At 32.1% G+C, this 67,927-nt stretch overlaps 4 protein-coding genes and 1 long non-coding RNA gene across 5 annotated transcripts; 4 read left to right on the forward strand and 1 right to left on the reverse strand.

Annotated features, from left to right (window-relative positions):
- Positions 1 to 243: 243 nt before the first annotated feature.
- LOC133191714 (metabotropic glutamate receptor 8-like) lies at positions 244 to 17,784 on the reverse strand. The gene is made up of 10 exons (XM_061327448.1): positions 17,711 to 17,784; positions 16,079 to 16,643; positions 15,714 to 15,826; positions 13,968 to 14,161; positions 4,478 to 4,694; positions 4,047 to 4,156; positions 2,872 to 3,042; positions 2,556 to 2,669; positions 1,106 to 2,335; positions 244 to 805 (listed from the first exon to the last, which is right to left on the reverse strand). The coding sequence occupies exons 2-10, from the start codon at positions 16,541 to 16,543 to the stop codon at positions 330 to 332; spliced, it is 3,090 nt and encodes a 1,029-aa protein (XP_061183432.1). The 5' UTR covers positions 16,544 to 16,643; positions 17,711 to 17,784; the 3' UTR covers positions 244 to 329.
- Positions 11,448 to 12,066, forward strand: LOC133191826 (uncharacterized). Its single transcript, XR_009721748.1, has 2 exons — positions 11,448 to 11,563; positions 12,000 to 12,066. It is a non-coding gene; the product is annotated as an uncharacterized LOC133191826 (long non-coding RNA).
- A 3,715-nt stretch (positions 17,785 to 21,499) lies between the features above and the next one.
- LOC133191827 (uncharacterized) lies at positions 21,500 to 23,023 on the forward strand. Its single transcript, XM_061327556.1, has 3 exons — positions 21,500 to 21,722; positions 22,071 to 22,185; positions 22,528 to 23,023. Exons 1-3 carry the CDS (start codon positions 21,614 to 21,616, stop codon positions 22,862 to 22,864), a joined length of 561 nt encoding a protein of 186 aa, XP_061183540.1. The 5' UTR covers positions 21,500 to 21,613; the 3' UTR covers positions 22,865 to 23,023.
- A 951-nt stretch (positions 23,024 to 23,974) lies between these two features.
- Positions 23,975 to 28,206, forward strand: LOC133191754 (uncharacterized). Its single transcript, XM_061327491.1, has 3 exons — positions 23,975 to 24,129; positions 27,471 to 27,618; positions 27,855 to 28,206. The coding sequence occupies exons 1-3, from the start codon at positions 24,006 to 24,008 to the stop codon at positions 28,204 to 28,206; spliced, it is 624 nt and encodes a 207-aa protein (XP_061183475.1). The 5' UTR covers positions 23,975 to 24,005.
- Positions 28,207 to 34,333: 6,127 nt separating this feature from the next.
- On the forward strand, positions 34,334 to 37,768 carry LOC133191829 (uncharacterized). The gene is made up of 3 exons (XM_061327557.1): positions 34,334 to 34,532; positions 36,433 to 36,559; positions 37,342 to 37,768. Exons 1-3 carry the CDS (start codon positions 34,406 to 34,408, stop codon positions 37,640 to 37,642), a joined length of 555 nt encoding a protein of 184 aa, XP_061183541.1. The 5' UTR covers positions 34,334 to 34,405; the 3' UTR covers positions 37,643 to 37,768.
- Positions 37,769 to 67,927: the final 30,159 nt, after the last annotated feature.

Raw genomic sequence — 67,927 nt, forward strand, 5'->3', positions numbered from 1 at the left:
TTTTTTCCGCATTTAAATTAGCATACTGCATAGTACTGATCATGAGAAAACGATAGACCGTACATACATCACATATATTTCATAAATTAAAGCGCATAAAGCATACATTACGAGAATCCCATTAAACTATCATCATATGATTTAATAAATCTTCAGATAATTGCATAATATATTGACTAGTATTTTACAATAATTTTATTAAACAATAATAGATGAGTTGTAATACAAATGAGTATTTTAAACCATATTGCGAGTGAATTCAAATAAATAACTCTGAACATATGAGTATTGACACTAAAAATACACAAATCAATTGAAATCCTGGAAATTTAAGTGTTTTTAAAATGAACATCCGGTAAGGATTGAGACAGCCTTCTGACCGTCTTCTCTGATGCGCTGTTCTCATTTCCTTTCTCAATTATATTCTCATGGCTGACGTGTGCTTTCTGTGATTTGTGTGACGTGATGCGTTTAAAGAAACTACTCGGCTTGAATCCTATGCTTTTAATAAAGTTACCTTGGTTTTGATGTTCTGCAGTTCTTTCATCCTCATCAAATGCATTTTTGTTTTGCAAAATATCACCATTGGCTTTATGATTTGTCAACCTTTCGTCTGCTTTTATATTGTCTAAATCCTCTTTATTTCCTAGGAGTTTTTCACCACTGTTTCTGTTTAGCGAATTGACAACAATTTCGGCTTCCTCGGAATATTTCTCCGATCTGTCGATAATGATAGAGTTCTTAAAGGGTAAAGTTCCGGTTGTTGCGGAGTAGTCTTCTCCTTCTTCCTCCGTGTCGTCTGCAACTACATGTATAAGAAAAATAACGATAAAGAAAACAATTCACGATTATTTACTGTATTATCATTTTAATTCCTTAACTTGTTTTCATGAATTAATTACATATTTTACTCCAGAATACTTTTGTTAAGGTATGAACAATACAGATACAAATGGCAAAAAACAGGGTAATGAACAACATTCCTTCAAAATCAGTTCTGAAATTCTTTAATTTCGTATACTCAAAAGGTACAGAAAATAAAACCACATTTGCATTGAAATCTAAGAAATGATCAGCACCAGATATGTTCATGTGATGTACGTACCGCAGGCTGAGGAGAGCTTTCTTGTACAGTTTGTGGATGTTTTCTCCTCCAAAGTCACACCAAATGATTGCCTCTTTTCAAAAGCACGACTGCCTTGAAAACTTCCGCTGTACGAGTCTCGACTTCGACTCGGTGTGGTCCTCATGACTCGCTCTTTGTTGTTCTTCTCAGGGCGAAAAATCACAATATATATCTTAGTTATAAAGAGACATAGTAAGCAAGCTGTACCGTGAATGATCAACGATATGGAAAGGGACATAACTTTGACAAGTTTATTTTCAGAAAAGGTATAAAGAGGGATGAAGGCGATCCAGAGTACGAAAGAAGTAAAAGAACAATACATAATCTCGTGGGAATCGTTCATGCCATCTGGAAGCTTTCTTGTTTTAATTGCAAATACCAAACAAGCAATCATTAACAAGAATGAGAAGGCAAGGCTTACGAAATAGCTAAAGTTGTCTAGATCTGCACACGACAGATTACCAAGGGCTTCCTCGCGTGTTACGGAGTATTTGACTACTGGTAACGGAGTGTCCCCAATACTCCAGAAAACTAACGCAAGGAAGTGTAGTCCTGAGAGCGTCAGTGATATTACTAGGGCTGTTTTCATAGTGCAAATATTTCTGTTGAATACTGTTTGTCCCTGAATTGATTTGTTCTTTATCGATGACTGCACATCAAAAGCTCGATTGTAAACCATCAGTTTGGAAAAAATTGAAGAGTACGCCATTGTGTAACTAAGACCTAGAAACACTCTGAAGAAAGCACACGAAGCCACAGTGGGTTCACTTACAAGAATGAATGGAGAGATGTAAGAGAAAAGTATTGCAACCAGCAGGACTATACTTGTCTCAAAACCAGTGGCCTTCACTATGGGTGTAGTTCGTTTGAGAATAAAAACAACAGACACAACACAACAAATGATGATCCCAAGACTAGATAAAACAAAGATCACTAGAATGGACGGATTGTTGTAATGAAGATGATCGACAGGAATAGCCACACAAACGTTCTGTGAAGGATTGGATGTCCAACCAGAGTAGATGTCACACGTCTGACAGTTGAAAGGATCAGAAGCATTTACAATCTCTGTGTAGTCGCAATCCTTGCACTCCCAGCAACAAACCTCGCCTCTACTCCGAAACTGACCATTCTTACAAGGCACCGAACACACGGAAGCGGTGTATTTAGATCTATTCATTGTTTTCCAGATCAATTCCTGTCCAGAATCTGAAATATTGTATATCATTTAAAAAATTAAATAGATTATTGCTTTTCATATAATTTAAATTGAATTAAATCCCCTTGTACATAGAACATTAAATGACAGACATTATCAATACATTTGAACACGTTTTTGAAAACTGAAAATGGACATTAACATAACTGTTTAAAAGTTTTACATGTATATAATAAAAAATAGAAATATGCAATGTTGAACAATTCATACAATTTCCCTTTTCTATCCAGGTATAATCATTTTGCTGCCTCTTGTATTGTAAAACACTGTATCGAATGGGACCATCTCTACCATTTTCAAAGTGGAAGCTCGTGCTAAATGGGTCTATATTTAAAGAAAGCAAAACCGGGTAAATGCGATTAAATTATACATAAAGATGCGTTAACAGTCTTTTTCTCATTAAAGTCTTATAAATTGAAAAGTGTACATCAAAGCTGTACTGTGCTTTTTTTAAGGAGTGAAAATTGATCAATAAATGAAAATACTAAAGATTTCTTTTAGTTTCTTACATGCTACATGTACTCACTTGAAACATTGGACAAATATTGGAGTATCAATTCTCCTGTAAGGTTAGATTTCATTCGCTTACACACGCCCTTCTTTTCACCACAAAGTAAAGTGTGAATATTATCCAGGGCACTCCCAAAAGAGTAAACAGCATTTCGAACATTGTAGGCTGTTAACAATTCCCTGAAATCTAGAAAGCATCTTAACCATTGAAAAAACTACAAAACGTGGGAGAAAAGATAATTACACTGTTTATAAAACAAAATCACTTTGCATTTACAAGAGCTCTATATCTTTGGATGTTTTTACAAAGTAAAATGAATCACGTTTTTGTTGCTGTTTTGAAACTATTTCTATTACTACATTATTCATATCTGATCAGACTTTCCTTTTGACCGTAATATACTTTTGTCATCAGAGTGAGTGTTTACTTGTATATTTTAAATATCATTTTTTGTAACTTTGAATCAGAGCTGCATTAATCTGCAATTTTTAAAACCATTACACGTAAAATGTATTTAGGTTCAGAAAATCCCCTGTTTACCACTTCATTTCTAGATCAATTCACTCAAGATTGCTTTTGCACCCATTTGAAATATACTTTATATTTTTCAAAAGAAAGGTATCGCTTTTTTTAAAAATCATTTTCATTTAATCATAACAATTACTATTAAATTTGCTTCTATTTTATTCCCTATCTTGTTTTCAATTATTTCATGACATAATTATGTATTTGAAATACTGATAATATCTGATGTCATTCTGTTTTATCTGATGCCATGGTTTAAAATCAAGCTGTCAATGTGACATATTCGACTTCGTTGTCATTGTAATGACTTCTGATTTTGTTGTCACTGAATTATCCTCTGATTCTGTTGTCATTCATTTAGTTTCGTTGTTATTGAAATGACCTCTGATTTAGTTGTCATTATATTGACCTCTGATTTAGTAGTTATTGGAATGACCTGTGATTTAGTCGTCATTGTATTGACCTCTAATTTAGTTGTTAGTAAAATGACCTCTGATTTAATTGTTATTGAAATGACCTCTGATTTAGTTGTTATTGTAATGATTTAGTTGTAATGGAATCCAATTTATTTGTCAGTGTGATGACTTTTGATTTAGTCATTATCTTAATCACCCATGATTCTGTTGTTATTGTATCTATCTCTATGTTTGTTTACTTTCCATTACCTTTGATTTCGATGTCAGTACAACTATTCTTCTTGTCAGTTAGAGAACAGCTGTAACGTTGTTTTAAGTATTCACCAAACCAGGGGTTAGGACTTCTACTTATATTTATTCTAAAAGCAGAAAAAGGATATGTCATCAAAATGTACTTTATTTAACTTTTATTTATACTACATTTATGATAGCAAACCTATACTTGGCCCATTCACTACTCCCTAAACATGTAATGCATAATAATAATAAACTCAAAATGTTAATCATGAAATTTTACCATTTATTTTCTGCCCTTCTTAGATTATTTGACAAAAGGTAAATAATCACTATTCAAATGTAATTGAGTGAATATAAACAGCAAAATTGTCCATAATGCTTAACGGTTTCATTAACTTTTTAAGCATATTTTTAACCGCCATGCAAAAATGGGTTGTTCTTACTTTCTGAAGTACTCGGCAAATCCCGGATAACTTCTGGTTTCAGGGCTGATCCCTATAGCTCTTTCAATAATTTTCTTTTGTCCACTAGGTGGCTCCCTTCCTATCCAAGCATCACCTCCGACCCAAATGACGTCAGAGCTATTATGAGATTGATCTACCATCTCCATAATTCTGTACGCCAGGGCATATTGCATGAACAAAATAGCAACGACTTTCCCTAAAAATATATATTTATATAGTAATATACCCAGCTACGTAGCTACGTTTTTCAAAGGATAGAGGGATGGACAGTTAAAAAAAATAATTGACAGCATACAGAATGTACCTGAAAAGTAAAATATAGATTAATATCCTACCCAATGAGATCATGTTTGGATCGCCTTTTCTCTGAATTGACAAAATTATCTATAAATTTTACTGTAAATGAATACGGACAGATGTTATAAAGGTACTATTTGTCGGAGACGTGAAAAAAGACTCATAATTCCTGGTCCTAAAAAGCTATCATTACATCGAGGTAAATGTGTGGCATCAAAACGATGTAACTTGGGCTTAGACTTAGACCTTTAATTATATACTTGATTTTGTTAAAGTGTTTAATACACAATATTCTATTCATTATCTTCATGTTGATTACACAAGCTTAATTATAATCTTATAAGGGTACTGAACCACCACAAATCATTAAGGATATTGCATTTGAATAGTTATTCCGAGTTTAATTAGCACTGCATATGCTTAGTTATTAAATAAACTGAATGTTTATAAATAGGTAGCTATAATATTTCTTTCTGTATGCTCAAAAACTAAATGTAATTTCCCTTTTTATGCTTTCGAAAGTTAATCATGTTGTAAATTTTGAATTAACTAGGTGGAGATGAATGCAAAATTTACAACTAATAGCTAGTTATCATGTTGTAAATTTTGCAATTAGCTCCACCTGGTAAATTCAAAAGGACAAGGTGCGTTTGAGGTAAAATTCGGCCCCGTGTCAAAATTAAATAATATTCCTCAAAACTCTTTGAGAGAGTATATATTTTCATGAAATTATCAATATATGCATGTACAAAACTTTATTTTTGTTTTATATAAACGTAAAAGTAGCATAGTTTACGCTAACGTTGCGATATTTTGACGTTGCTTTATGCGACGTCATGAACAAGAATTTAACGTCGTTTTGAAATAAATCCAGCTTACATGTATATTTTATTATGTACGTTAATTAAATCTCATTTTCATACACGTACATTCCGATGTATTGGTATACATGTGATAGCATATCATGCTTTCTAAATTATTTTTCATAATTAAAGACAAATCTTTAAATCAATTGCTATGGTTGGCTTTGAAAATTTTTGAATCATAAGGGAAAAAAGGGGTGTACATGTACAGTACATTCTTAGCGGATTTCTCACTTTCCACGCCTCGCATCGGCATGCACAAGCAAAGTTATTGGCTTTGTTTGTTAACTTGACGAACTGTAATTGCCAAGCTTTGTAAAAAAGACTAAAAGACCGTAAGACTTTTTCTTGAGTTTTGATTGCAGGTGTTCAAGAACATGATTTTGTGTGTAATAATGTCAGTATGGCTCGCAAGAATTTGGTCTTCCTGCTTATCTGCATTATATTTAAAAAAAAAAAAATACTTCTCAAGTACTTGACATTGCTTTTTGTGGATTGATTTACATAATTTTACCTGTGTCTATATTACAATATTTTATTTGCGCTGTCCAGAGGCAGAGCCCATCCTTGAAAAAAGGAATGCATGCGAACCTTCGTGTATTCTTTTCTTTCAGCAGTTTCGGAAACATTCCAACATCGAAGTTATCAGCTATTAATATCAATTTTTCAACAACAACAAAAAAAGAAAAAAGAAAAAACGCAGGTTGTTTCGACATGAATATATTAGGATCTACGGGTTTTTGGACAGACAGCATGTTTTAACGATGTTTTATACGTGTTAACCGATACATCTTCACAATGTCAAAGCTTTGTGATATCGTTTCTTTTCAAACCTTTTTAAATAGGACCTTGACATTGTGAAGATGTATAGATAAATACGTAGATGACCTACAATCTACTTGGTCTTTTAACGATGTTTAAGAGACTTTCACAATTAATTCATCCTCGTGGTAGAGGGGGAGCAAAAGGTACTACCTGGTTCATAGAGGATTTCGCGGAAAAGAAAAAAAAAATAATAGTACTTCACGGTAAAGAAAGATTTGAAAAGAAAGAAAAGCAATGTCGACTCGCGGAAAAATGTAACAGGGCATTGAGAATTTTCCTGTAATTTTTCCCAGAAAAGGGAGTGAGGTGTTCCATACCAACTCAAAAAGAAAAAGAAAAAAGATCGACCCAAATTAAAGGAGAAAACCTTATTTTAAAAAAGAAAACTAACCCAAACCCGAAAACCCATTTTGAAAGGGGGTGTCACTTTACCTTCCTACATATCTTACAAACTTTACAAAGTTTTCTTAACCCTTCCCCCTTCATATTTTTGGTATTTTACTATATGAATTTTATACAAGTGGTGGGTGTTGGGGTAGGGTCCGGATACCCCCCCCCCTCGCGGATCCCTTACTACTTCCTCTAAGTAATCTATAACTTTGTGACGACAACCTACGCATGCAAGCGTGTGTTTTAAGGAAGCTCTAAACACCAATTAGGAAAAAACATTTTTTAGACTTTGAGAACATTTTATCATATAAAGGTGTACATTATGACCTAATCCAGTTCATTTCAAGGATAAAGTGCCTGCCTTAAGACAATCAAGTGTTAGTTAACAGATTTCACTGTTGTTTACTTATATGGGTAATCAATATGTATATACTGTATTCAATTACTTTATCTTGGTCTAATATAATGTTAAGAATACCTCAATTTAATATTGTGAACCTAAGTTAACCCTTGAAAGTAGATGGCTTTTTGTTCATAACAAACAGAAAGCAATATTAATTTTATTTCGATATTCAGGGGAAAGGAAGCAGACAGTGCAGTTGATACTTTTTTTTACATGTTTTATGGGCGGGGGTGAAGGGGGGGGGGGTCTATTCAATGATAACTTAGATTACATGAAATATTTATAGTTCCTGTATCACATATTGTAGGCGTAGAAATTAAAGCAAAATAGTTCTACATTCAGTCTATTGATAATTAATTAAATGTATATTTTCAAAATGACAAAAATTAAAAAAGTAATAAAAACAAGAAGTCTGTGAGCCAATGCTCACTAATAATACCTCCGCTCTGATGTGAATACACAAGTACATTTTTGGACAGACACAGGGATAAACAAGAAGTTGACATCAGATTCATACAAAAATGAATCCCACCATATGACATGCCTAAACAATGAGTGTGCTAAACTTTCAAGCATCTGAAAAAAGTAGTTGCTGAGAAATCTGCAACCTGAATTTGTAATGTATGGTACGGACAGACGCACGGATAAACAGGAAGTTGACGTCGGATTCTCACAAAAATAAATCCCACCATATGGCATGCCTAAAAAAAGAGTGTGCTAAAATTTCAAGCATCTACGATGAATAGTTGCTGAGAAAACTGCGACCAAAATTTGTTATGTATGGTACGGACAGACGCACGGATAAAAAGGAAGTTGACGTCGGATTCTCACAGAAATGAATTTAATTTTTGAAGATTCATGAGGACATGAACTACGACGCTTCACGCCGGCATATTTCATGAAGCGCGTTAGCGCTTCATGATAAATATGCCGGCGTGAAGCGTTGTAGTTCATGTACCTCATGAATCTTCAAAAATTAAGATCATTTCTTATATTTACATTATTTTCTGATGAATTACATCAATTTACATCATTCAACTGTCATTTTTAAAGCAAAACAGTTTGCACTATAGTTTTGACGTCAAGTACGGTATTATGACAATGGAAATATTCATGCTCGTCCATGGTAGTTCATGAGAAAATGAAAAGTCTTTTAATTTGCAAAGAATCTTAAGGAAAAATCTTTGGAAATGTAAATATACAGAAATGAATCCAGACCATACGGTATGCCTAAACAAAGAGTGTGCTAAAATTTCAAGCATCAGCGATGAGTAATTGCTGAGAAAACTGCGACCAAAATTTGTTACGGACAGACAGACGGACACACACACAGACAGACAGACACACATGGCTAAAACAGTATACCCCCCTCTCTCCTTCGGAGCGGGGGTATAAAAATTGTCGTGGGAAAAGTATCATTATGTTCAAAGTGGTAATGAAATATCAAGTAAAACTTTACCATATACACATGTAGGGGGTAGGTTAAGATTTTTCCGACATGAAACATTTTCCAATTCGAACCAGCATTGAAACTACGTGCCTGAACGTTACGTGTGGATAAATTGAGAGTATAAACAGGTTAAACAAACAAAATATACACATGCAAAAAAAAATCTCAATCAAGGAGGGGGGGGGGGGACGCCCGGCACGCTGGTGCTGGATCCGCCTTTGAATACATATACGCACTAGATTGTTGATATTGATATCCTGGAAGTCATTATTCCAATGACCAGTAAGCATGGTGAGAACGACATTTTCTACGAAATCCAGCACCATGGAATCCATTTCACAATAAACCCGATGCTTATACATCGTAAATGCATTTATTAAATAAATCATTTTCTATGTTCTATGACACCCTGTTTATATTTTATTTTAATTTTTCCCTCCAGTTGGAACAATTAACAAGAATAAAATCAGCTATATTTTCTACTATCACTGCATTACATGTATGAGCCCTGTTCGAGAATATTTCACTTATGCACACTTGTCAGATATCCGTGGATATATACTTATCATTTCTTAGCAAAGATTAATATCTGCTTTAGTAAACAAGTCAGAATTTCAGTTTTGCATGTGCGCGCAGATAGGCAATACTTTTTCGGATATTAATACAGAAGGATAACAAGCAAACGATGTGACAATCAAAGGGAAACACTTTTTTATCCTCTGCCATTCGTTACTTCTATATTATATTTCTATATACCATTCATATAGGTCTGTCGATCTACAGTAATATTAAGAACATAAATTTAGAGGAGCAATTGGACACGACCCCCCCCCCCCCCCCCCTCCGATATCATCACTCAAGTAGTAATTTATAACCCCAAACAACCCCACCCCAAGTTCATTGTTTTCTTTTTCTTTTTTTTTTTACATTATGTAAATATTACATCCAACCTTTATTTAATCGCTATTAAGTACATAAAATGCTATATATTACCCCTTTTTGACCATCTCGAGAAATGATGTGACCGAAATACATTTATGTGATGTATATGGATTTACGGGTATTTTTTATGGAACTCTTCAAAAAAGCTAATTGAAGTCATTGATAAAACATTTATGACAATCTAAATTATGTTCGGAACTGATCTACACTGCACATGTTTTATACTGAGAGGCGCATTGTTAAACTATTGTGATATTTTGCCAATTTAATTGCCTTCTATCTTGGAAACTTAGCCTCTAATTTTCACTATAATAGCTTAAAAAAATCATGTCCTTGTACATGTAAATGGTCCATTTTCCCAACAGGCCAAATAAATCGGCGAAACCATTGTGACGTCAATGTTCATAAATGACGTATATTGTTTTATAATGTTCAGCTTGGCATGAATATGGACACAAGCACTGGGTAATAAATAAACTAGATGTAAAATAATATTTATACAACAAGTGTAAATACTACATTTTTTTCTGAACTGCTGCTTTTTTCAACCATCAAACGTCCAGATACAGTTTAACTCGGACCACTAGCTGTCGCTTAGTTAGGGAGCGCGGAAGTAAGATGCTATATATATACTAATATAGGCCCAATATATCTGAATTCCAATAACGTGTAAAGAATTCATACAGACCAGATCTTCATAACATTGATATGATGATTTCATCCTTTATATTAAAGGATTTTTATAGCGATACGAGGCGAGGAATATTCTCTATATTATTTAGATCTAGTAAAACACCTTCGAATGCATGTGTATTGCATTGTGTAAAATGAACACATTTTTTAAAAATAAACATGGTCCGCACAATATCACCATCGTAATTTTTTGCATATAAAATGCTTTCAAATCGATGTTTCATTTGTGAAAATTTCAAAAGTGGTGATATAATTGTGGTGAAGTGTAAATATTTGAAAAGTGTATATAGTTTTAGTATTTTAGATTTTGTGTTTATTTGACAGGTTTAGTATTATCATCTACAAAATAATTGTGACATTATTATTTACAGGAAATTTATTTAATTTCACTTATTTATATTTCAGGAATTTATTATTTATTTAAGGTATATTATACTTTAGAAGATACAATTATTTAGGAATTACTTTAGTATAAATAAATATGTTTCCCTTATAGTATTTATAGTAATAAACTTTGAGAGGTCAGTGACCTATGAAGTGACCCATCAGTGAGATTTCATTGGTCGGGGTTTTTGGAGGGAAATCTCTTTGTGGGCAGTGTATTTTTGGTTAGAACTGGTCATACCAGTCTTTGTGTTCAAACTGAGAGGATGTCTTGATGTTCCTGATTTCATACATTTTTGGGGAGTAGCAGTTTATTTTCTTTGATTGTTTAATTCCAGAATTTCAGGTCTGTTCTTAATATTATTTTCATGTATGATTGTGATTTTGTATGTTTATGTGAAAGTGAGTGAAAAAGGTGTTTGAATGGTGAATGCAAGTTTGAGAGATTGTGTAAATGAGCAGTATAAATATTTTATCAGACATTTCACTCTAATTCAAGAATTAAATTGTATATATGTAGGACTGAGTGAAATGAATAAATAAGTCTAAAGTTGTAAAACTATTTTTTATAATTAACTTGTATAACTGTAATGTGATTAATAGTAAAATTAGGAATTTTATCTTTTGTTTCATATAATTTAAATAATTCTTCAAATTTAAAAGCATAGGTATTTTTCATTAAATAAAGCAGTTATTATTATTAAAGATTTTTAAAGCAGCTAAGGGAGATTACTCATTGTTATGCATTCCTTATAGGACTGTCACAGCTACATGTGTAACAGCTAGTATATAATCCAGACCTTTTGACCATATTAAAGGTAATTTATGTGTTTTATGTTTATGTGTTGTTCCATTATATGTATGTGTTGACAGAACTTATTTTTGAGTATTTGTCATGCATGTCTATATTTTATGTTGAATTAAATTTCATGTGTGTTATGTCCAATGCATGAAATTGTATTTGTGTTAATGTTCAATATGAAATCACATAAGATTATTTGATTTAGAATTATTTAATATCAGATAATGATTTTGATAATTATTATGATTTTTTATTTTAAATGACTAAATTAATAAAGGAAATATTTTTATGATAAATTGATCTGTGATAAAGAAGTGGTAATTATTTTTATATCAATTTAATTTAAAGAGAATATGAATTATAAAGTATGAGATTTATTATAATGATGATATACTATAATGGAGTTAAATGTGTATTTTTAGCTTGTCTAATAATTGTTATTGTTATTACAGGGTCTACTATATTATACTACTCTACTGTTACCATGGTTACTATTATTTAATAAAATACAACAATGAAGCAAGGATCAACTGCGTTTTTAAATTATTCAACGAACCCTATTACATAATGCGGACCCATCGAAAAATGCTTTTAAGTCCTTGATTTTTAACGATTTTTCCGGAAATACGCATTCTGTCCATGATTTGACCACGAATAAACAGTATACAGGGACACATTCTCAAAGTTTGGGTTTATTTTTTTAATACGCATATATCCAACCTTTATTTCCAATGTAAAGTTTTGATTCAGCGTAAACTTTAATTTTTAGAAATTCTTAGGGCCAAATATTAAATCAAATGAACCTTGTCCTTTCTAACATGATGAGTTGATGAAAGTATAAGTTCCAATAATTTATAATACCTAGATAAATGGAATGACTGTGGTGTATCATTTTGAATTGTTTTAAACTGTTGATTGAGGAACAAATATATCAGATACGTACAACTCATTCACAACAAACTTGGCAACCAGTAAAATTAAACAAGTACATGTGCCTATAAATACACAAGCTGTACAAAAAGCAAGAAACATAAAAAACGGAAGTAACATTTAGATTCTAAGCATACAGGAAAAAAATATAACATCAACATATTTATAAAGATTCAGTTGAATTAATAAAATATTTAAAATATGATCAGAACATCAGTTCAAAACATCTTGAATCGATGATGAAATCAATAGTCCTATAATTTATCATACCTACGTAAACAAAATGAATATGGTGTATCATATTGAATTGTTTCTGAATCTGAAAAACAATACTTTTTGGATTGAAATATTTATATTGATGAATGAATATTAGATATGTACAACTCAAAAATAACAATCTTGGCAAGCAATACGTGTGGGTATCAGGCTTGGGGCGAATTAAATTGTAAAGTAATGCCTTACATTACCATTACTTCAGGAATCTGGGCATTAGATTACCATTACCAATACTCTAGTTTCTTAAAGTAAATAACTTTCATTACCATTACTTTAGTAAAGTAATGCATAACCATTACTTTTGTGGGTTTTCAAAAATAGAAATACAAAACTTTTGCTTTTCATAAACATGCACACCCCTTAAAAACTAAACTTGATGAATGTTAATTCAAATTTAACATTCTTAATTAAAAGATATGATATTTAAAACAGATTTCAAGTACTTGTATTTATTACACTGTAAATAACTTACATATTTTTTTATTATTCATAAGAAGTTAAATCTTTTCAATTGCCAATGAGATAAAAACATGTACAATTTGCACTTTTTGTGTGATCATTATTGATGTCATAAAGCAATTTAACTTTTGGGGCACTTTAACCCCTCCCCAAAACTATCTAAATTAATAAGACATTGATTTTTAGATCTAGTACCTATGAAAAAAAAATAAAGGCACTGACAAACTTGAAAAAAGGGTTTGACAGTATATACATTTTGCTCTGCTAAAAGTAGAATGCCTGTGTTCTATTCCTTTTGGATTTGTCATGGTCAGCTCAAACTAGACCAGCTCTTTTAATGTTTTATAAACACAATAGGTAGAAAGAGACTGGTTTTTGAGCACTTCTCAAAACAATACTTTGTTTTAATTGTTAAACCCTTGAGGCATTGTGTTTTGATGTTACTCTATTCAAAAGATGGCGATTATAAGTTTACAGTGTACATTAATTAGTGTACCTCATACCAGAATTATTTTTTAAAGTAATTTCTTAAAAACACTTTAAAATATTCTATGAAATTAAATATTATTTAAATTAAGTATGAAAATTTTATATGTGTGGTAATTGCACTTTCAACAGAATACACATTTTTAAAATAGGTATATACAAAATAATGCTTTGTAATGCTATGTAATGCCAGCATTACTCTAATTTTGAGAAAATAATGCATAACATTACCATTACATGTAATGCAATTATTTTGGCTGTTGTCTTACCGTTTGTGTTTTTCTTTTTCATTAAATCAACCACGACCTTTTCCAGTTCATCTTCTTTGGTGGATTCCTTTACTTTTTTATCGAATCCAAAACATATCCCAGCATCCTCTGCGGCAGCTATGATCTCAGTGTACCCTTCAATTCCATAGTTACTGTCTTCATAGAGGATACTGACATATTGCCAATCCAGAAAACTACAGTAAGACCAAAACACTACAATTTAATTCTTGATACAGAGACTCTATATTGTTTTCTTCTGAAAAGTATACCACTTTTCAGATATCTGGCTGCAGTATGATAATTTCGGTTGTCTTTTTTCATATACATATTTTGAGTAGGATTCATTAAAAAAACACCTATATCTAATTTGTTCATATGCCTATTATTACAATAAATGTCAAAAATATTGATACGGTACATATATATCATTACTATGGCATGTGGAGATAAGAAGCAGTAACCATACTGTAAAAATCAATTACACAATACAAAATGTGAGCAGAACAAACACGAATCTCTGAAAACATTAGTGGTACGATCAGGTACCATTGAGGAGTAAGCACACCCACCGCGTGCTTTTTGTCATGATCGGGCAAACGGAAAAATCCGTCGTCAATTCAATATGAAAAAAATGGCCTCACAATTTTGTATGAAAGATGTCAGTTAACAATCGATTTACAAAGAAGACCATTGTTGCAACTATAGAATCTGCTTAATATTGACATAAAACGCGTTAAAGATACCTTTGCATCATCAACTTATTTGTCAGTAGTCTTCCTCGTTTTAGAAATTGTTCATACAATGAGCATGATCGTGCGTATCGAATGAACTTGGAGACATAAACCTCATTGCAGGTGATAATGATATACTGCTACAAAAATAAGGGAAGCTGATGCTAGAAAAGTTGAATTCATTACGTTTCTCGTAAAGTTTCGTTATTCGTTTGCCCTCAACGTTTTTCTCTATGAATACTTGTATGAAGCAGATGTGCCGGGCTCTGTAGGATCTTTTTTTAGGTTCAATGGGGATATACATCGATTCAACGTATGAATTAAAATGAATATTGTTAATTGATAAACCATCATAAATATTTATCTAAATGTCGAATTGAAGGTCATATCGAAACGTTTTTTTTTTTTTTCATTAAGAAGTTTTTGAAGAAATTCTGCTTTAAAAAAACGCAAAAACAGGTTTGATAATAATGGGAAACAATTATTTGTTGGAAAACTGGACTCCAAAGACTATATACTAGATACTTTATAAATATCGATATATATATAGATAGATTTTTTAATAACAATTCCAGAATACTTGTGTGTAGAATCAGAACAGTTTTTTTTTCTTTCTTTTTTTTTTAATACAAATTTTAAGTAAGTTTGTAGAAGATCTATGACAACATAGGAAATTTGCAAGTCTATTCTTATTAGTAAAGAATATCAAAAAGTACATTCTAATTCATTGTCATTTTACATATCTTGTATGTATACACAGAATTGAAAATGATCTTTATTACAACAAAGTAGTACAATAGCATATCTTGGTTGAATAACTAGCCTCTTAAGCTTGTAGTTCTTCCGACTAATAAACTCAGGATGTTTGGCGGTATTACTCAGTCAAATCATTGTGAACGGCAATATAAGTCAATGAGCAAAGGCTTCCGTTGAATCTTCAACGAAAGTACAAGAAAACTTGATAAAGAGTACAATCTATTGTTTCAATCATACAGTATTACTTATCATCACATACCGCAATATACTGACTAATGCTTTGGCCTGGAAGGTATCAGAAGGGACGGTCCTCTTGAAATATTTGTATTTAACATTGTCGCTCAGTTCCGGGGTAGTGGCAAAGTAGCTTATCTGTTAAAAAAGGGAATAGCTAGTGTACAACTAGCAATAGGAGATAATGGTCAATGAATATTTCTTATATTTTAATACAAAAAATATCATTAATAGAATCTGCGCAAAGCCCAGTCAAGTAAAAACCAAATATAAATGTTTCGCAGCAATATGTCATTAATACACACCAGGTTTTATGTGAAAGAATGTATTAAGTTACTATTTATATTTATTTAGAATTATTTCCACTTAGAATCAATTTAACTTTTTTACCTGTGGAACTTTGAACAAAGTGAGTAGATTTGCCACGTCTACTGTTTCCTTGCTTCTGGGTGGACCAATTACACCTATGATGTTTCTGGTATCCGTCCAAGAACATGTGCAGTTCTCAAACCTGTTTGATTGAGAGTTATATCGCTTTTGTGCAAATTCCAGCGCGTGCTGTAGTGCTATACCTGTATCATAGCAGGAATCTCTGGCTATTAATCCCAGAGTAAATCCCTTATGTGTCAGGCTAGCATTCACTTCCCTCAGAGCAAAAATGGTCGCCTCCAGAATCTGAATCCCGTCTTGTTCGTTGACCTGCGGCGTGCATTTTCCGTCTTTGGAGTCGTGTATCGGAAACAGCGCCCCTAAAACAAAATCCCCAGGAATGTGTACCTCTTTGACAGACGTTTGAGCAGGAAAGCGTCTCACAAAACAGGCAAAGGTGATGATAAACACAGTCCTTATGTCCATGGTGAAACAAGATCACATTGTTACTGACATCGTGAATTTTCATTGATGAGGAAATTTTCCCTTTGGTTTTGTGTGCAATGTTTTCAGGACCTAGACGTAGCTGGAAGGAAGGAAATTAAGACTTCACTCCATGAATTGTGGCAGCGTTTGGATTTATACTAAAACATTACATTCTAGATTTAGTTTCTGTAGAATTAAAACATTAACTCGCAATTAAACCAATGGCAACAAAGCGGTACAGTAACTCACACTTAAAATGAATTTGTCTTAAAATTGTTTGTCAATTAGTCACATAAAACTCTTCAAAGATCCGGATCTCACGTCAATGGACATTGAAATATTCATACTTACATTGAATCAGGTTTTATACAAATATTTTTAGAAATGATTTTTAGTTTGTTTGTATTTCATGTTGCTCAAAATGTGCAATTATTAAAGTTTTGTTGTATTTTAAGAGAAATCAAATTTGTAAAATTAACTTTATTACAATTTACACCAACAAGGTCTTGGACCACACAATTTGGAACACATGACTTCTAAGGTATGAAATCTTAAAATTGAAGGTAATAATATTTGGATGATTACGATGCAGCGGAAAGCTGTGACCTACATCGAGCGATTTGGTGATTAAAGTCTGTAACACATCGAACTGAACATTAATTATTCCTACACGTTTCCTGTCGAGTTTTATTGACAATTTCGAAAATTGAATATGATGGATGATGGCATTTGACCTTTAACCTTTTTAAAAGACCTCGAGCAAAACATTACAGTAGTACACGCGTAGCGTAGTGACTCTGGAAATGAGCTGATACAGTCTGATATGTTTTGAAATAAGTAATATCTTCCGATACGTACATGTATTGGACTTTTTTTTCTTTACTAAATTTACCTGTATTGCGATGATATTGCTTGGTATTTAGATAACGGCAACCCAATGACAAGAAAATCTGTTTATCTTCTTGCTGTATTTATCGTATACATTTTCTGTTGCGTATAACTTGTATAATACAAGTAAATAATACGAAAAATCACAATAAAATATCATCCCAGATGATTTAAAAACAAACAATTTTCTTTGAAAAAAAAATTATAATCAAGGAAAGTCTATTCTTAAGGTATTTAGAAAATTCTTCAAGGTTTATTGGGTTAATTAAAATAACCTACCTGAGTTTATCAGAGTTAAAGTTGAATAAACCCTGGCCGTGTCGTGTTGACAGTAGAACCGTGCGTTACTGTTATCAGTAGACAGTAAATTAAGTTCATCAGTATTTGTATAAATTGACCATCATTTCAGCTGTTCAATTGTAGTTATAAGGAGCTGATGTTCCTTTTCTCTACTTGATCTTCTCAGTGAAATTGGGTCAAGTGTCGATGTTACCTAACCATATTGTGTATTTCTTTACATAAATGTTAGCATGTTATATTTTGTCTCTCTCATAGCATTAGAAAAAAATAAGAATTTTGGGAAAAGTCAACTTTAATACAATTAATATGGAGTCTCGTTCTCTGTTTTGTCTGGAATTTGAACTTTTTTCACGATATTAACTATGTAAACTACACACTGACAGAGAGCACGCGAGAGTCAGAGGTCCCGCCCACCCTAAAGGGACCAATTTACAAGATATACGACCCATCATTTCCGCCCTAACACAACACGTGTTAAGTCATCGAAATTGTCTAGAAGGAAAACATTTTTTCTTGATAGAAATTCACTACAATTTTAAGGACAGAAAATACAAACAAACTTGTCTTCCAAATGAAAATAACTTGAGTCATGTTTATATCGATACATTTAAGTAAAATGAATAAGTTTAACCACATTTTTAATTTAAAGTTTCCCAATTATTTACTTCAAAGTGATAAAAAGTTGTATAGATTTACATGTATAAGGATGATAGCAGAAAGGTAGTATTTTAAATATTTTAGAAATTTAATATCTGCATCATCATATTTGCACTAAAATAAGTCCAAATATATATATATGAATCCAGGCATCTATTGTTTTGTTTGCATCGTCTGTCCTTAATACAAACAAAGAAGTGTTTCAAGTTTCCAATCCAAAGATTAATTTTCAAAAATACAGTAATCTCATAAAAATGCAATGAATGTATTATGTTTCCATGAATGGTCAACAAAGGCATGCGATTCCACAATCAGTTAACTGTTATTGGATGTCAGTTGGACATATGCTCATCACAAAAACGAAATTTATATGGAACTTTGATATGTATATTTGAACACAATTTGTTTTTCTGAAATATCCAATGTAATGGCTAAACAATTTATTAACCAATAGAGATACACTGTATATGCCCTGAGTTTCTGGCTAAATTTCAATACCCTCCAAATGCTCTGCAAGGTCAGATATTTTATTGATACATGTGCAATAATTCTGCAATATCACGTCTCTAATTAATTGCGCATATGAAATTCGCTTATGTAATATTATCTGACGTATTGAATATGATTTCTGCATTAATATCATTCTACTGAAATTTTCCCGGTATTATACCGTTTTAAGGAAATGGTACAGGTAGACAGAAAATATCTGTACGGAATTTAACCACAGGCACCGTGTTCCAAGCAGTGAGACAATACAAGCAACTGTTTACTACTTCCGACACATTAATTACACGTAATGTATAATCGATTATTTGTTATTGTCAATGATAAATCATAAATTACAGCGATATTCAGTTATAGGGGAATCCTGGAATGATTTTTTTGTGTGTGTGTGTGTGTGTTCATTCAAAACCAAATTTAATAGCACTCCATTGTGTGTCTAAATTTGTTTAATCATGAACTATGTTGGACGAACAAAAGTTATTTATAACAGATGCATGTACACGTTTGTTTCATATATATTATAAGAAGTATTTCCGTGTGATATTTGAACATTAAGAAAACAATTTGGATTTTCTATAGTAGATACATTATGATGTTAAACGCATATTAATGCCATATTCTTTACACTATTTCTTTTACGTGCAAATATACTCTTAATATCAAGCCCATGTGTTTGATCACAGTGTAAAAAGAATAATAAAGCATGATCGGGGCATGTGATTATGAGGGAGTGGGGGCTGGCAGATTATGGTAATAAATGTTCTGTTATCGCAAAATCCGAAAATATATAATCTGTAATAAATTGGCAAAGACAAAAAAATCTGTTCTTGTCTGGTCCTTCTACCCCCCCCCCCCCCCCCCCGGCCGTACCCGCAAAATAGAGTTCTGAAGTTTGGCATCCCCCCTTTTTTTTGTTTGTTAAACTTTTTCCAGTAAAGAAGCAAATAAAAACTCACCAACCGATTATCTTAGAAATAAATATTCTGTCCCCTTTTTCAGAATCAAATGGCCATCCCTTTATTCGTTCAACAATAAATAATTTGTCCCCTTCTCCAGAATCAAATGGCCGTCACTTTATTAGTTAACCTATACAGACTTATTCTTAATAGTTCTAAGATAACTTTTTATTAAAAGATAATTTATTGTTTATATATTTCACTCGAAATCTAGCTGATTATGATCATGATCTATACAGACTATTGATATGGCAAATTTTAATCTTAAGAGGCTAATTTCCTGGAAATCACATCAGCAACTGTTTTAAGATCAACTGCCGTCGTATGCAAGATTATCTACCGTATTATAGAAATGCATGGTGTGTGTTTTAAATTCAATTACTTAGTATGGGGAATTAGTTGTTTCATGTTTGCGATGATTAACACGGTCTTATTCTATCTTTGTGATGATCATTCTAAAAACAGAAATCAATTTTAACATAAAATATGAACTTGGTCTAAAATATAGGAATATACACGGAAGTTAGTGTCTTGAACATCTAGATTCGACATTTATACTAATCCTTTGTGTTTCAAAAAAGTGAAAGCGGACATTGGAAATTTATTTTTAGATATGATATTCTAGGTTAAAAATTAACACATTCAGGTCACTAATTTTGTTTCAAGAGCATTTCACTATCATAGTTATATAAACATGTACTTATACCATAAAGACTTTAGCACATTCAATCATCAAATATCTCTCAATTTTTATTTTTTATGAAAAAGGAAAAAAAAAACTATAGTATTAAACTTAGCAGTTGTTTACAAACACCTTGTCTCTATGAAGTAGCCCCACTCCCCCTTCACCTGTATTTACCTGTGATTTACCTGGCTGATTTCGTCACCTCTGCATGTACGTATATTTCACACCTTGTTGATGCAAGTTCGCGTACCGCCACCAACCCGCAATGAACAGCTTGAACAACGGCAAATATGTTGTATCGACGTGGATTTAATCCCCTCTTTTACACCACGTTAAAAAGAGATATATACGTATTGTTTCTCCAAATTTCCTGCTAGGTCAGATATTTACCAAAATAATACATGTACTAGCAACATGATGCGGAAAAGAAAGAAAATGTAATGAGATATTTTTAATAAAAAATACGTAATTAAAATTAAACAAAAAAAAAATGGAAACTTTAAGAGTGCTAGATTGATTTAATTTTATTTTTAGACAACAAAATCTATCATACTCCGACGCATATTGCTTTGTATGGGTAGTTCTTTTGTATTGAAAATCATTTCTTTCATTCAATGACCACCACGTGCCAAGAACAATCTGTCGAGCAATGATGAAGTGATTATCGTTTGATGCCTCCGTCTTTTGCAATCTGTAACAGACACAAGACAAACTTTTCTTCAATAAGCCCCCGGGGAAAACGGAAGCATTCTTTACGCACGCGACCACAACAATTCTTAAAATCAAAAGCCATTTTGACAGATGATGGCATGTCAAAATTTTATAACGTCGGGCTGATGTTATTTATAACGGAGTAAAACTCTTATGAATTAATTAACAATTATGGTGATTCGTCATCCGGAAAAACAATGCAGAACTACATGTATATATAATAAACACTGAAGACTCGTTCAACAAACTGTGTCCTAACTGAGCAACTGATAGCATCACAATCTCGTCACTGAAACACTCTCTCAAGGAAAACCAAAGAAATTTCTCGTCCAACGAAGTTTAATCGATTTTATTTCCAAAAACGGAATAATGTACACCAAAGTTTCTTTAATTTTATTTTCTGTCTTTGTTCCTGAAGTTGTGTTTGGAGCATGCCGGATATTTCAACAAAACTTACAGGCTATTCCGGGGAAGCCAGGTGAATATATATATATATATATATATATATATATATATATATATATATATATATATATATATATATATATATATATATATATATATATATTAAAGGTTAAAATAAGTAGTACGTAAAACCTTTTCAAAATATTCGTTCGAAGCTTTTAAGCATTGTATCTTTTATTGTAATCAAACATCCAATACGTAAATATACCTTTCAACGTACTTTTATTTTTTGAAATGCAATATATGGTACTATGGAAAAAAATAAATTATGTTGAATTCTAGATAAATGAAAAACAATAAATGATACATATAGTTTTCTTTCACTGTTTTAAATACCTTTTTTTCATTTTCTGCTTTACAGTATCATTGGACTGTTTATACAAGAACTCTATCCGGGTGGCCTACCAGGAGACTTACAGAGACCACGCGACCTGTGAGGACTGCTACTGTACCGAAACCGGGTTAGAGTGTTGTGGGTAGGTGTCTCAAGTAATTCAAAGGTTCTCAGTTTGTAAGGTCTATAAAACTGATGTCGTTGATTAACATTCAATTTTTCAATTTTAATAATAATAATTTTAATATTTACAAGCACATGCAATCATTTTCAACTTTAAATTGAAAATTAATAAAGGACAATATAATAGATATCTTTCTCGCCCTGAAAATAATTCTGAAATCTTCATTTTTCGAACAACGGAATAAAAACGAAAAAAAATCTTCAAATCAGTATTTTTGTATATAGTAAAAGTAAGTTTGAAAAGAGCAAAGAATGGGATTGTCACTACAGTATTTTTGAGAAAATTATGATAATTTTGCAGGTTTGGAAATAACGCAGGGACATTTAAAATCGAAGGCTGTATTGAACAAAAAGACGGTTGTTACTCAAAATTTGTGGATGCTAGCGATCCCACTAAGCCTTGTCCTGCTACCATGACAACGACTCAAGCTCCGGTAAAACACGTGCTTGACGACCAAATTTACAGAAATCCGTTCTTGAACAAGGATAACTCTCCGTTTAGTAGCTTTGGGAGCCCTAACTCACTCCCTGGCCCCGATAGCTGGACCACTGACGATCTGAACACGAAGTCCCAGAGGCAGCGACAATACTATTTATTTCTCTGGTCCCTGATAAATTATTTTATGAACAACAATTAATTTCCTGTCAAAACTGCGTATTAGAGATATATGAAATCCATTTTCCTCTTAATTTATTGTGATTTACTTTATTTATTTATTGAAAAGATAATGATTTTGTATACTTCATTATATGTATATCTTAAGCAGATGTTATTTCTAATCATCTCTGTATTTATTATTAATTTACAACATTGCAGTTTTGTGCGTTTTATTTATCAGTTTGTATGTATTTCTTTGCCTTTATAGAAAAATAAAAAAAAGAGAAAGACAATGAACGTGTTACATTTAATATTCCTTTCTTCTGAAATGGTTCAACTGTACTGATCTGTTACTCTTACAGCTAGTCTAAACGGAATTTGTTTTCCTTTAAAACGATTGATTGATTGACTGTTGTTTTGCTTCCCATTCGAGAATTTTTTACTCGTATAGAGATGTCGCCGTATGCCGGTGAAGGGCTTCAAATTTAGACCTTAACTCGGCACTTGAATAGCGAGGGTTCTTTATCGTGCTTTATCAGTGACACGGCACCTCGGTTTTTAAGATTTCATCCGAAAGACCCGCGACTTTCACTTCTAGTACCAGGCGCTTGGATAAGGAACAGTAACTACCTTTGTTTACGTAGTAGGTTTGACCGGCGTGGAGAACGAGAATCGAACTCGGGACTCCTGATCACGAAGCGAACGCCCTACCACTTGTAATATTGATAAATATTGACATCAGCGTAATTTCGCACTTGATTTTAATGAGAGAGAAAACAAGTCATACATACTGCAATTTTGATATATTGTAATAACATCTTAAGGAAAGAATTTGAGGTCTGAGTAACACATCATCATGTCTGACAGAATTGTGAAGAGTAAAATAACTTTCAGGCAGTTTATGTGCGATGAAGATGGGAATTTTTTTTTTTTACCAACACTGTATATGCTATTTTCCGTTCTAGAATAGAAATGCAAAATTATGAGTAAGGGACAACAAACTTTCGGAACATTGTGCATGATAAAAATGTTACATAATAACATTAATTTTTACGTACCGTTAGTCAGTGACTGAGTGGGTGTGTCATGAACCTGTCTAGCGGGACACTGCGGGGCATACACATCCCAACAACACGGTGGGGCGAATAACAAACTCCACGGCAGAGAGCCAGAGAACAGTCATGTTCTATCGCTGGCTTGTCTTTGTTGTCCCACTCCTGGATTTCCTTGCTGATTTCTGTGTGGGGTTTGACGTCTGTAATACACTGATACAGGTGGAACACGATCGGGACGAAAACAACAAAGGTAGGAAAGAATTAACCCTCTAGAAATACATAAAACAACAAGTACTGTGGACATTATGTATTGGTAAGTTATAATATTACTTTTTGCAAAATGTATATAAAACAAGGGTTTTTTTTTTTTTTTTTTTTTTTAAGGAAATGAATGGGAAGTATGATATTCAAAAGTCAAACTTATGGCCAATGTTACGCAATAGCACAGAATGTACAGAACAGTCAGTAACCAAACTAATGTACGAGTAAGACTTACTCTGAACGCCTATGGACGAATAAACTTTACCCTAAATGAAAAGGGTGTACTTCTGTTCAGAAGTGAATGATTCTTGTGCACATAGAAACAACGTATATTTATTTCGTGTTACTGACTGTGTAACTGTATACATGTTTGCATATAGTTGTAATATGTTTTACTATGTTACTGTTCGGGGGAGTTGTATTTTTTACTTAAAACCATCAAAACATTTACATATAGCTAACACTTTTAATTGTGATCCGACCTCTTCATCAAGTCTTGTTTGTGACGTCACAGGATGCCGTATATTAGTTGCACTTTCATAACGAAGTGTAAATAATGAAAATTTCATAACCAAACTGAAAGGCATTGTAGAGTAGATTCCTTTCTTTGGTTTCTATTAAGCTATATTTAACACGTGTAAAAAACTAAATCTTATCGATAACTACAGTACTGATATGTTTGCTGTTATCGCATGGAATTGTGGTAGCGAGATAATTCTGGGAAGGTTTCACGAATAATAAAATGAACAGATTTCAGTTGGAATTTCTTTTCTTAAATGTTTGTCTACAGAGCTCGCTGCGCTCAAAGCCAGAATAGAGGAAATCTGAAATGAAATCATGATAATTATGTTAGACCAATTTTTGTGTGAACCTTCCCAGAATTCTTTTGCTCCCATGACTCCATGCAATAATGGCGAATATAACAGGTTCGCAGTCATCGTAAAGATTTAGTTCTTGCAGAGAGCTCATAAAAAATAAACAAAAATAATTGTATCTAATCAGCAATGCCTTCAGTTAAAAATTGCACTATTTAGACTCCGTTATGAAAATGTAACTAACATATACGACGTCATGTGACATTACACTTTAGGCTGTCTCTTGAATTTTGAAGAGTCGGTTCAGTTACAATTGTAGGCTGTGTAAACCACGCTCCTCCTACCAGCTGCAGTCACGCTGTAAAACATATTATAAAAATACATGCGTACGAACAGTTTCAATAACGAGGCAAGCTATTGAAAATGACACAAATATATCAACAGATTCGTTTAAAGTCAACATTTTGCCAAATTAATGGTCGATACAATGACCTTGTTAGCAAATATAATCTTTCATAAAAGTCGAACGTTTTTCATACAAATTGTTCAGTTATTATTTTCACACAGAATTGTCTGTGGATCTTTTCGTCTACCCTATAATTACAAGGAGCACTGGTCGACAGGAGATGCTTACTCCTCCATGGCACATGATCACATCTCATGTATTTAGTGGTTCGTGTGTATTCTGCTCACAATTTGTATTATTGTTGCGATGATCTTTTAATCTTGATTATTCGTTAACTCCATATTTCATTTTAATGTTTTTCTTATTATTGGTAGGCCTAATGCTGGAATTTGCATCTTCAAATTTGAATGGAATCTTTTTCAAATTTTCAAGACTATTCGAAAATATCAATACATAGCCTACATACCAAAACATGACCTAGCCTATCAAAGAGAACGTTTGATTGACAAGGTAAACAAAAGGCAAGGTGTCTTAGTGTCTACTTGTGAATTAAGCCTCACTGAAATCATAGATATAAATATTTTTCAGATAAATTTGATTAAATTAAGTTTGATTTCTAACCTTGTCTTGTTATAGTGTCTCAACAACCTTTTCCGACCGATATCCTAATTCAACCTATCAACAAAGTGTTTCTTGTGCCTTTTTATTATACAAATTCCAATTCTCACAGAAAGAAATAGAAACAGTCACACAGCAATCTGCTCATCCTTATTGTTACCAAAAAGTCTATCACACCAAGCCCTATTCAAAGCCTAACCACTATCCAAGCCGATTTACACCTTGCGCCGTTTCGTCATATTCTACGTCTGCCAGTTAGAGAGCCGTATTTATATACGATTGTCCCTTTTAAATATATGTATATAAGATACAAACAACAAGTAAAAAACAGCACCCTGAAATGAAGTGGGTTGATCACATGATAAAATCCTCCTGTGAAGCCAAAGTGAGGGCTTCACAGGATTTTATCACGTGACCAACCCTGTTATTAAACCCCTGCTTGAAAAGCGGGGGTATATAGTAGGAGTGTTCGCCCGTCTGTTAAGCTTGGGGGTTCAAATCTCTTATCCACAACTCCTCATATACCACTGCATACAATTTTATGAGATTTTCATGGAATATTAATTACATTGTGCCATTGTGCACCCCCTTTTTAATGTTTTGATCGGGGATTCTCATTGGAAAACATGGACTCATTCTATCAATAATACTGAGGGTACCCATCTCTTATCCACAGCCCCTTCTATAATCACTGAATGGAATTTAATGAGACTTTCACAGAATCTTTAAGGTGCCATTATACACTTTCTATTCTATGTTTTGGTCAGACAGACATTTCTTTAATTTAAATTATTCCCTATGCTCCATCTGGCTTTTTAATACAAACCTTTCAAGATACTGCTTTCATGAAAAGTATTTTTAAATTTATTGTGAAAATAACGAACAGTAATCAAGCTCAATAGTCCATTGTAACAATACAAATTTGGAGCAGAGCAAAGCAAAGACAGACCTCTACAACATCAGAGGAGGGATCAAGTGCCATGGATTAGTTAGAAATCCCTGTCGACCGGTCACACACGTCATGTGCTCTTTGCCATGATCAGACAAACCGAAAAATACGTAGACAATACAGTGTAAAAATTTAAAAAAAAAAATAAAATTAGTATGAAAAAATTTCTGTCAACATTTGACTTAATTTGCTAAAAAAAAAAAAAAAGTCATTGTATCGACCGCAGAAGTTGCAAAATATAGACATTAAACATAAACGAAATGCTGTTTGTAGCATCAACTTGGTATAGCAGCGTTTTATTTGAAACAACTCTGTAGCAGGATTTGTTGCAATAGAAAAGATAAAACAAATTTTGCAGGAAAACCTGCATCATACGTTACCAATAATGTAATAATTATCATCCTAGAGTATTAAACTATACCTCATTAATAAATCTCCTGGCGAATCTTGATTCAATTCTAGTCAATAAACCTGTTCACTTCTACACACATAAATAAATTATCCATATTAAAAGAATTGACCAACTACATACATTTTTACAGTGTTGGCTTGCCGCTATGAAATACTAAAGTATGATCCTTCAGGAGTTTTTATAAGAGAGACAGTGTCAACACCAGTAAACCAAACGCTATGTCACGAGCTCCGGAGTGCCGATACGTGTAAATCAGACGGTACCCTGGTCACGTGTCAGTAAGTAGTCATGTTACAGGCTTTTTCCACAAAGGTGTCGTTTAGAGGTAACACCTTAGTCAATAAGGATCACATTATGACTGTTAAACATTTATTATAAAATGATAATCCTATTTTAAAAAAGGCATCAATCAGTAGCATTCAGATTACAAAAATATCAACATTCCAAAGTATGCAAAAGCAGATAAATGCTGTACAAAATATGCTAGCTTAATGAACTATAATTCTTACTATAGTCATGTGCCTGAATGGGAAAGATATCCGGTGCATACATTTTTACCACCAGCGGGATGTACATTTTCACAGAATGTGCAATGTGAATTAGAGACAATATGTCCAAGTGTAACAGAGAAACCAGCAACAGTCACATTTTCACAGACAACGGAGACTACTAGGGAAGAGGAATACAAAGATATCATGAACAATCAATCCAAAGTAACAATAAAAACAGATATCAGTAGTCCTTATATTGATGACGTAACAGTGGAGCGACGGGGAACATTTCAAGACAGGGTAGCAACAGACACACCACCATCAACAGGACATTTTAACAATGGATCTGTAGTTACATTATTAATGTCATTTTAATGTGATTAATACGGTAAAACAGATACGCTCTTAAAAGAGCGAATTACACTACATTCTATTAAATTGATTTTTGATAAACCGACAATTTTCCAGAAGTGTTGTATTATAGCTATGTAATATCTCCGCTGTACATTCGTGGATTGTATTTTATAAAGAATAGGTAACTATGGTATCTCCCTTCAACGAAATCGAAAAGGATGTACAGAACTCTATATTCTCCTCCACGGCACCTGATCCCACCTCTGAACTTTTAGAGGTCCGTGTTTGTTCTGCTCTTATTTTGTAATGTTTAGTGGACTTTTTGAGCTCGAATACTGTTCGTTATCTCTGCATATTTCATTTATTGTAATGTACTTTTATCAATGCAATCGGATCAAAACTGTAGGAGGAGCAGCATGTGGGAAAACTGCTAACAGACAGATAGACGATGGACTCCTAAGTAATGCAAAAGCTCTTTTGGTCTCTGAGGGCTTAAATGGTTGAAAATTTATCAAATTGCTTTTATTGAAGCACTGACAGTTACAGAAGCATTTTACATCCATATCAAAACAGATTATTATAAGGATAATAGATGACAGATAGATGATAAGAAAACAAAATCAGGGGATACTTGTTGAACTAAGACAGAATGTAAAAATAATTAATAGAAATTTTATCAAAGATAAATTTATAAATGCAATATTTAAAGCAATGAAAAAGAGATTAAATAGGTACCGCAAACAAAAATACTTTAATGATTCGTCAAATTCAAAATTCTGCTAAAATGTCTGATTGGCCGGGCCACTTGCATTAAATATTGTAACCAATAAAAAAGTATTGTTTTGTTGACTGTCACAAAAATGATGTTAATGTCTTTTTAACGATGTACATGTACTTAGCCTATGAGAAAACATCTATGCTGCGACATTATGATATTATAACTGGCTTATTGCAGCCCGGAGGACCGGGCTGCTCTATACATATAAGTCTAAGTGTTGGTATATGGGGATTGAGGTGGGAGAAGTTATTCAGAATTAAAGGTTTTCTAAACATTAAAAAGATTGTTAATCAGAATGTTCTTTCCCTTTATAAAGTACGAGATACACAATATATTTACTTCCATAAAGTGAATCTGTAAAATATATATGTTTTTCATATTTAATATATAAAGTTGCTTATCATTTACTATCGAAAAAACGACAGGTCCCTTTTTTTAGAACATCGAATTTTACTTATCGCATAAAAACGTAAAAAAGTACTTTACACAGTTCGTGTTTTATATTCTTTAAGTGAAAGACATTTTTGAAAATAGGTGATGCATGTGTCTGGTTTCAGATTATATTTTATGCAGCCAACATTTACTTTAGGAATTGATAAAGTTTAAAAGGGTATCGTTTTTGTTCGATTTTCATCCGTCTATAAGTTTTCAAAATATTCTCGACTATCGTCTCCATCATTTAGACGCATGCCTTTTTCACACATATCGAAGCGGTTTGATGATCAAGACTCCTTTCCATTGTTTACTTTATTTATTTCCCGGGCGACAATTGATGGTTACATCAATGTTTTCTTGTCTTATTTGTTAGAGGTATTTCATTCGTATCATACTGAGAAAAACATTCGCTGAAATCACGATACTTGTAGGATAAATATCCAAAATGAAGAGGAAAAGCAGACGTTTCTGATAATTTGCAAATTTCCTTGGTAATAATTATTAGATAATACATTCATACAAAGTCAATAATAAGCGAGAAATGCAACATTTCGAAGAGTGGAGAATTTGGAAAGACATTGCATCAAGGGGAACATGAGAGCGACATGAATTCAGCCAAAATTTTGATGTTATATTTCATATTGATGTTTGATGTTATATTTCAAAAACATCACCCTGATTATTGAGATGACTTTTTTAGCTTTCTAAAAACAAAAAAAAAAAAGGTCGCCAGGACTCTTAAGATGAAGAAAAGCTTAATACGTGTGTACATATTTTTCTTCCTGTATGATCTTATGTGGGATTTAACAACCTCATTGTAAATTCATGTCAGCAGGAAAAAGAATTAAGATATCATTACAGTAAGAATAAAGGATAAAATTTTCTTCCAAATTCACATACCCCCGCCACTGAAAAATAAGCCATTAGAGACTGAGATGAAAAGATGATAAACTTTTTCAACTTTCATCCATTTTCTCTCCTCTTTCAAAGAAGAAATTAATGGTTCTACTTTTTAAAACTAATACTGAAATGAAAAAGTAATTACAGCATATTTATCTTATCAAATTAAATGAAAATGCATTAACGAATAAATTTTACGACAGCGTTTTAAGCATGTAGTCTTAATTCCTTAAATGAATATATTTTGATAAAACCTAGTCAAATAGCATTGAGACATTTCTCATTAAGAACTGTCTTTGAAACACCTGTACAACAGACCAATGACGACCTGGATTACCTTCATTTGTCATAAACTCAACATTAAGTTCGTACAATGATGAACTGTACCAATTAGAAGAATGTTGTCTTTCATTTAAAAAAAAATTATCATTTTTATGAACTATTGGAGAATGCATTTTAATTGTAATAAACTAGTTAGCCATTCCTTGGCTAGAGTGATTATATAAAGCCAAGAGAAAACAGGAAGTATTCTTTGGAATGTAGAGTGTAGGATTATTAAGGTAAACTATGAAGCGTACATTGCATATAAGACAATAACAATACAAGGAACCAATGTGGTATCCAGGTCAAAATTCTACAATTAAAAGTTGTGAGACTGTTTATATCTCATTACAAAAATATTTAGATGCATGCTTGATTGATTTAATTCCTCTGTAAAAGAAAAAAATGCTTAAAAATATGGAGATAACGAAAAACATTCAAGCTCATAGTTCATTTAAGCAATACAAATCGGAAGTAGAGAAAACATGGACCACCAAAAAAAAAAAATTACAGGCGAGATCAGGAGTCATGGAGGAGTAAGCATCCCCTGTCGACCGGTCACACCCGCTGTGTATTCCTTGTCATTATGGGGTTAAAGGAAAAATCTGTAGAAATTTTAGTCTGTAAATAATAACCTAACAATTGGTATGAAAAACGTCAATCAACATTTGACTTAATGATAGATTGTATTCGCTAAAAGGGTCATTGTATCGACCATAGAACTTCCAAAATGTTGACTTTAAATTATTGATATTCTTGTTTCATCAACTTGCTTGTCAATAGCTTGCCTCGTTTTAGAAATTGTTTGTTCGTAGAGAATGTTCTTGCTTATCGATTCAACTGAGAGTCTTAAATCCCATATGCAGGTCATAAGGGTGTATTGCCACATTAAGTAAGGGAAGATGACTATTGTAAACTTGAAGTCGTCACGTTTATCATATCTGAAATCGACAGAGATACACATGTTATATGTATATTTTGTTATTACTTTTGTTGGACATGCCTATTATAATAAATGAAGAAAATTATGATATTAACAGAATAACAGTATTAATGCAATGTATGCTTAGAAAAACAACAGGATAACAATTAAGTAGAACATAAAAAAAAACTTGATTGAATAAGGAAAGGTCATTGCTGCACTTCTGTACCGCGTAAAAGCCAAAAAAAATAAGAACATGCAAAAGTACACTACTTCTTTTAAATCATCATGAAAAATATGATACATAATTATGTAATTGCAGTTTACTTCTACGCATTAGTTCTTTCTTTCTTGCAATCGTAAAATTGATAATATTGAAGAGTGAATGTGGAAATTACAAACGATTTTTTTTTTTTTTTTTTTTTTTTTTTTTTTTTTTTTTTTTTTTTTGCATTAAGTACCTTCCTGAATATTTCACTTGTAATTGGATGCAAACTGACCGCGAAGGGATCAAATTGAAAACTAAGTACAGCACTTATGGCCACTGAACAGTGAGAAATCTTACAAAACAGGACCTAAATCTATATAGTCTTTTGGAAGAACCGGTCTCCGTGTCCCGCATCTATGAGAAAATACACTTGGATTATGTTAAAGATTTTTATTTTTATATGTAAAGTAAAACTACAGGTCTAAAATAACTTGTGGATGAACTTTTTAGCATTCATTTAATTTGATAATGACCATGTTAGCAAATGTAATATATCGTTGGGTGCATTTTGTTTGAAATATTTCATACCAATTGTTAAGCGTTTGTTTTTGTACTAAATTTGACTACGGAATGTCCCGTCTACCTGATCAATACATAAGTTTCAAGGCGGGTGCTTCCGGTCAACAGAGGATGCTTAATCCTCCTAGGCACCCGATCCCACCTCCGGAATTTCTAGGAGTTCCTGTTTTATGCCCTGTTCACAGATTTGTAACGTTTGTAGATTTTTTAAAGATCAATCATTGTTTCGTGATCTTCACGTTTTTATGGATAATTGTTTTTTCTCTAAATTATATATACCCTTTAAATGGGTTTTTTAGCTAGTCGCAAATTAAGCAATTTTTCGTTAAAAAAAATCAGAATTTAATTTTTGCGATAAGTAATTTTAGTGAAATTTTGATGTTTAGAAGTAACAGTATCAGTAACCTCAAATACGGAGTTATTCATTAGCGATATTCAAATTTAGCCAACTCAACATCCTAAATATGCAAAAATTGAATTCTCGCTAAACTTTCTGCTAATTCGGTATTATTTGTTTTTACTTAGTTACATAGTAATTAAACAGAAGAATTATACATGTATATGAACATACTCCTGAAAGCTGCCATGTTGAGAAATACTTATCGCACTTATTAAATATTCCAGATAATGACTATTTACAGGGCACATTTTGTATAAGTGTCAACATTATCATGTTAGGATCATGTCATTCCATTTAAGTGCTGGTGATTTCATTGTGAAGCTGAATATAATGAAGGAATATAGCTTTAACTTGCAAACGAATCAACAGGCTTAGATTTGAGGAAAATGAAAGAGGGAATTAATAAAATCATACAGTTATAGGGATAGAACTTAAGTTAAATTACCACGATAATCCTAACTACGTTTACGATAATATAGAAATAATTGTTGACTCATATTTTTTCAATGGAAGGAGTATTATTACTTTGACAATTTGTAAGCATTGACTGGAAATCTGGCATTTGAAATCATCAGAAGCCAAAATGCTCTAGTTTAGCAATTAAAATCGAATTTAACTGTTGGTATTGGTAGTTCACGATAAAAATTCCAGCTGTAAAATGCGTGAAGTATGAGTTTATATGAACAGAAATTAAGATTCTGACCTGTTCTTCCCTTTAGCCTGGTATTATATTAAAATGATTTCTATAATCGACAGCAGAAGACTAATAAATCTGAAATCCTGGAAACCGAGCTAAGGGAGTTTATTCCTTTATTATTATCAGATAAGGAGTTCTTGTATTCCATAGTATTTTTACTTAACTGTTCCATCTAGTGCATTTTTTTTGTAAAAATGTTCTTTTTCAAATCTGGACAAATCTTTGTGTCCTGCTTAAATATATGTGAACTCTATATACATAATGACGTCACTGAAGGGTGAATTACATTAAAAAATATATTCCTTTCGAAAGAAAAGTTTTTGGATTTTTTTTTTTTTTTTTTTTTTTTTTTTTTTTTTTTTTTTGCAAAACAAATATACCTTTAAGCGTTAGTAAAAAAGAACACTAGACTTAAATGCATACATTTACAGTGGTCTCCGATAAAATATCATTATCATAATGTTAATTCAGTAATAAATTATTTTATTCTCTATTGCAATTTGTGTTTCAATCCCCCATCACTGTACAATCAGATACATCAACTAGATGTCATTTTTACTACCAATCTCAGTGTTCGCGTAAAATCACAGCAATTCAATATATGTTATGTCATCTAAGTACTTCTAAGCTTAAATGTTAAGATATGCACCATGTCCAGAGGTATCAATTTTGCATCAAAAATGTCAGGTATTCTGTACGTCTGCATGAATTGAAAAGATATAAATTAATATGTTATGGGGGAAAATGTGATAATTAATAATTCAGATAAAACGTAGGAAAGGTGCACTGAGATCCTGCATTTTTACGACCTAATGTATTTAGATTTATGTTCAATTTCAAAGTGCTTATAAACACATATTGTACCTTTTACCTATTTTCATATTCAACCCAAGCGTATCCGAACGTGCATGAAAAATGATCCGCGGCAGAGGCCAGTCCGGGGATTGACACATCACTGACTTAAGCTTCTGCACAGAAGCATGGCGAACTCTCTAATCTATCTGGTCTTGATTCTGTCTGTGCATTTCCTAGGGTCCATTGAATGTTCTTGTAAAATGTACACAGAAGGAGCGGATGGATACAACGTGGTGCGAGACGACAAAGGAGGTAGGCCAGTTCTCTGTAAATTACAGCTCGTATAAAACTCACAAAAGAGGGGTTTCTCTGGAAGAAATTACACCATGTTAAAAATCATTTCCATGCTGTTTTATGAAACAGGTCTGATTTTAACACAATGAGAATAGGTTCAAATGTGCTGGAAAAATCATGTACTTTAATAGTTTAGAAATATTGATTGTGATAATATTTACCACTATAATTTCTATTTTATAATGCAAGGATTTACACACTGTTCATTTATACATTGCTAGTAATGAATTAGAAACGGAATGGTAAAATCTTTATTTGTTTTTCATTTATCGGAAATACTTTTCATTTTTACACTTCAAAATCGTAAAACTGCATCAATACTGATTTTACTAATGTTCCAAAACATATAGCAGCTAAAATGACAAATGAAAATTAGCATAATATATGAAAATCGTTTGACAGAGGGCGGTGTATAAAAGAAATCGGCACTTTAAGATGTGTAAATTAAAAAAAATGCTCAGTTAAAAAAATATCTAACAAAACCACAATGAATTTTGCATACATAAATCGGTTAGTGATAGATAATTCAAGGGTCAAATGAGACACAACCAGCGATTGTTCGCTGAAAGAAAAAAGATTCGAGAATTACACAATCGAGTACATTTGCATATGTGCATTTGGAATTACTAAATGTTAGCGTTTGAATGTCTGTATATAATTATTGACTTAAATTTCAGATGTACATTAAATTGAATCTCCTAAATTCATTTTACAAGAACTCCCTGACAGGGAAAATTAAAAAAAAATAACTTTGAGTCTCCAGAACGTCCATCACTACAATATATATTATGTAAATTTTGCAGTAAAATGTCGAAATAGATAAGAAGTTTGGCAATTGGTCTAAATATCATATTTCTTAAATTATTTTTTTAATTTTTGCTTGGAAGTTCATTTTTATGGATTTAATAAGTTTAATGAGGTGATTAGCCGTCAAAAATATTTATCATTCTTAATATGTTCTGTTTTTTTTTTCTTGGATCAACAGTTAGTAACAAAGAGAATGTTTAACATTTGATTGATTTTATGTAGAAAACATAATTTAACAAAGGCATGAAGAGAAACAGAATAAAGTTTTGAATATAACAATTAAAACTTTCCCTTTTTCAGACATTTTTATCTTCCTTTTTATATTTGTTGACATGATGTATCATCAAAGGCGATGATAATTAATAATTCTAGTCCCCGTGAGGTATGCTCCTCTGATAAGAGAACGAACCATGTGCCAAGTGAAACCCCGATGAAGACAAATGATAATTAATTGTGTTGTTAAAACTTCAGAGATGGGCTATTTGTGCAGAGTAAGGTGAGAAATAGCGTCTGTGAAGGTGCAAACAACAAAAAGACATATCAATTAACTTTATACTTATTTATACCTCAAACCAGCACAACAAAAACTAGATTTTGTAAAAATAAGTGTAAATTATGCTACGTTTTTTTTTTATTTACCATCATAAATAGTAGAATAAGCATGCATGTGTGAGCAGTTTATAATGCTCATGATAACTGAGTTGTCCATGGCCCTAGAGCATAATATCAAAGGCCATAATATAAAAAACTACTTGTGGTTAGTCCAAGAAGAATGCTCTTCATCTTGCAGAATCTGTAATTGTTTTCTGGGTGTGCCCCAAATAATTCTTTTGACACAAGCGTTTCACAATGGTCATATGCTCTTTCATAAGCTAATAAATTTTAACAATATATCCGGGAGCGATTCTTATTTTAGATCATTAATTATTTGTAACTAAAAAATGGGGGGGGGGGGATAGACAAAACGTAGAGTAATGTTTAATAATTATTAACCATAAGAAAAGAAATAATCCACTGGGACAAAAAAGTTAACTTTAATACTTTATTCCAGTAAAGTTATGTATATACGTGGATCAGGCTGGGAGAAGTGTAGAGGTAAACGTGAATAGAACTCACCGCCACCCCACAGACTGCGAGGACTGCAAATGTCAACCGTCAGGGGATCTCCATTGTTGTATGTAAGTACATAGAGGGGGGAATTAAGATGGCCTCTGTTGCTGTCACTGTCAATGTTGTATGTAAGTACATAGAGGGGGAAATTAAGATGGCTTCTGTTGTTGTCACTGTCAATGTTGTATGTAAGTACATTGAGGGGATTAAGGAATTAAGATGGCGTCTGTTGCTGTCACTGTCAATGTTGTATGTAAGTACATAGAGGGGGAAATTAAGATGGCTTCTGTTGCTGTCACTGTCAATGTTGTATGTAAGTACATAGAGGGGGGAATTAAGATGGCATCTGTTGTTGACACTGTCAATGTTGCGATAATAAATTAAAGAGCACTGAAAATCCAAGTTGAACGCCACCATTATAAATTATGACAATAAAACCAAAGCAGCGGTCCAATTCTCAACAAAATGTATGGACTTTGAGCTTGAATACTGTTCGTTATCTCCATATCTCATTCATGAAGATCATGATCAACATCCCATTGTGATATTTAAATTGTGCATGATAAATATTAATCGGAAAAAGAAACAGGAGACATAGGGTACAAATATTTGATAGTTGGCCTGTTTCAATCATTTTAAATACTGATGGGCTTTGGACGATCTTTTTTTTTTCCCTTTTTTTATCTACATGTATTTATTTATTTATTTATTTATTTATTTATTTATTTATTTATTTATTTATTTATTTACTTATTTATTTATTTATTTTTGTAGTTCTCCTGTGCAGTGATGTTTATTCATTATTGTCAGATAATACTTAATAATATTCTTTGTTTTGCGATTATGATAGGTACGGAGCTAAGGCTGGTAAAACATCATATCCCTCAACCTGTACACTAGTTAAAGTCGGCAACTGTGATCACAAACTTGTCTTAAAATCTGACGAAAAAACGCCGTGCATTCAAGGACCTATTTATCCTCCCTCTACAACAATATCAGTTAATGCAGAGACCCGAGTTTCCAATCAAAGCACTCCCACCAGTTTACAGCGAGATCCGAAACCTCAAGGAGGGGACGGTGCAGCGGTGTCTCTAAGGTGTTTCCCGCCATTTTTGTTGCTTTTTGGTGTTCTGTCTGTAATTTTGTATTAGTTTTGTAAAACGTCGTCATGTAATTAATAAATGTCATTTGTACTCGATTTTTGCTTTAAACTAAGATATTTGTTTTCAGATAATGTATTTGAATAACGTGTAGATATGATTTTTATTTTTAAATTCTCTAACAGTAAATATTTTTTTAAAATTCTTTAACACTGAAATAGTATGAATGTTTACGTCTGTTTTTAGGATAAGACTTTTGATATTTGGTGAAAGAAAACAAATTGTGATTTTGAAAAGTTTTGATTGATCGTTTTGTCAATAAATGTCAAGTACATGTACCTATACCGCATAATGTAACCCAAATAAAAAGCATAGGATTATAGTGTGTACGAATCCATTCTGACCTATTTCTGTATTTCACTCGTAGATAATCTTAGTTAGTACGTTACAGGTTTCATTTACATTGCTTGGTATCAATTCAATTTTGAACATTAATTAACTAATAAACTGGATAAAGAATATTTTTTTAATTTTGTGATACTTCAGTTTTTACCTTTTAATCTTTAAAAAAAAAATTAGGAATCATGTTAGGGAGGTAAGTTATCATTTTGTTGTTTTATTTATGATGCTATTTATACTCTTTTTTCACATCAAAGAACGATCACTGAATGTTATAAATTAAAGATATTTTTTTACAACGAAGGATAACTCTTGGAGCACAAAGCAGAAAATAAAAGCCATCAATTATGTATGTCAATTGTGTGTGGTTTTATTTCCAGAAGAAATATATATGTCATAAAAACAAGAATTCAGGTTTGATGTCTGTGTCCCGTTCTTCGAATTCTGTGTGAATTTTTGCCATCAATCTAACGCAAGTCAGGATTCGACAAAGTCACTAATATTTTTCATACAAGCAGGTCTTTTACATAGAATCATATAAAAACTTTCCTGCAAACTACTTGTATTGAAAATATTTTTTTTTATAAAGAACAAAAACGATTTACAGGTTTGATGCCTATGTCCTGTTCTTCCTGTGGAGTTTTACTTTCAATTTAACGTAATTGAGGTTCCGACAAAGTCACCATTATTATTCATATAAGCAAGTATATATATATATTAGTCACTGCAAACTATTTGTACTGAAAAAAGGACAAAAATGATGTATATAGATTTTGTACAATAACTATTCAATAAAATGATTATGAAAAAAGTTTCTTTTTCGATTTTTTAATACAAGTTGAAGACTTAGTGTAAAACTAGATCAAATAGTATGTGTTTTTTCTAATTCCCAAGCTACTTCAGGATGCACCCATAAATGAAGATAACGGTAGGAAGACTTAACAAAATACAATGTCACCAAGTAAAATGTAGATGTTTCACATAGAAAACCAATGTAGATGTTTCACATAGAAAACCATCCATAAGTAGTCGAGTTATATGAAATCTTGTTTATTCTATGAAGCCCTCTTCCTAGAAAAACAAGGTTACAATTTCCTTTTCAATTAAAGTGTACAAATTATAAAATGTCGCGACTCTCGTCAAATTTTGATTTCTATGAGGGAGGCTCGGCTTTATATCGACATAAAGTTCTTTCATTTCCGCAATTTAATTTAATCGAGTTTTATTTTATTATTAATTTTTTTCTTCACCAGCATGATTATTTGAAAAATATCAGCGCATTCGCAGAAGAGAAACTGTTCTCTAACATTGTGTGATGCATTTCCAGGGTTTCTCTGCCGTACAAACAGAGTGTCATACACTTCCTGAGTTCTCTCTATTACACATTGACTTCGCTAACGCACTGGCGGATTTAGAAGGGGGCAGCCCCTCCCCCTTTTTGAGTCCAAAATATACATAAGATTTAATAAATCAATTTTTTGGTGTGGCCGTGGGTCCCTACCCCAACTTCAAACTACCCCCCCCCCCCTTTCAAGATTCCTGGAACCGCCACTGTAACGTTCCCGTGTTCACTTTTGAATGCCTTCATAAGCAACGAAGAAGTACAATCATTAGGTCTTGACTTAGAGGAGCTACAAAACTATGATTTTGGGCATAATTTATGCCTCGTCTTGCTATATTTATTTTTTTTTATTTTTCTAATCAGCAGAACAAAACCTTTGTTCTTTTATTTTATGAACTGAATTCTGTCGAGAACATTAATTAAAATAATGTTTATGATTCACTGTAATGTTTAACAACTATTACAGATACATCAACATATCTAAGATTTTCTCTTAATGAGCTCAAAAGAGGGGTTTGAGTTTTTTGCTTTTGTTTTTGTTTTGTTTTGTTTTTTTTTTTTTGTTTTTTTTGTTTGTTGTTGTTTTTTTAGCATTACAAATGTGATAATACAGTAAATATTCAGAGTTTAATTGACGGATCACAATTTTTGCCATTTCAGCTCAAGTACAAACTACCGTCTTTATGCTTCATTGCACTTGGTTTTCTATTACTAATTATCAAAGACAATAATTTACAATGATTGAATAATTATGATGATAATGGCTGCGTTTTCACTTTATAAATTCCAAAGAAAGTAATGACGTGAAAAAGATAGGTAGTTTGTTTTTAAAATTAGTTGTAAGATTTTATGTTCGAGTGTCGAATTATATGTAATTGCATATTATTTCTAAGGTATAATTTGTTTTGCAATGTTAAAATGAAAATATTGCATGCTGAATTTATATGTAGTTTTTTTTTCCGAGGGTTAGATGGGTTTTTGTTTGCTTTTCGTTCTATCAGAAAGAGTATACTGCTATATGTAATCAGCTTAGGTGTTCTTGTATTTCTTATCTTTATTGCTTACTGCAATATCTGTTTCAATCCTCCACTACCGATGCACATGCTTCACAAAATTTGAAAAAATGGCTTTTGGAAACGCAATGAGCACTTCAAAAATAGTCAGATGTCCATTTTACAGCCTAATACACGCAGTCTAGGCGCACTGTCACAGTAATTCAATCTGTTTTCAATCAGACGCTTTTTTGCACTTCAAAGCTAAAAATGTAAGATATGTACAATATCCGGAGGTATCACTTTTGCATGAAAAATATTAGGTTTTCTTTTTTATGTGTGTCTCCGCTGGATTTGAAAAGAAATGATTTAACATATATGTTAGAAAAGAAATATAACCATAAATTATTTAGATCTAACGTAAGAAGCATGCACTTAGTTGCCGTACTTTTAACGAATATTGCATTTAGATTATGTTCAATTTCGAAGTTTTAAACTCATATTGTGTTTTTAACCTATTCTAATATACAAAAAAGCAGGAAAAGAAGGAGGAATAACGCAAAATTGTTCTGCGTTTATGCAGAGAAGCATGGAAAAGTCCTTTATCTATCTGATTTTGATTCTTTCTGGGCATATCCTGGGTTCCATTGAATGTTCCTGTAGAATCTCAATGGCAGAGCTGGTGAAAAACGACAAAGGAGGTAGGTCTATTTACAGTAAATAACAGTTCGTCAAGAAGGGGGTTTACAGGAAATTACAGATAGTAAAACTCTCAAAATGGGGTTCAATCTGAAATGTTCTTTCCATGTCAAGATAATTATGTTCACCAATTTCTGCACCATGAATGAAAAAGGTGAAGATAACAAACAGTGATCGATCTCAAAAATCTTTTAAACAATACAAATTTGTGAACAGGGGATTAAAGATGGACCCCTGAAAATACCAGAGGTCGGATCAGATGCCCAGGAGGCGAATACATTCCTTGTTGACCGATCAAACCATTCGTTAACCCGATGTATCGGTCATGCATGAAATTGGAATAACCCTTAGTCAAATTTAATTTAAAAACAATGGTTTCCATTGGTAAGAAACTTATCAGTCAAAACACGAACCAGTGATAAATTGTATTTGCAAATAAGGTCATTATAACGACCAGTGAATTTTTGAAATGCTGAATTTAAATAAGGCTGTTCAAATCCTGTAATATCAACTTATTTGTCAGTAGCCTGGTAGTAAAAGAATTGATCGTACTCAGAGAATACTCTGTTTGGAGACTAAAACACCATATGCAGGTGATATTGGAATATTACTATGAAAATAGGGAAAGCTGAAGATTGCAAAGCTGAACGTGTCTTGTTTTAAGTTCACTGGGATATATCAAGTAGTCTTACATATTAAGGAAAGTAACCGTTGTTAATTGATGAAACGTCCTCGATATATCTAAATGTCGAGGTGAAGGTCACAATAAGAGTTTTCTTCTCATGTAGTAGTTTGTGAATTAATTCTGCTTCATATGAATATAAAAACAGGTTGGCTAATACAGGAGCATAATTAGCGCTCGTCAGTATTCCAACAGATTGTTGGACGATCTGTTCCCCAAAGACTACATAGATTGTCAATGAGGTATTCGTGCATTCTTTTAATAATCGGTATCAGCGTACTTGTGTGTAGATTCGGATTCAGATTAATTCTTAACAATCTTATTTTGTTGATGAATTATTACAAGATATAATATTTGGCGATTTCCTTTGTTTTTAGCATCAGCATATTTTTTTCATTGATCGTGGTGAATAGCAGTATAAAGTGTAGAAAAGTATATATATAACTGAGTTATGAAATAAATTCAAATTTAGCTCAATGAAAATGATTTTCTATTGTTCCGAAAAAGTTCATTTTACTGATATACGTATTATAAATTAAGAATATTGAATTATGAGTGTATGATATAGACTATAAAACTTCTTTGCTACTGTGATTTTTCCTGTATAATGCATGGTTTTAACTCACTCCGACGCTATATTTTTATATTGCCAAGAGGATTTTATATAAACAGAGGAGAATGAAACCTTTTATTTTTATATATATATATATATTCACAATAACATACCAATACAATATTTAAGCTATCTGAAGAAAAAATATGTACATTGTTTCCTTCATGTTGTAGAATCCACTGTTTTTGGTGTACTCCATGTGTTTTGTTGTACCCCAATTTTTCTAACACAAGCTGATCACATCATTAAGTCAAATGCTGACTGACGTTTGTCATACTTATTGCTAGGCCATTATTTACACACTGAATTGGCGACGAATTTTTCCATTATTTCCCGATCATGACAAGGAGCACACAGCGGGTGTGACCGGTCGGCAGCTGATGCTCACTCCTCCATGGCACCTGATCCCACCTCTGATGTTTTAGAGTCCGTGTATGCTCTGCCCCAAAATTTTTATTGTTTAATGGACCTTTGAGTTTGATACTGCTTGTTATCTCCATACATTTCATCGTCATATAATTATAATTCAATTTTAGTTGGAACACGTCATTTGATTGGATAAAAGATTTTGTTTATATCGTATAACATAAGATGCCTACGTCATAATGAGTTACATCAAAAACGTATTACTCCGCTTGACGTTACTTTTAAAAATTTGCTCAATTTGAAGCCATTTTTGGAGGAAAACATTGTCTTAAGGTCTACACTGAAATTAAATTATAAGGAATGAAGTTTATTTCATCCTATGTTATACGAAATAACATAACTATGTGTTATCAGGAAGATGGGACATTCCATAGTCAAATTTTGGTATAAAAACGAAAGCCTAACAATTGGTACAAAAGGTATCAGCCAAAATATGAACAATTGATAGGTTATATTAATTTTGTTAATAAGGTCATTATAACGACTAGAGAATTTAACACATGCCGAATTTAAACGAGGTTACTGAAATCCCTGTAACATTAAAATTGAAATATAAAGTTATTCCGTTGAATTATTACAATAGGATGTTATGTATATAGATCAGAAAATTAATGTTTGGGAATCACGTTTTTATTCCAGTGGAATCATGTGTTTACATAGATAAGGCTGGCAAAAGGGTAGAGGTAAACGTCAATAGTACTCACCGCCACACAACAGACTGTGAGGACTGTTCATGTATTCAGTCAGGTTTTCTCACATGTTGTGGGTAAGTACACAAAAAAGAAAGTAGAGATATATAAGGTTATCATCGACCGCCAGGAGGCGAGCGATTATATGTTATGGTTTGGAAGAAGTTGCAAATGAATTACTGCAGTGCTATAAAACATTTAATGCAGAGATGAATGTAAACTATAAAAATATTTATAGATATAATCTATGATATTATACTTACGTTATGTCATGACGTCATAATTAACTTTTCTAATGAATAAATTAATATTAGCGCTTTTTGTTTTTGACGTCACAGTAGGAATGTTGATTTTGTATTTATGTGTAGCAAAGCAAACTCAAACTGTCAAACTCCTGAGGATTGAAAATGAAATCGGTAGAGTTTATTTCGGCGTTGTTATTTCTTTTGATATACGACTATATATATAAATATATTAGGGATGTCAACGAATATTCGAGTACTCGACTATCGTTCGATCATACCGACTATCGACTAAATTTTTTTTAGTCGGTTATTTGTTAAAAATATGCTACTTAATAGAAATCTTAAATTCAAGGTAAAAAAAATGGATATGCTCAGTTCATTTATTAATGTATCAGTGTTCAGTGTTTTCTGAGTAAAACTCAGGAAATGGCTTAGCCGGTCTTTGTTAATTGTGCAAAGGAATTTTTTTTTGTTTGGCAAACATGAATTGGCATACTTTAAAAACTGTCAGATCCAAATTGTAAAGTCTGTAAGATCTCGTATAATGCAACTATCAATTAATGAATAATAATTAAACAGCTGTTACATATTTGTAAATACATGTAAATTGGGGGAGAGTTATGGGCGTGTTTATTTCTTTGAAAAAATCATTTCAAAATTTATTGATTGTTTGCAAAAAAAATCTCATAATTAAAATTTCTCGCAAGCTCTCTTTGTTTTTATAAGAGTTACGCTATAATTGTTTAACGATCAAGGGTCATTGACAAGACACATTAAATGGCTTCAGGTAAGAAATCAACAATGGGTACATGTACTAGCAGCATGAAAACAAAGGATAAATGCGAGCGTTTGATTTTCTATATAAAGATAAAATGTGCAGTAAATATTATATTTGAAATCAAATACAGTGGATACATATACATGTATTTATTACTAAGTAGATGTTAACGATTCAATAAATCTTTGTATAATGGTGATAGCGCAAATTAAATATTGTACAGGCTAGCAATCTGTTAAAGGCAAATAGGAAAAATGACATGAAATATTAATTTAAATTTCAACGAGCACTCGACTATCGTTCGACTAAAGCCTCCGACTTTTCGAGTAAGCTGTCCGAGTAAAATTGACATCCCTAATATATATATATATATATATATATATATATATATATATATATATATATATATATATATATATATATATATATATATATATATATATATATATATATATATATATATATATATATATATATATATATATATATATATATATATATACAATAGGTATGTTTTAGGTAATGATTTCTTAATTTCTTTTTTTTTAATCTTTTCGTTTAAGGGCGATAGAGTACACCTAAGAGATGGTTGTTACAAATTATTACCAGATAATAATTGATTATATATTACTTTGTTTTATCACAATGTTAGATACGGATCTTACGCTGGTAAAATAGAATATCCCTCAACCTGTACTCTAGTAAAAGTTGGTAATTGTGATTACAAACTTGTGCTAAAATCTGATGGAAAAACGCCATGTCTTCAGGGACCCACTACGGAATCAGTTGATGCAGAGACTCACAATTTCAATCAAAGTAATTCTACCCGTTTACAACATGATCCGGAGTCTGGAGGAGGGGAGAGTACAGCAAAGTCTCGGACATGTAACCCGAGTTTTTTCTTCTTGTTTTTCTTGTTCTTCCTATAATGCTGTATTAAGTTTGTGACACTTTGTAATTTTTTTTATTCATACTAGTGCTGTGCCTTTTTGAAAAAAAAAATGATTTATCGTTTTAATACTATATGTTATGTGCCTATATTTTTTTTAAAAAAATGTGTCTATATTTTTTCATAAACAAAACCGAACCAAGAACCATATAATCTTCCTATATGCCTCATTACATGTATAAATTTATTTTAATCTCTCTTTGTTTGCATTTTTAATAATTTTGCGTTGCCAAATATCAGGGCCACATTTTTGGTCTTAGTCGTAAGTTCTTTTATCAAACGGGCCCCAGATCTATGATGAACAACCTTACAAAGCAAATTAAATGGATAAAATTTACTTTTTAACCATCATTGTGAAAATAAATTTTCGTTATTTTTTCCCATAATTCTGAAAAGGATATATAAACCCTTTTTTCAGTAACAGTTTATGAAAATGATTATTGGAAATTCTTAAGTTTTTTGTTTAATTATTGTATTTTATTCAATAATACAATATAAGAACTAAACATATATATGCTACTATATTGAATACTACATGTATATATGTAAGATTCCAAAGTCCGATGGTCTCGCCAAAGTCCGATGGTCTCGACAAAGTCCGATGATCTGCGCCAAACCCCGATGGTTTCATGTCGGTATGGACGCCTAAGTCCGATGGTCACGCCAAAGTCCGATGACTCGTTTCCTATGAAACGCGCTGTGCAAAAGTGCGATGGTCTGACTGAAATTCGATGGTGCGGAGAAACAGTCAACGTTTATGACGTCACGATGATCCGACGTCAATCCTTGACGCAGCTGTTCGTCATTCAAATGCCAATAATTTAGGATTAGTCATCACATACAAATTCGACTGATTTTGTTTTTTGTTTCCCACCACCTGAGATTATAGGGTAAGTCTTCGCACACTACTCTACACACTACACTACTTCGCACACTACTCGACTGTTTGTACTCGCACACTAGTTATTCCACTGAATAGGGTTAGTCTCGCACCCACCAAGGAGATTAAGGGTAGGTCCTTTTACACTATTCGACTGATTAGGGTTAGTCAGCCTACCACCCAAAGATATCTAGGTCAGTTGTTGCACACTATTGTGCACTTGTACACTTGGTGTGACCATCGCACTTTGGAGTCCCATCGCACTTTGGAGTCCTACATATATACTGCTGCTGTCTTAATTACTGCAGATTTTACCCGATAAATCGAATTTTATAACAGATAAACCCATTTTCACAAAAACAATTTCACAAAGTAAAAAAAAAATAACTGAATGACGCATAATTTTTCCGAAATACCTATAGTCGAGTTGAAGGAAATCTTGTATATCTTGTATATTTGATGAAATTTTATTTCCAGAAAAATTTTGGCCTACGAACCTACGAATCTTAAAAATAAGATTTTAAAAATGATTATTCCTCATATGATTATAATGAAATGCTTATATAACGATCCCAGTCCGTTTCCAATTATGTCTCATTTGGAATGGATTCAAAATTCATCTAGGTGCTTGGGAAGTTACTGATCTTTTGACAAGTTCTTTCCTAAAAGATTTTAGTATTTTTTAAAGACAGAATTATGTAAATTAGACAAATTATGCTATAGAACATTTTCATTTAAGAGCTTGTAATCAATGATATGATATACGATGAAGCATAAAATGAAAACCGCCTAAGGTACATCAAAAACTTTTTACACATGTATTCCATATCATATTTTTTGCCTACAAAATAAAACATACAACATAGTTTATTTTGAATAAATTGTCAGTGTTTTCGTATGCAATGTTATGATCACGCGGCGAAACTTCAATAGACAACTTATGTCAACAGTAAAACTGATGGAGAGAAATGTTTTAGATGAAATATATGGTAATAAAGAAGAATATTCAAGCTAAGCTCAAAAGTCCATTAAACAATACAAATTTTGGAGCAGAGCAAACACGGACCTCTAAAATATCAGAGGTGGGATCAAGTGCCATGGAGGAGTGAGCATCCCCTGCCCATAGGTCACACCCACAGTGTGCTCCTTGTCATGATCGGGAAATAACGGGAAAATCCGTCGACAATTCAGTTTGTAAATAATGGCCTAACAATTGTATTTGCTGACAAGCTCATTTTATCGACCATGGAACTTACGACGTGATGACTTTAAACGAGACTGCTGATATTCTTGTTTGTCAATAACCTACCTCCTTTAAAGGACTTATCGCATGATTTTTCAAAAATCTTAATTTTATGAAAAATATTATCTACAACCTTGTTTATTAAAATTCTGAATACAATAAATGTTGTTGAAAGCATATTTTAAGAGATATTGAGAGTTGAAATTCAAATACGGCAATATGCATATTTCAGTCGGATTTCGGCGAAATACTGCTCTGACGTCATAGGCGACAATTCAGTGATAGAGAGATGAGAAGTTGCACACTATTTACGAAGTTATCAACGACAAATGCAGATTAATTATGAAAAATGCTAAAAAAATTAATTTCTACCGTGATTTTCAATTACTATAGAAACATTAACTAGTCCTAAGGTATAAGAATTTTGAGATATTTTAGTTTTTTATTCCAAACATTTAGAATCTGTAGGTCTGATTACGGCAATGTTTCGTGATCGGAAAATTATTTTTCAAGACCGCCATCCTTTGCAAAACATTTGAAAGCATACTTGCATAAATTAATATCATGTTAAAAACGAAGAATAACAAAGTTATGTAATATTAAATTTGTGAATCAAATAAGTTAATACATGTGATAAAATGACAAATCAAATTGTATTGTGATGGCGAGTTTCTTCGTCTTCGCCGCGTCTCCCTCGCTATCGTCGCTGCTATTTTTACAATGTTAACGGATTTTTCAGATTATTTCTTGCTGACAATTCTAAAATATAAGGTTGTATATGAAATTTCATATCGATAAAATCAGTGATTTGGTCGTCCATAACGCAGAAAATTCAGGTTGTATCGCGTATATTTAAGTAAGATTTACGTGAAGAGCTGATCAGCCATTGTCGCCTTTGACGTCACAGGGTCACGTGATCGCTATCTAATTAACTTAGATTTTTAATTCAAGGGTTTCCATTTGGGTCAATAATTGGTTAATTACCGCGGTTTATCAGCAGTAAAAACACAAAATGTATAAACTGTGGTCATAAGGAACGTTTTACGCTTTTAATTTCAAATAATTTAGAAACATGCGATAAGTCCTTTAAGGAATTGTTCATACGTAGAGCTTGCTCTTGCGTATCGAATCAACTGAGAGATATAAACCCCGTATGCAGGTGATAAAGGTATATTCTTTTTTACACGTACAAGATTTTGAACACATACTGCTTCATATGAATAAAAGAATATGTCTACTAATAGGCAATTGGTACCCCTGTTAATTCCAATAGATTGTTGGAAGACCTGGTCTCCAAGAACCACGTAGATATTATCAATCAGAAAATCAAGCATCTTTTTAATATCAACTTCAGAATACTTGTGTGTACACTCAGAATGTTTTTTTTAAAGAAAATAACTTTGCAAATGACCAATGACAAAGTAAGTAAATTTACGAGTTCCATTTTTATTGAAAAAGCAGCTGTCAATGATGTCAAAAAGCCTGGACTTAAATTTATCGTGGAGAATGGTTGTATATAAAGTAGAAAAGTTTTCATGTTGTTGATTTTGGTAAAATTTTGTGATTTCAAATTTTCCCAAAGTTCCTTGGAATTTTATGTATCCACATCCGATTTACACCACTTCTCGAATATATTGTTGTACAGTACTCCTAAAGTTTCTCCTTCACTGCTGTTAATATTCTAGTGAGGAGTAAGGAAAGAGGCTTGGTAGGACATTTAATGTAACCCACTATGTATCTTTGTAAGGATTTTTATGAAGTTTTGGTATCCAATATAGATATGGTGATTCAAATTCGTTTTGGTTGTTGGGAATATTAAAAATATTCAAAACTGACACATGATTTTGAAGAATATCCTCCTTAGAAAGAGAGCTATGTGTATAAGTTGGATTACCACTTGTAGAATCAAATCCCAGTTCATCGAAAATACAATTTAAATAATGCGCCTTACAAGCAAAGACAATGTTGTTACCTGCTTTGTCAGCAGGGACCAGTACATACTAATCGTGTAATCCATCTAATTCTAGATATAAGCATTCGTCGTCCAATTAGCAGGTCCATTTATGCAATATATTCGTCAAATTCAACAAATATTCCACTTAATTTTGTAAGTTTTCTATGAGATTGTATTGTAAATTAAATAGAAATTAAATATTTAAATAGATATTTAATAAAAATCACACCAGAAAGGGGTTATAATTTTGCATTTTTGCCACAATTTCTATTTTCCCTTTAATAAGATACCACAGAGTCTTACACATCTGTTTCATATTTGGATATTTAACTAGTAGAAAAAGACGTTAATAATAGTCTAACAACCAAGCTTTATGATAAACGTGATTTTAACTTTTCAATCGTTAACTTCCCTTACTTATGCAGCAATATACTTTATCATCTGCATACGGGGTTTATATCTCTCAGTTGATTCGATACACAAGAGCATGCTGTACGTATGACCAATTTCTAAAACAAGGTATGTTATTGACAAACAAGTTGTTGAAACAAGAATATCAGCAGTCTCGTTTAAAGGCATCATTTCGTAAGTTCTATGGTCGATACATTGACATTGTCAGCAAATACAATCTATCATAAAGTCAAATGCTGATCACTGACTCTTTTTATACTTATTGTTAGGGTTAGCCCATTATTTACACACTGAATTGTCGACGGATTTTATCGTTATTTCCCTATCATGACAAGGAGCACACGGTGGGTTTGACGGTTCGGCAGAGGATGCCCACTCCTCCATTGCACCTGATCCCAACTCTGATGTTTTAGAGGACAGGGTTTGGTCTGCTCAAAAATTTGCATTGTTTGATGGACTTTTGAACTTGGGTGCTGTTCGTTTTTACCACATATTTCATTTAAAAAAAAAACTCGCGTAGACTTTTGAGATGTTTGACAGGTTGAAGAGATGTTAAATAAGTTCTAAAATTCAGAAATAGGAGAAACAAATTCAATGTCGATTGTCCAAAGTCAGTCACGAAGAAAATTTGCCAGCATGCTATTGAAATTGAATTTGAATAAAGTTGCCAAAGTCAGGTGAGAATCTTTTTCAGTCAACAAAATGCATTACGGCAACGAGAACCAAAGACGACAGCCATAAAATTCAAAGGTGAAAGCGCCTGTTGCTCCTATACCGTCTTCATCTTTTCCATTTCATTTAATGATGAATAAGCAAATGATCAACTCATCAAGCTTAAGATTTTGACAGTTCTTAAGGACATTGGCAAGTCAGGGTTTTCCGGAGAAAAAAGGTTTAATACATGGGTTTTTTCACTTATAAAAATAGTGATTGAGAGTGATCTCCCGTGTAGAATTCTCTAAGCGGTGGAAACCAATAAAGCGTACGTTACAGAGGTAAACAAAAGCAAGTGTACTTCCTTCAACGGGTAGAATCATCTATATAGCAAGAAAGAAAAATAATGGCTTTATTGTACATTGTATTCAGGGACAAAGAGTCAATAGGTCGTCATTCATCATAGTTATGCTCAGTATGCTGGGAGGGCAAAGATGTGACATTTGCTGAAAGGTAGACCGACTGAGAACAGTTCTTAGGTCATGTGAAGGAAGCAGCATTTAGTAACTACGAATGAAAAATAAAAATAAAACCATGCCAATATTTTTATGACAATTTGTTTCAATCAATTCAGTCAATTACATGATAAAAACGATCAACCAGTCTCTTGATCAATTCTAGCTGTTAAGGGAAGAAACTCAGAAATAATGATCGGTGCCGATTTATCCATGTCTTGTTCCGATATATAAATTTTCCACCAAAATTTCTAGAAGTCATAGGAATTGAAGATACAATAATGTATATAATACAAAAACTGTATGAAATAAGCGGGTTTTGGGAAAATATTATGGTGAAAAATTATGTAGGTCCCCTTTATCAACATTTTACATAGGAAATGCATTGAAAATTGTAAAAACACTAATTTGACAAAATCTATAAAAGAATGTTGGATTGGTAGGTAAAATGATCTAGAATATAGCATGTTAAGTACATTTAAACCTTCTCAAGAGTTCTCGAAAAATTCTATACGATAACCAGGAACCTTGCCAATGTCCTTAAAGATGTTTTGTTTAACGTTCCTTATTAATCTTGTTAACCAATATGGTATAAATTTTTATTGCATCAGTCCACGAACTATATGATAACCCCACCATTCTTTGTTTTGTCTGTCATTTTGCAGTATTTTTTTTAATTGTTGTAAATTTTGTAATGTAATGAATAAATTTCCTAAGAAATCTTTTTTTTTAAATCTAAGATTCTCGTTTTTGATATATATTTGAGTAACATGAAGATTCAAGTCTGGTTTTTTTTTTTATTTTTTAAAACTGAAATACTATAAATAAAATGTACAGTTATATGCCTATCTTTAGGAAATGAATTTTGATTTATGCTGAAAGGAAAAATCGCTGATTTTTTTTTATAGTTCTGGTAGCATCGTTTTATCAATTCATGTTGAATATATACTGCAGAATGTTACCCAAATTAAGAAGCATATTATACTCCCTTATGAATTACTTTGTATTAGTCTATTTTACCTATTTCTCTATTTTAGATTTTGTATAGTTTGTATGTTACATTTACGGGTTTCGTTTGTATTGCTAGGTAGCAATTCAATTATGAGCATTGATTAACTAAAAAAAAATGAATAAAGAATAATTTCATGCATCATTAATTTTCTTTTTTTTTTATTCAACAAATAGTGCATTATGAAAGAGGGGTAACTAATCAATTTGTTGTTTTTTTTATGGTACTATTCATACTGTTTTCAAATCACAGAACGAGTACTGAGTTTAATAATTTAAAGAGGACAAGGCAAAACAAAAATAAAAGCTATCAATTATGTATGTCAATTGTGTGTGGTTTTATGTCCAGAAGAAATATAAGTCATAAAAACAAGAATTCAGGTTTGATGTCTGTGTCCCGTTCTTTGAATTCTGTGTGAATTTTTGCCATCAATCTAACGCAAGTTAGGATTCGACAACGTCACTATTATTTTTCATATAAGCAAGTTTTTTTTTTACATAGAATCATATAAAAACTTTCCTGCAAACTACTTGTATTGAAAATATTTTTTTTCTATAAAGAACAAAAACGATTTATATAGTTTTTTTTTTTTGTATAATAACTATTCAGTAAAATGATTATGATAATTTTTCTTTTTTCTTTTTTTAATACAAGAATTAGTGTAAAACTAAACATATGCTAAAATATCAAATACTTTGTGCTTTTTTCTAATTTCTTAGTTACTGCAGCATTCACCTGAAAAATGAAGATATAATAATGAAGTAAGACTTCACAAAATTCATTGTCACCAAGTAGAAAATAGGCGTTTCACACAAAAAACATCCTTAAGTAGCCGAGCTCAATGATCTTGTATATTCTATGAAGCCCTCTACCCAGAAAAAAAGTAAGGCTACATTTTTTTTTCAATTAAAGTGTACAATTTATAATACGCTGATACTTCCGTCAAATCTTGAATTGATTTCACTAGGGAGGCTTGGATTAATATTGACAAAAAGCTTTTTCATTTCCTTTTACAATTTGATTTAATCGTATTTTATTTTATTATAAAGTTATCTTCACCAGCATAAGTATCTGAAACATATCAGCGCTCCCTCAGAAGAGAAATTGTTCTCTAACATTGTGTGATGCATTTCAAGGGTTTCTCTGACGTACAAACAGAGTGCTATATACTTCCTGATTTCTCTGAATTATACATGGACTTCTCTAACGTTGTCGTGTTCACTTTCTGAATGCCCTCCTGATCAATGAAGAAGAACATTCATGATCTTTATTGTATCAGTTGACGTAAAGACAAAACAACTCTGATTTGTGGAATGATTTATACCTTGTCTTGTGATATATTTTATATTTTTAGTTTGCGAATCAGCTGCTCAGAACCTTTTTTCTTTTAATTTATGAGCAGACTTCCATCGGGAATATTGATTAAAATACTGTTCGTGATTGTATTGTAATATATAACAACTACTAGTATTACAGATACATCAAGATAATTATGTAGTATTTTCTCTGAATGTGTCCAATTTATGATATATTTGATTTTATTTTATTTTTTTATTTTTTTTTTTTTTTTTTTTTATTTTATTTTTTTTTTTTTTTTTGAGGGGGGTGTATAATTTAAGGGGTTCGAGTACATTTTAACATTATTAATTTAAGGGATTTGAGTACTTTTTACATTATTAATACAGCACAATTTTTAACGTTCCAGATCTGGTACAAACTGACGTCTTCATGCTTCATTCACTTGGTTTTGTGTTACCAGTTATCAAGACAATAATTAACAATAATTGAATAATTATGGTGATTATGGCTGCGTTTTTATCTTATAAATTCCTCAAAAAAATAATAAAATAAATTACAATGTACAAGGTATCTTGATTTTTATTTTTTGAAAGATTTATTGTTATGCATGAATGTAGAATTGCATGTTATTGCATACTATTCCTAAACATTAGTTATAAATCGTTTTCCAATGTTAGAATGAAAATAATGATTGCTGACTTTATATTTGTTGGTTTTATGTGAGAGTGAAATGGTTGTTTGCTTGCTTTTCGTCTTTTCGGAGAGAGTCAACTGCTATATACAATCATACCTATAATCAACTTACTTAGACATATATCTTTATTGTTTACTACAATGTGTGTTTCAATCCTCCACAATCGATGCCGAGGTTTCCTTAGATTTAAAAAGGAAAATGGCTCCTTAAAACGCAATGAACACGTCAAAGTTAGCCAGATGTCTATTTTACAGCCTAATTCACACGGTGTAGGCGTAATGTCACGGTAATTCAATCTATTTTCAGTCAGACTCTTTTTCTACTTTCAAGCTTAAAATGTAAGATACGCACAATGTCCAGGAGTATCATTGTCAAAGTTTTTATGTGTGTCTCTCTGCTTGATTTGATAAGAAATTATTTCATGTGTTATACAGAAATATGACCAGAAATTATTCCGATGTAATGTAAGACGCATACACTGGTCTCTGCACTTTCTCTACGATTATTAAGGTCTTCCGTCTTCAGCGAAAGACCTTCTTGTTATTCTTCGGTTTCTTTTCCACTGTTTTTCTTCTTATTTTTTTTCTTACCGATTTTGTGCACGCGATTTCTCGAAAACGGTTCGTTCGATTTTCATGAAACTTTCAGGTCTAATAGAACATTAAAAAATCTTGATACATATTTTTTTATTTTGATGACGTCACTTCCGGTACGAAGATTTTTGCGATTTAGTGATTTTTGGAGGGTCAGTTTGTCCGCAGGTTTTCTAAGAAAGCACTCATCACAGGAACGTGAAACTTTTAGCGAAGACAGAGCAACATATGTAGATCTGTAATACGTAGTTAACTTTCACCGGAAGTGCCACACGTCGGCGCTCGCTATGGTCCGAAAAAAGGCATATAAAATTTCAAAATGTTCAACGCTTTTTCTACAATAGCTTTTTACCTGTAAATATTTTGTTAAAACATATAGAACAAAAGTTGTGTAGAATGTAATGATCTTTCAAATGATATCAACAATTAGGGTCTGACCCCTACAATTAGGGAGCTAGAGGGGCCAAAAGTGTTTTCCTGATATCTCAAAAAGTATTGAGAATTTGTATAACATCATAGAAGCAAAGTTGTTCAAAATGACAAGCAGCAGCTAAAATGACGTCACTTCCGGTCAAACCGGAAGTAATGGTAATAGGCTCATTCTTGCTCATATGACCGTAGATGTGTCTCGATCTCGATCTCATCTCCTTGAAATTTAGACGGAAGACTTATTTGTTGCTTTGCAACAAGCTCGTCTAGTTATATTTATATTTATGTTCAATTTCGAACCGTCTTAAGGACCCTATATACACTACAGGAAAAGATTTTTTGGACATTGAGAAAATTATAGTGTGTAAAGGTGTAAATATCGAGCTCATCTATTACATTTTCAACATAGAGGACCTTGAATTTACCCCCAGGAAAAATGTTCAAAGACAATAAAATACTGATGAAAAGAAATCAGTATTGTTTACTAAAATACTTGCAAATGAAGTCTTTGATTTGATCTATTCATCTTGGCCTTCTAAAATGTTATGAATTCTTGATGGGATAAGTAATAAACTGAATATTTCAATTTATTTAATCTCAATCAAAGGGCAGAATACTCTATTTGCATAAAAACCATAAAATGAGATCTCTTTAGTGTGCAGTGTACAGAAGGCTCAGTAATTCATTGTGTGGATTTTACCTATTTTGATATACAACCCAATCGGGGAATAAGAGGAGAAATAACACAACACTACCGTGTCCTATAAACAAGTTATAAAAAAAAGCATGGGGAAAATGTTTTATCTATCTGACCTTCATTCTTTCTGTGCATTTCCTGGGTTCCTTTGGATTCCAGTGGAATCTCCATGGCAGAATTGTTGAGAAACGGCAAAAGGATGTAGGTCTTTATATAGTAAAATACAACTCGAAAAAAGAGGTGGGTCAATTAATATTAAATTACAGCTCTAGAACTCTCAAAAGAGGCTTTATCCGAAATGGTCATTCAATGAAAATAACTATGTTGATTTGATTTGATTTGAACATACTTTATTGTAATTTATAATTACAAAGGGATTGGGCACAAGTTCTGAAAACTTATTACGCCCTCTCCCTACATGTAAATTACACATTAAAATTGTCATAGTTAAACATGTTAAACATAATGTTCTTAAAGTATACAATATTTGCAAAAGTTTACAAATTGATGCATTTTACAGATATATATAGATACAAATAATTTTGTACATATATATATATACTGATTAACATATACGTATACTGATTATTAATAATTAATTATTAATTTCTATGTTCATTCCATATTCCTTTTTTCATAAAATCAATCTAAATTTATCACAATGAAGATAAGTTTCAAACGTGTACAAAAAAGTTCATTTATCAACATCGCGGCAATGTTAAGGCTGTCCGAAGGCTTAATATGCATTAGAAATACGCTATTATATTTTGAGCTAGATTTTGATTTTAATTTGTAATCTATGTATACTTGTGCAGTAAATTTGTGAAGAGAGTTTAAAAAGGTATTGTGAAAAAGCAAATTTGTGATGTCACATGACTGTGTTGATCACGTGACGGACACTTATAAATTTTCCTAATTGTTGCACAAAACTCCCATCGGCACAAGTGAAAAACGAAATTATTGAGAACAGTTTGTTACATAAGTCAATTAAACGTATTCTTGGGTATATATAAAGTGCTGGGGGCAAGTCTGAGTTTTACTTCTTAAGAAAATATTTCACGAGAAATTCAACTTACCCACATACAAGGGGGCATTTTCCACTCTTCATCGCAATTTACACAAAATAGGATACGTTACATACGATACCCAGCAAAATTCAGTTAGAAGACACACTTCTCTCGTAGATTCACATAGAATATCTTCAGTTTATCTTTATTAATCACTTGTGCCAGTCTAATATATGCACGATTTATAAATTCCAACTTTGTCTACGGACGTGTAAGGGGATTCGTTTCATATTCATTTTTTGTTATTGGTTGTATAAGTACATTTATTTATCAGAAAGGGAAAGGAATAACGACATTGTATTGCAAAGCAAATAATCAACTTACATCATAACTACATATAGGAACTTTAACCAACAATTCAGATACCTAATTTAGACATCAACGTCGAAATAAAATTTACATGCAATGGGAAGGAATGTTAAAGTTATGACACTTTCCACGTCATGACTGCTCAAGTTTGCAGTGACTTGACGTCATATTCTATTATGACGTCATATCTTGGTAGTTCAGAGAAGTAACAACGGCTGGTTTATCGGACAGCCCTATCCCAGCCGCGATTATGGATTAAGAATATCAACTGAGTTGAGTATATATTTTTAACTATAAGATATTTTGCTACTTTAATTTCTCCTTTAAAAGACTCTTTTTAGCTCACTATGAATCTATATTTACTTTTTTTTATTAAATGCGTTTATATACCATTACAATGATTTGGCTATGCCATCTGTGAAATACTACAGAAAAGTACTGCTTGGGATGTAACTCTCGCGTTTTATTCCAATAGCGTCATGTGTTTACATTGACCAGACCTGAAAAAATGTCGAGGTCAACATCAATAGTACTCCTCGCCACACCACAGACTGCGAGTACTGCTAGTGTAAACCATTAAGTTTTCTCACATGTTATGGGTAAGTACACAGAGGAGAGAGTTCAAATTTTGTCAACAGTCAGATTATTTCATCTGTTTAGGTAAGAATCTAGTGGATTGATTGATTGATTGTATGTTGTTTAACGTCCCATTCGAGAATTTTTCACTCATATAGAGACGTCACCATATTCCGGTGAAGGGCTTCAAATTTTGACCTTTATTCGGCACTCAGGCCATTGAGCAGTGAGGGATCTTTATCGTGCCAACGCCTGCCGTGATACGGGGCCTCGGTTTTTAAGGTCTCATAAGAAGGACCCCGCAACTTTCACTTCAAAGTGCCGAGCGCATGGCGAAGGAACAGTTGCTACCCATTTTTATCGACTTAGGTCAGTCGCGGCCGAGATTCGAACTCACGACCTCCCGATCACGGAGCGAGCGCTATACCGACTGAGCTACCGTGAACGGTAAGTATCTAGTGGAGAGAGTTGAAATGATTTCTGTTACTGCCAATATCTTTGAACTGTAGTTACTACCACCAAACTATTCAGACTGGGGGTCTACATATTATGTTGTGGCAACAAAACCCAATTATTATTTCCTTTCTCAACAAAGACACTAAAAATCGTTATCTAATTGTTGCATTTCGCTAATGTAAAAATTTGGTAAAAAAGATATGAACAGACAATATAGAGTAGAAAAAATTCCCTGTCTGAATTTGCAATTGGCGTGTTAAATTATTCATGTCATGATCTCGTTTGAAATTCCTATTGCATAGAGAGGTTGTTTACTTAATGCTCCTGTGCAGTGATGGTGACTCGTTAATACCAAGTAATAATTATTAATGCAATATTTTTTGTTTTATCATAATGCTAGGTACGGAGCTCACGCTTTTAAAATTCCATATCCCTCAAACCGTACTTTAGTAAAAGTTGGTAACTGTGATCACAAAAGTGTTAAAATCTGATGAAAAAACGCCATGTCTTCAGGGACCATCTAAGAATCAGCTAATGCAGAGAACCACAGTTCCAATCAAAATACTCCCAGTTGTTTACAGCACGGTCCGGAGGCAAGGGTCCAGCGAAGTCTCTTATGTTTCCCGCCATTTTATTGTTGCTTTTTTTCTATATTCCTGCATTAGTTGTGTGACACTTTGTAATTTTTCATTTAATTGTTCAATTTCATTTGTACTCGAAATTCCTGATTGTAAGAGTTGAATATTTGAAAATGTACTAATATTTAAATATCATATACATAGTATATGAACTCTTTTAAATCTTGAGTAAATAGAACTTAAATAGTATGAATGAAATGCACATGCATTTAGAATGCCTGTGCAAAAGAAAAGAATTCTGATATTTTACTAATAGGAAAAACAGTGATACTACCTGGCATCCTGAGCGGGTTACTTTTTGGATGAAGTATTCAATTTTGGATCTTAAAAGTTTTTATTCATCTTTTTAGCAAAATGTGTATTATACATGTACGTATATATAGTTCATTATCAAAACCAAACCAATAATCATAATATCTTCCTATATGATTTATTGTATGAATTTACTGTAATCTATCTCTGTACTTTATATGCATGTGTTATTAAGTAACTAAGTATAATATTGTGTGATAAATTAGATCTTAAAGGGTTTTTATCACGTTTCAAAATTTTTTGATATGACAAAGTTTACATGCTATTTAAAAATCTTTGCTAGAAAATTAATATTTTTGATGTTTCAGCGATTCAAAGTTTGAATTTCTCAATATGCATATTTTGATCGCCGATGTTACGCGCCGTTGCTCTGACGTCATAGGTGTCAATCCTGGTCAAGCGAAGTACTTATTGTGTATACAAAAGGGCTCATCTGTTGTCTCTATTAAACCTGTTAGAAAAATAATTAAGTGATAATTGAATAATTGACAACTTGTAAGGTATAATTTATGGCTTTATGGTGCACAAATATGCACAAGAAAGGTTTTAGGATGAATTTTTTCCCCACAATGATTCTCTAGACTTCGTCGAGAGATGAAAGGGGGCCTTTCTCTGCAAATGCGATGGCGTTTATATCCATTCAGAACAATTGTTTATGCCCGATCGATCACGATTTTTTTCTGTCCTATAAAATATTTTAAGGAAAGATACTTTTAAAAAAAGAAATAAATGACAAACACGCATTTTTTAAAAGTCGCACAGAATATAGTAGGAATGTTGTGAGCTTCGTAATGGCGTACGGCGCCATTGAAGAAGTGTCATTTCTAGTACATGATATTCACTGCTAGAACAGATAGAAGATATACAGGATTTATTTATCTATAATTAATTAAAATAATAATGAAGGAGAATTCAAAATTCCCATATTTATAAATGTTTACGAAGTTAAACTTTAGTAATTCGTTCCATTTAGTTGAAGTCCCGAGTTGTCAACGGCTTCGTCTCCGGTGACCTCTCTCCAATTGTCGGCATATTTTCGGGTTATTTCTCTCTGCTAGACATTCGTACCTAAAAGATTGACCGTCCATAACCAAAGGAATATAGTCTATGTCAAAATTTCAACCGGCCATACTGTGTATTCTATTTATTCAGCGTAAAAATCTATTCCATATATTTTTTCTTACGATAAGCTTTACTAGTTCTATTGACCATTGACACCTATGACGTTTCAGTACCACGTGACCCCTATCTAATTAGTGGAGATTTTTACTTCGAGGACCCTATATTACGGGCTTTTTATCGTCTAATTACGGCCGTTTTCAACATTATTTCATAATTAAACGATAATTATATGTTTCAAGAATATAACAGTGTTTCATTTTTAAGAAATTTAGATACGTGATAAAAACCCTTTAAGACTACAAACTAGGTAAAAAGAAATCAAATAAGTTTTTGAAGTTATTTGGAAAAATAAAGAAAATTACCATCACGTTTTGGATATTACATAAAATTGTAACATTCTAAATACGTTTATATAAAAAAGTGACTTTTTGTATGCGTCAGATTTTATGACAATCAATATACTTTTTGGAAATCAATCTATCACGAACGTGAAGTAGCTAATTAATTAGTGCTTTTTGTAATAATATTTACACTGTTTACAAATCACGCAATGATTAATTCAAAGATGTTTTTAAACAACGAAAGATAACTCTTTCAATTATCTTTAACTATTGATAATTGTTTCATGTCAGAAAGAAATCATATCGTCCCTTTATATGTATATATGTTTTTGTGGTATTTTAATCTCGCATAATGCGATATCAAAATGAAGTCATATTTGTTTACAACAAAGGGGAACCCTATATATATTTTTTGACAAAATATGAAGAGTTTCGCCATCGCCCAAATAATCAGTGATTAAATTGTGTACAGTACACATAGTGAACAGTTTGATAAATGCAAGTATACTCGGCATCTTTTGATTAAAAATTAGAAACTTACTAACTTAAAACCGACGTCTCTGCATATTGTCGTTTATTAACCATCCATTCAGCTACCGGGTCGTGTGACAATAAGTTGGAATTTCCCGCTCTTGATATTTTCTATGCTGATCTAGTTATATCATTATTTATATAATTTTTGAAGAAAACATCACACCTGTCAAATAGTAAATATAAAAAAAATTAATCCCATTAAAAATTTGTTAAATAAAACATTTAATTTCTTTAAAAAGATGTAAAATTTGTGTTTTGAAATGAAATACGGAACAGTAATCAAGCTCAAAGGCCATTGAAAAACTAGAAATCGGGAGGAGAGCAAACACGGTCCTCTAAAAACATCAGAGGTGGGATCAGGTGCGGAACGGGAAGATCCGTAGATTTGTGATTTGTTACATTCAAATAACGTTTTCAAAAGTCACATTTAAACCATCCTAAAAAAAAAATATCCAAGTTACTCAGCAATACAGCCTATGGATACCGTCATAAATCTAGTCTAAAGAAACAACAAATGAATTTTCATGTCAATAAATGTAAACATTTTATCAATAAACGAGCTATTTTGACATTGTAAAAGTTATACGCGTTTTGACCAAATAAATTTCCAGAGATTTCTACCTATATAAATGCCACGAAAACAAAGGACGTCAGCAAAAATTAGATGTACAACTATGCAAAATAGGCGAACTAAACAAATCAGGAACAGAGCAAACACAGACCTCCAAAATTATCAGAGGTGGGATCAGGTGCCATGGAGGAGGAAGCATCCCCTGTAGACTCACACCAGCCGTGTGCTCCTTGTCATGATTGGGTAAACGGAAAAAATCCGTAGAAATTTCAGTGTGTAAATAATGGCCTAACAACTAGTATGAAAAACGTCAGTCAGCATTTGACATAATGATAGACTGTATTTGCTGATAAGGTCATTGTATCGATCATAGAACATGCGAAATGATGACTTCAAAGGAGACTGTTGATATCCTTGTTTCATCAATTTGTTGGTTAATAGCTTGCCTCGTTTAAAAAAAATATCGTAATTTAACGTAATTAATGGTATGACCACGTGGCGCAACCTCAAAATAGGACTTATTTCTACAGTGAATTTGACGAAGACGATTTTGTTTTCTTTTTGAAATTGTCGTCTAATTTTCAGGTTCATTCACACGTGTAATGTGACACATTTTTTTCGTAAAGTTTACCATATTTTTATCTTATTTTGTCAGTTCTATGAGATTTTTTTTTGTAAATAAGAGAGTCCTAATAAATTGTGGTTAAGAATGACTCCAAAATAGGGTTGTGTGTTAGTCTTTTTGTCGCAATTTATAGTTTCACTTAAAAAAAAAAAAAAAAAAAAAAAAAAAAAAAAAAAAACTTGCATAGAGACCAGAGAGAGAGACAAAATAAGTCTAAATTACTGTTTAAAATGGCACAAAAGGTTCATAGAGAGGAGAGACATATTTAATGTCAATTCGATGTCCGGATGTCCAAAGTCAGTCACAACGAAAAGTTGTGTTGACTTCGGGATTGAGCTGCCAAAGGCCAGAAAGGATCTTTCTCTTCTGTATTTGTATAAATTCATTGGAAATATTGTGTTTGAAATTAGCTGTTCATGAAATTTTAAAGCCATATTCGGTCAGTATTAAACACCAGGGTATCTTGTCAAGAAAAGTGTTTTGAGGCAGAGGGAGCTTACATCGAGAAGCAATGACGTTGTCAAAGATCATATAACTGACAGTGCCGGTTGGTCAAATATCTTTTTTATTTTTTGATAAATAAGCAAATTATCAACGTATCAGTAAAACTTTCAACACTTCTCTCACTTTTGTTGTCTTATGTTCCTAGTGAAATGTTTGGAGATAACGAACAGTATTCAAACTCAAAAGTCCATTAAACAATACAAATTTTGGAGCAGAGCAAATTAAACACGGACCTCTAAAACATCAGAGGTGGGTTCCAGTGCCATGGAGGAGTGAGCATAACCTACATAGTTTAATTTTATCCCATCAGTCCATGACATTTTTAAGCAATATCCCCTTCTAATAACACCTATAATCATTTCAGTGATCATGACTTAATCAACTTTATTCAATTAATAGGTTATATTTGTGTCTTGAGCATCAGTAGGAAAAAATGTTGTTTGTAAAAGCCCTAGCTAAGTTACATTAACTGAAGTCTGGTTTTATATATTTTCATCATACATACGTAAATACTATGAAACTTTGATTAGCTATAGTAAATCACTTTGATATTCTGTAATAAAGGCTTTAATGTAAAATGGTAATACTTTAGAGCACAAGTGCCACCTGGAGACTGATTTACTCTGGTGAACACTACAGAACTCTTTCATAATTAAAGTATAAACCTTGCTACTTTGATTTACTACAGTTTATAATAAAAAAAAAAAAACAGAGTTAACAAAAGATTTTTTACGGATAAAACATGGACAAAAAACCCTTTCCCTCCTAAGCATTTATTTTTTTTAAATATTCAGAACCTTGAAAATCAAGTAAGATTACTGTTTCTGTAACACAAATACAGTGGTATTTATTCTAATAAATGAACTGTTTTAACTTTCACGTTTGTTGTTTTCTTTATCCACTCTACGACTGAGATGTTCTGAACATTAGGTGTAAAACCGAGTACAAACATTACTGCAATTATCTTCTATCACTTCGTCGTTCTCTAGTTTATGTTGTTATTGATATAATTTATTTACGTAAAGTAAGTTGTTTTATTGTTTTCCGACTCTTGGTTATTGGGTTTGGTCATGTTATCTCTATACGTTAATACTAAGTGTTTTTCAGCATTTAAATTGTATGACTAATATGTAGTCATGGTAACACCTGTTTAGAGAAATAATCAAAAGAATTGTTTACATCATAATTGGCAACAATGTACTAGTATAAGGCTTTTATGTAAGCTTTTTTTAAAATTCTTTATTTATTTATTCATTGACTTATTTTTTGGGGGGAGGGGGGGTGTTAAGGCTTAGTAAAGTTTGTAGCCGTATATTTCAATTTTTGAAACTTTTGCATCTGTAACTATTGCAACCAAAAGAAATAGCAACCAAAATTTGTCAATCTATAATAAAACTTACTATAAAATAATTATATAAATAAGTGATAATACTGATGTCATGAATTTTTAAAGTGTTTGGGGTTTAGATATAGCATGTGGGTAAGTTATTTATTTTTCTCAAGCTTTAATATGCATTGTAATTTTGCTATTCTTTTGTTCTCTTTTTTAATCTTTTTTTACTATTTTAACACTTTTAAAAAATGACTCTTTTTTTCCTTTATAAGTATTTTAAAAAATACCATCGTTGCTGCAAAGAAAACTTAGTGTCATTGACATTTTGAATAGAAAATATATAAATCAAAAACTTTTTTAAAAGTATGCTTTCATCGTGTCATAAGATATACACGGCAAGGTTTATGCTGAAAGCACTGGGTTCATTGTTATTGATGAAATCTGAACATTTTCAATTTTTCTACTATAGAGTTTGCTGTTAAATATCTGTTACCAGATATTGATTCCTGTCGTCCAAAGACACATTGTTTGATTTTTTAAAAGCTAATTATAGTGGTGTGGTTTTTTGAGAAAGCTTTGAAAAGGAAATGTTAATGTGACTCGAGATGTGCAAATACAGGAAAACTTCAATCAAAATGCTTAAAGATCTCAATTGTTGTGCAAACAACCTTTTTCTAAACCGTTAACGTGCAAATATTAAGTTTAAGAATATGTCATTTTAGAAATAATATTTTCCTTGTTGAATACTGACAAAAAAACGGTGATGATGTAGTCTGTTTCTACGATTGACTTCCGTTGAAGTTGAGCCTGTGTTATTAATGTAGTGTTATGACCCCCCCCCCCCTCCCCTTATTTTTATATCATTGTGTTTTCGAAAGTGTTAGTAAAAGAAGTTATGGTATAGACTGTTTCTGCTGTTGACTTCCGTTGAGGTCGCTTCTGTTATTATGTTTACAGCAATCGCATAGCTTACTTATATTCATATTGCAAACATGCCTAGATACATAAGACATATCGTAAATCATTTATTGTGTTGATATACGTAAATACCAGGGAGTTGTGGAATTTTATACAGTTCTACTGTAAACTAAAAATGTCAAGGGGATAATTGGGTTAAATTATAGCTGATGCTTAGATAATTGACGATTTGGGTTTTCTGTTCTTCTTTTTCATTCAAAGGATAGACCAATTCACCATTCAAAGATTCCTGAAGTTAAATAAAGTTTTGATTTTTCTTAGAAAGTTGTTTGTGATATGTTTTGCTACATTGCAGTCAATTTTCCAATTTTAAGTGTTTAACAATGGAGTAAATAGGTAAACGCTGCAATAAAAGCAAACAACTTTAGTAGTCAATAGCCCAGGTAATATAAGCTTATGTAAATAGCTCAATTAATACTGAGGAATTAGTTCAGATAATGAACGGCGATGTATAATTGTTTGACAATATTGACAATCTACAAAGAACAAGAGTCCTGTGATAAAAACTTCTAAATTCGAACAAAAAGCTGCAATTCTGACTACCAGACTCAACTATAGGTGCAGCTGTTAAGTTAGTGACGACAAAGTTGTGTAATTTTAGTCCAAGATCTATAAGCACGCCTTGTTTAAAACTCTGAGTATTTTAACAGCTCTCTATTGATTATCTGCCGACAAATCAAAGATAACTGATTTTCTGTTGGACAACTGTTTTCCTAAGGAGAAAGACAGGTATGTGAGTTATAAAGTAATTAAGATAGCAGTAAAGTGTTAATAAAAATTGATGTTACTTCATCTACCTCTAATTAGAATTTATATATTTTAATATCATATGGAATTTTCCTCAGGGATGCGAATTTACGAATTCAATTAAATCATCACATTACTACGGCATTATTTGTAAGAAAGAAATTTGCTCTTAGATCGACCTTCGACTGTCACACCATTTAATTAAGTTGGCACTGTAGTTATCTCATTATTGCTCCCTGGTGGGACAGAGTACAATAATGTGAAGATACTCTAATGTTTCGATTTTCCATGTTTTTAGTTGAGAGTTTTATCGTCTTACTTATTTAATTTAAATACGAAAGAACGTTTCTCTTGAAAATATCAATGGTTTTAAACTCAGAATAAATACAATGTTGTCTGCTTTAAAAGTCACTTTGTTGTTGTTTATTTATTCTATTACGTGGGCCCAACAGTTTTTATCGATCTCTGCATACATGATTTAATAAATTATGTTTTTTCCGACCAAACTAATCGCTGTCGGCAAGGAATAAGATAAAAAAAAATGAGAAGCCGAAATTTAAAAAAAAAATGTTTAATGGACAACTTTATGGTAAGTGTAATCATTATTATAATCAAAATAATTTTTCATCCTCTCTCTCTCTCTCTCTCTCTCTCTCTCTCTCTCTCTTTCTCTCTCTCTCTCTCTCTCATGCTACACATTTACATTTTCATTATAGAGTAAGTGTATCATTAAATTGCTAAATTCATATAAACCTCTGAGATGAAAGGATGTTTCTTGAACTTACACATGCTAAATCATACTCTTGTTTACATTTTGCATAAAACGACTATTTAACAGCTTAATTTTCATAAAAGGTTCCAATGCATTAGAATGAAATACTTGATATGAATATTATCATCACTTTATGGAGTTAAAGGTGAAATATATAAAAATGAATACCAAGCCTAGCAAGGGAGAAGTAGTTAAGCTTCCGACATTTAATGACCGAAATATGGAAAAATTTAGGTTACTGTCCTTGACATTAAGATTGGTTATTATGATTAAAACAGCCATGACATAGCAGAATAAAAAAGTCGCCCTTCTGAATTTAAAGAAAAACGTCTAAAATGCGTTGTATTATTATCAGTCTAATAACCCTCATTTTCTTATTGTTATTATTGGATTCGCATGTTTCGGTTTCTAATTATTAATCTCGGTTCAGTTTAGTCGAAATCATATAGATGTTTGATATTTTAAATGATTAAGTTTATAGTATTTAAATTCTGTACAAGTGTCAATAACTAGAAAAATACGACTTTTTTCGTGTTAGCTGTACATCTTCAATGAAATGTTTTTCTGCGACGCTAGATATTACATTTACATTCACGAGAGTAAAAGTGTTTCTTTATTTTTAAAAAAAAAATTAAGAATTAGGGGTTTTGTGTGATTTTATTTTTTGGAGGAAATATGCATGTAATTTTATTTTAAGTGTAATTGGAAACAGTGCTACTTTATGCATGATTTTATTTCTTTTTTTTTTTCAATTTAAATGATGATTTCAAAAAGTATTGAAAATTCAATGCGGTCATGTTCTCCAAACAAAATTATGACGCACTGTGAACGTGCAATGGCCTAAATATATTGTACCCAACAAACACTATATTTATAATGATTTGTAACTTCTCAGTACAAGTTATTATACAAAACTCAATCCTTCGAAATGTGCCTGACATCTGTGTACATGTACATGTTATGACTTCGAAAAAATGACTTCGAGTAATATATGGCCTGAACTAGCAATATTATTTGATAACTTAATAGCTATTGCTGTAATCTATTCCTAAGTTTGGATTTTGTGCAAAGTCGGATCCCTAATACTTTGAGCAAATTAAATTTCAGACTAGACTTATTTATTATAAATGAAGCAAAATGCAACTCAAAAACACATCAGCAAGTTCACAGTGGAAGACATATAGAAATACATTAACCTGTTGCTTATATGACATTTTATAGAATATGTGTAAAATGCATAATTTTGTAAGGTCGCCAGC

This window comes from Saccostrea echinata, unplaced genomic scaffold (genome assembly GCF_033153115.1).
Source record: "Saccostrea echinata isolate AGI-Se365-2 ecotype Australia unplaced genomic scaffold, CSIRO_AGI_Sech_v1 ptg000024l, whole genome shotgun sequence".
Lineage (NCBI taxonomy): Eukaryota > Metazoa > Mollusca > Bivalvia > Ostreida > Ostreidae > Saccostrea > Saccostrea echinata.

What these genes read in the sequence shown, in the direction of transcription:
- LOC133191714 (XM_061327448.1), bottom strand. Translation starts at nt 16,543, where the DNA reads ATGGACATAAGGACTGTGTTTATCATCACCTTTGCCTGTTTTGTGAGA. An exon ending in GCATTAGTCAGTATATTGCG is followed by an intron (nt 14,162 to 15,713) that starts GTATGTGATGAT and finishes GTCTTACTGTAG; the next exon opens with TTTTCTGGATTGGCAATATG. An exon ending in TACTGACATCGAAATCAAAG is followed by an intron (nt 3,043 to 4,046) that starts GTAATGGAAAGT and finishes GATGCTTTCTAG; the next exon opens with ATTTCAGGGAATTGTTAACA.
- LOC133191827 (XM_061327556.1), top strand. Translation starts at nt 21,614, where the DNA reads ATGTACACCAAAGTTTCTTTAATTTTATTTTCTGTCTTTGTTCCTGAA. An exon ending in GGCTATTCCGGGGAAGCCAG is followed by an intron (nt 21,723 to 22,070) that starts GTGAATATATAT and finishes TCTGCTTTACAG; the next exon opens with TATCATTGGACTGTTTATAC. An exon ending in ACCGGGTTAGAGTGTTGTGG is followed by an intron (nt 22,186 to 22,527) that starts GTAGGTGTCTCA and finishes ATAATTTTGCAG; the next exon opens with GTTTGGAAATAACGCAGGGA.
- LOC133191754 (XM_061327491.1), top strand. Translation starts at nt 24,006, where the DNA reads ATGTTCTATCGCTGGCTTGTCTTTGTTGTCCCACTCCTGGATTTCCTT. An exon ending in TCGGGACGAAAACAACAAAG is followed by an intron (nt 24,130 to 27,470) that starts GTAGGAAAGAAT and finishes ACATTTTTACAG; the next exon opens with TGTTGGCTTGCCGCTATGAA. An exon ending in GGTACCCTGGTCACGTGTCA is followed by an intron (nt 27,619 to 27,854) that starts GTAAGTAGTCAT and finishes TTCTTACTATAG; the next exon opens with TCATGTGCCTGAATGGGAAA.
- LOC133191829 (XM_061327557.1), top strand. Translation starts at nt 34,406, where the DNA reads ATGGCGAACTCTCTAATCTATCTGGTCTTGATTCTGTCTGTGCATTTC. An exon ending in GGTGCGAGACGACAAAGGAG is followed by an intron (nt 34,533 to 36,432) that starts GTAGGCCAGTTC and finishes ACTTTATTCCAG; the next exon opens with TAAAGTTATGTATATACGTG. An exon ending in GGGGATCTCCATTGTTGTAT is followed by an intron (nt 36,560 to 37,341) that starts GTAAGTACATAG and finishes CGATTATGATAG; the next exon opens with GTACGGAGCTAAGGCTGGTA.